The following is a 72,089-nucleotide window of genomic DNA, read 5'->3' on the forward strand; positions in this document are numbered from 1 at the left end:
AAACACATGAACAACCTAGAATTATTCAAGTGGGATGAACTCCTTTTAGCAAGGGATGTTCAAATCTTCTCAAGACTTGATGTCTAATTGATTTGTTTTGACACTAAAGTTTGGCAATAAGGATTCAAACTTTGTCCTAGGATTTTATGCAAGAAGACTCAACAAACAAAACAAGCAAATTTGTTTAATTGACAAGGTCTAAGTAAAATTATAGGTTTTCCACAAGACACATCAAACACATGAACCTAGAATTATTCAAGTGGGATGAACTCCTAGTGTGGGTCCATAAATGGTATCTACCTATGAATGGATAGTAGGCGTTGTCATGTACATGTTCTATCCCATACCAAGGGTGGTCAAAGCTTCACTTTGTTTAACTCTATATCAACACATGGAAGTATATTGTCAGTAATTTCAAAGGGTTATATACATCCATTCACCACACTAGAAGACAGTCAAAAGATCTTAGACTACTATGTACAAGTTCATTAGGGGAATCCATGAATAAAGGACCTTCTACATGCATGAGATTAGAAGGGTCTCTCCTCAACTCTTCACCTCATGTCTTGGTGGACTGAGGGTCTCAAGGCTTTGCCAAACACCACAATGGCTCTTTTTTGAGGTATAGCTTTTGCTTCCTCCCTTAAAATACTTTGTTAGAAAACACAGTTAAAGTCATCCTTCGGGATGATGAAAACCCTAGATGAGCCTCCTAAAGGGAAAGGAGACAGTTTTTAATCTCCAGGATCGCTTTGCAACATAAGGAGGGAGCATACATACTTAGACCCTTAGGATATACAACAAACCGGAACTAGAACGAAAATCAATTTGCAATGTGAAGAAAGAGCATACACACTCTAAAAATTCTCAAACACAACAAACAAGTTAATTCCTTTAGGTAAATAAAATGTACATGCAATGCTACAAAAAAAAATGATTGGAAGTTTTGAAGATAGATTCATCTTTGACATGCAATGCTACAAAAAAAATGATTGGTAGTTTTGAAGATAGTCTTGGACAAACGATTTGTTGCAAGATGATGCATTAGAAGTGATAATCAAACCAATGTTGGACAAATGATTTGCTGCAAGAAGAAACATTAGAAATAGTAATAAAACCCCTGCAAAAATTAACAAATAATGTTATGACATAGCCCAATAATGATATGTAAAAGATATGCTCATCACAAGGTTAAATAGTGCATTGAAACTGTAGTTTATAAATTTCTATCACATAGTCAAATTAAATTTAATTATTTGGTAATTATCAGGATTCAAAAATGAAAATACAAACAATAAACCGCTAATAAATTTTCAATTTCATTCTAAAAATGTAAATATATCAAAAAAAAATGCATTGATTTATAACCTAGAAAGCAAATTTATAAAAATATATATATATAATTGGCACAACTCACTCAATTTTGATGATCTTAATCTAGTTTTTGGATTGTAACTTTCTTAGATGGTCATACAACATTAAAAAATTGGAGAAAAATCCCTAGCCAAATTTAAGAGAAAAAAAATCATAAAGTTAAATAACTCGAGCAATATCAATGATATGGACTTGAAAAGTTAAATAACTCAAGCAATATCAATGATATGGACTTGAGTTTTTTTATAGTATAGCTTCGTTTGATGATCCTAAAACTAAAATAAAAGAATTGTGGAAAGATTCAACATTGTCAAAAAGATATTACCGAATCTTTAAAAGTAGGGTTTCGTGTTCAGCTTTCTCCAAATCGTAGATCCCTCTAAAAGTTTGAATTTCTCCATAAAAGCATTAAAATCTGCAAGATTGGGTTAGCAAAACCTGCAAAAATAAAAAATAAAGAGGAACAAGGGTCCCACCAAGCATGTGAAAACTGTGAGTAAAAAAAATTCAAACAATAAACATTAAAATTCGATACAACAATTAATGCAACGTCCATGTAAGCAAAGAAATTGACAAATAATGAATCAAAAGAATACATTTTAACCAATCAAAATGTATTGCACCACGAAGATGGATTTGCTCAAAATGATGAATGCGGTTGCCCGAACCAGCAACATGAATTGCAATGAGGGTGATTGATTGTTAAAAAGAAATCATAATATATGAAATCAAGATCTCAGAATGATTCATGGATGGTGAATTTATAGGCTTCCAAGGCACGAGATCAATGGTGGAGATCTAATGAAAGATGGGTGGCTAAAATAAAGTCGGCTGGGTAATTGAGAGATGGAGGGAGAAGATCAATTGAGAATTATTTAATTTGATATTGATTTTTGGAAGATGGTTAGAAGTTGGTTATGACATGGGTGGAGGTGGAAAAAAGGGTTTTAATTTTTTTTTTTTATTAAATTTACGTGAAGTCGATATTGGCATGGTGTGATGGTTAAGTTGTGGTGTTATTGGTCTTGCCATCAAGGTTCAAATCCCGTTGGGGTGCTACCATTGTATGTTTAAATGAGGTGAGGTCCCAAGTTTGTGACCTCACCAATGCACAAGATATAAGTTCTTAGGCTTGTGGAATCAAAATTTTCATATGGCTCCCATTCTAATCCTTCAAACATCCAAGTCTATATCGGAATTGAGGATTCAATGCAATTTACCTCATCTTATGTGCATTGTATTACAAAAAAAGCACATGTTGGCACCTTCTACCAAATTATTCCATCCAAAGATTATATCTTGCACTAGGTTTGGTTGAATTTGTTGCAATGGCATTGCTACAAGCACCAACTAATTTGAAGGTTGCATGGATTGTTGGTCTAAACCCTGATAATATTGGCTCTAATATCTATTTGGCTTAGACTTGGGTTGTGCAATTTAATTATCTTGTTGTAGAAGCTTTGGTTATGCCACTTGTTGCCTCTTTTAGTTTTATGGTTTCATTTGAGAAGTGCAATTCATTCTTCATGTCATCCACTCGAAAGATTTGGATGTCAAAGGTGCATGATTTGGTGGGTAACATAGATGGAGGGAGAAACTTGAGATGTCCCAAGTATTTGATTGGCTATGACTTCTTGAGGTAGAACCAAGAACTCAAGCAACATAAGCATTGGTAGTCTAGGAGGAAGTCTCCCAACGTCTATCAAGTATTTTGCCCTAACTTGTCCTCTAGGGGATTAGATCATCATAGATATATCAAAATTGAATGTCTAGAGATAAAAGACAAAGGTTGTGTCTATTAAAGGGTGCAACAAAATGTGTATTCTTTGTTAGGTTTTCTGGAACCCAGTATTGAAGTCAATAAGAGGAGCTCTCTTAATAGTTTATTAGTTGTTATAACAATGAGGATGTGTCCCCCTTTTCTTTGAAACACTCAAAGAAGCCATCTCCAAGTTGTTCACAAGTAGTTATGGAATTATGAGCTAGAGATCTATACCAATTTAATGCTCTTCCCTTGAAGGGAATGGTACGCAACCTTAGTATGATATCATGTTGGATAATGTAATGTAGATATCATATGTCCACAAAATCTTGCAAGTGTTCTACAAGAGCTTTAAAACCGTCTCTTATGAACTTTTGGTAGCAATTTGAGGCATTCACAAGAATGGGGTCCTATGTAGCTAGAGGAGTTGGTGGAATCAAAGGACTATCGCTGCTCTAATTTAGAAAAATCCTTTCAACTCTTGAATTTGTCATTCAAGTCGATGGAGATGATGAAGGATTTAAATTGACAACTCTTCTTCTTGAAGGAATAACTAAAGGTGGAACTAAGAGATAAGGATAGTTAACTATAAAAGATCTCATTATAGGTTTCTTGCTCATAAAAATAGGAAATCCTATAAATAAAAAATTTGTCAATCTATCCTAATTGCGCTTACGTTTTCTTTAGTCCCACCGAGCATACCAAAAAAACAATTGGTATAATTTTTCCCATCCTAGTGTAAATTTACCAATCAATAATACCAAAGAGGAGTGCCTAAATTGGCAAATTCAAAAATGGACTCTTAAATTTAGGAGCTACATTCTATTGCAACAATGTTGACTACTCATGAAATGTATGCAAAATAGGTCATGATTTTGTTAAAACCACAAACTGTTTACAAAATAGAAAAATTCTATACATACCAGCATTAACATTGTTGTTTGTGATAAGTTTATATTATATTGTAGCGCTTTGTAAGTTTTCAGCAAAAGGCTAAAGTATTGACATGTTGAAATGGTGAATCAAGGGATACACCATTAGTTCCCAATCTATTGTAAGCCTTTTTCGAAGCAACATATTCAAGTATGATATTGGTGGTGGGTTTTTCTTAATTGAAAAGGTTTTTTCCACATATATTGCCATGTTTCTCTTCTATTTAATCTTATATCTCCACTACTTAGAGGTTTCATTAAAACATACTTGTGTTTTAGATCAGCAAATCTCATTACTTTACAGCTCCTAATTGAGTAATAAACATTGTAAAACCAAAGAAAAGAAGCTCATCCTTAGCAAGTGTGAAAAGACATCCCCTTTCTTTTCCCTTTTTTGTATGAGCCCTTTTCTAGAGACTCCCAAGCTCCTTGTGTGTTACTCATATCTAGAAGATTCCCAATACCACAGACCTATAGGACCCCACTTACATCCCGTAAGAAGGACATTTCTAGCCATACTTCCTCAAAAATGGGAAAGGTGTAATCCCAAAAAAAAATCAACATGGATCGCCGGAAATGGCTATCCAGCCCCTAGAATGCACCAATACATAAGTTACTCTCATACACTATCACTTATGCATTGGTGCATCCTGGGGGCTGCATAAATGCTTCCTGGGTAGCCTAAGACATGGTTAATAAGATGTACATCTAAATAGACCCCTAAGTTCTTAACCATTGATTCACTAAGCTAACTAGTCACCATCAAGGATTTTCAAAAATAAGGATATGACTTGGAAAACTATGAATAATGTGGCTATGTGGTTTTAGGGACCCCCTTGTCACTCTACATTCTTCCATTCCATTCGTCATATGCACGTGTTGCCCCATCATTAGTGAGATAATATACACACATGAATCCTTTGATATTAAATAAGTTAGTGAATATATCTAAGTACTATATCACCACATATGTAGAGCGTAACAGGAAGCTAAGGTACAGAAAGACTTTCTACACTAATCTAAGAGGAGACATCAATAGAAAATATGATCTAAAAGGATTTGTAGGAAAGAAACAACACAATAGAATCATTCACCATAACATAATGATGTATCATCGAAAAACCCTTTTAGAAAAAAGAAAAACCCAGCCTAGGAACTATGAACAATTGTATTGATTAGCAACAATATTGCTTACAATACAATCCATGCAAGGACCCTTCACACGAGACAATACCAGCACTCAGATCTGGAGTAATACTAGCAGCATGATAGTTCTTTCAAAATACACTATACAAACTCCATTCCAACCACTCAATAAATGGAGAAAACCCTCATCCATCCCTATCAGTTCCCTGTTAACTTCTCTGCATATAGTTCCAATCGTTGCTACTAAGGCCAGCTATCTACCAGCATTTAGAGCAGTGTGTCACTGCCCACACGTATTTTTTATTTCCTTCCCTAAGCACCATCTACCAGACTTTGTTCTACAGCATTCACATGATTTTCATTCGGCATACCAGATTGGTATTCATTCATGTTAAGCAAAAGGTTCAGTCAGTCAGTCACCAAGAATGTGTAAAAGCAAAAATTAGGAGTGCAACTTGAAACATATATGCAATTCCCCTAATGTGTACTCAGCCTGCATGTACTTTACGAATAAGGGCATTTTTTCTATCTATAACCTATATTAATATGCTTTACTACCATAAAATTTGGTGAGATTTGGATGACAAGATAATGAAGTATCTGTGCAAAAGCAAATTTAAAATGCCAGAATAATTTATTTTTTTATTTTTTTATTTTTTTATTTTTTTAATGTCTTTCATTTATTATTACAAAACAATGCGACAAAATGCAACTGCTAGAACCTTAATATAAGATAAATTTCAGGCTTTGCAATAGAAATTAAATTTCTTATAAGTGATAGCCAAGTAGCATACAAAAGTTTATTGAACCTGATTTGTTATAGCTACAGTAATTTCACATTCAGAACAAATATTAATTACAACGTGCACCAGCAAATAACCCATAACAAAGAATAAAAACAAAGTCCTTGCAAGATCACTTTACCTTCTTTTTGTGTGAATGTTCTTTCTTATCCCTTGGATGATACATATGGTACACATCTTCTGTTTCTTTCTCACTATCAAAACCAGTATCCATTTGCCATCTACTACCCTCTATAGGGTCCAATACAGACCCTGTTGGGTGAGAATGACTCTTGGATTCATGTTTAGCATACCTAGAGTGATGTATGTCAGAACTATCTATAACATGGCTCTCGGTATCTCTAGTTCTGTCTAGGCTGTTTCTTTGGTTATTCTTGTGTTTCTTCCTTCTTTTGGATGTGTCACCAGAAAAGCAATGATCATATTCACTTGTCAGATGACTTCGTTTCTTAGGATGACTATTTTTTGACCTTCCATCTTCGAGGCTTCTCTCTAGGTTTTCTTCCTTCAGATAATGATACTCATACAGTGAGGCCCGCTCATCCTCTTCAGCATATTCTGGACTTGCATATTTCTTGGCATCCTTTTTATGATAGGTTGCATGTTTTAGGTCATCAAATGAATGTTTCCTGCTCCCGTGACGATAAAGATGACTGCTGCTGGGGCTTCCAGATTCCCTAAGCATTACATTTCTTTCACTTTTCTTTGTAGAACTGTGCTTAGCAGGCTTTAAATATCCTGATTCTCTATAATTGTTACAAGCTTTGGCAGGCTCTAGGCCATATTCCTCTAGCTCAGAGGTAGATCCATCCATGCTATTTTCAACATATGGCCTATGATTTTTAGAATAGTACTTCTGTGACTTCAAACATCCATGCCACCTTTCAGAGTGCAAATTCTTGCCCTTTCTGTCATTCAATGATAAATCATCCTCATCCTCAAACATAGAATCTTGCCTCCGGCATCCATTGTATTTTTCTTGAGAGTGCTTTCTTGTAAGCCTCCCACTTCTGCTCTTCTGACAATCACTTCCATCTGAAACTGAATTTGTTCCTTCATAAGCATTGCTTTCAATATATTTTTCCCAAGATAATTTTTGCGCATGCCTCCTTCTTCCACTCTTCTCATAATCACTTCTATCTGAAACAGAATCCAGCTTATGAAAAGCACTGCTGTCAAGATATTTTGTCTGAGAATACTGTGCGGGCCTCCCACTTCTGCTTTTCTGAAAATTACTTTCACTTGAATAGTTCCCAACAGAATCTCGATCAATATCATGCTTGTTGTATGGAAGGTGATGGTCATCCTCAGAATCCTGCTGCTGATCATACCAACTTCTCCGAGTTTCTAAGCAATGCTCTCTGGAGTCACCTTCCACTGAATTGGCCTTTTCCTGAATTTGTTCCCTATAAATTGATGAACAGACTAGAACCTTTTTAGATAAAACTACAGATATAAAATTCTACAAAGAGAGTCAATGGAAAAGAAAAGTAATACAAAAACAAACAAAATCTCATTAATCACTTTTAAATTTGTTCTGATATGCTGTTTAGATCTATCAGCCTATGTCAACATACACAATGATCTGAAAACTAGTGTACCTATCCTGCTGTTCTTGTGTAAGCCTACGCCATCTCTCATGTTCCTGAAGCTCCATAAATTCCTCTCGGCTTAAAGGCCTTTCAGATGGAGTGACAAGAGCAGGTCCAATGCTTTCCATTCTCATGAACCCACTACATTAAGTCAAAAGTTGTAAATAAGCAGTAGAAATAGAACAGAAATTTATAAATACATGGGTTCTAGCTCAACATATTAAAAGAATGTCATATGTAATATATATCTTAAAGTGTCAAAAAAGGTAAATGGAAAAGAATTTAGAATAAACAATAAACCTACCAATGAATAGGGACACCTGCATACATTGATGGCATGTATGGGGGAATGGCATATGGCGCAACTGGCATCATTGGAGCCTCAAATGGCATGGATGGAGGAGTTGGACCATACATATTAGCAAAATGTCTCATATGTGGCACTGATGCCCCATGCCAATACGCATCTGTAGCATATGCAGGTATGCTTCCAGGATACATAGGCCCACCTGTAGAAATTAACAGAAGAACCCAAATCAGTACACAGTGACTACAAAAACTCCAGTGCCCCGAAGTTGAAGAGTCCATTAAAAAACCATCATTTTAACACGAGTAAATTCATCTAATTTTTAATGTTACTACCATGCAGAAGAGAGTGGCAATTTTAATTTTGAGTTTATAATACAGTCTATCATAAATGTGTCTTACCTCCATGAAACATAGCAGGCTGAGAAAATGGTGCAGCATTATCTGGACAATCTCTTGCCAAATGATCAAGAGAACCACAGACAAAACAACGACGACCCCCCTGTGTTGCGACTGACACCAGTCATCTTCTTCAAAAGAAGATGTAAATAAAACTTCACACAGAATAAATCCCTTGCTGAACTAATAAGTTCAACACTAAGAACTCACCTTTTTTGCTCTCCCAGAAGCCATGAAATTTGTAGTTCCATCTGATACAAAACAGACATCTAAACTCAATAGAGGTTTATAACTCTTCATGAATCAAACACCAATTCTTCAGAATCTATATGCTCTACAAAATAATCATATAAAATAAGTATTGAAATAAACATCACACCTGTAGCAGATGAGTGTAAAGGTTTCTTCCTCTTCTTGCCTGAGATGAATGCATCAGAGATTATCAGCGAAAGAATCTAGTGATTAAATTATCCAGACAATCAAATCCAGATTGTTACAACCGATTCAATAATATTAAACAAAAATAAACATATACGAAACATTTTTCCAGGGGTTAGAAAAGATCTCTCGTAGGGCTTCAAAACAATGCAGAAGCCATTGTGGTAAGAAAACAACTTGTGCCAGATGGGTGGATTCTATTGTGGGAAGCACCTATTTGAAGCACAGATCAATTTTTGATGGCCTGGAGTACAACGTTGCCTGTGCAGAAAAAGGCAAAGGCCAAAGGGCAAAGAGCAAAGATCTTTGGACTGAATTGAGACAAAAAGGACTAGTGGATAAGAACCATTCCAATCCCCTCCTGTTGGAAGTCACAAAAGAGAAATATCCTCTATTGTACAGAAGATAAACCTTGTTCATTTGCTATTTCATCCCAAGAAATAGTTGCTTCACTCCAATTGAGGGCTGACTAATTCACAAAAAATTCTCTAAGTGAAATCACCATCAGAGCAGCTTTCCAAGATCATACTCAAAATATTTTTTCCTATTTTCCACTAAATCAGAGTAGAATTCTAGCAAAATTAAGTATCCTCCCACTGTTTTTTAGCTACGCATTTTTGCTTAAAATAGAAAAGTCTGAAATTCAACTTTTTCTGGAACAGATTCAAGCCACAATATGTCAAAGCATGGCGATCTGTTGTTGAGTTTAACAAGGCCATGTGAAACACAATTTGTATAGATCTTTCTTGTATGTGTGAGGAAGCCTTGACCAAAAAATTGTTAGGGATGCAAAGTCATGATGCAATTATTAACAGGTTATCAGGGACTCCAACTGAGGCACAACAGACAAATGAAATGTTGCTTATAGGTTACAAGGCCAGAAGTGGTCGCTATCAGGATTGTAAAGTTTGTTGAAACAATATAGCTTGGAGAGTCTTATTTCTGCAGGGACTCGGTGCAAAGAGCTCTCCTAGTATGGCCCAAAAATACTCATGCATATCTTGAGAATGCCTGTCAAACAGTACTCATTATTCTCAGAGTCATTTGATGAATGATACATGGGATAATGGCCCATTTTGTGCGCGCGCGTGTGTGCGTGCGTGAGTGTGCGTCTGCCTGTCTGTCTGTCTGTCTGTCTGTGACCATCATTGTATTTTCACTCTTGGGCTAGTACTATTGATGTGAACTAAATGAGCACTGCAAATTGTTCTATGATTTAATCAATTGATAATTAAGGTTCAGTTTGTGGTTTTTTTATATTATGTAATCTTCCAGTACAGCCATTCCATGCCATTTCCATTTTCCTAGGATTTTCAAGGTTCCAACCAGCTACATTTTATGTCCCACCATTTGGCATTCCACACAAAAGGCGACTCCTTTGAACATAGGTTTTTGTGCATACGCTATATTCCCAAATACACTGAACATATACCAAATGGCCAGACCAGCAATCATGAGATGAGTACAAATATCAAAACTTTGAAAGTTATTGTTGTTAAAAGGTTAGTGTATTTTAGATTAGCACATTTAGGTTTGACAGAAAATTAGCTTAGCAGATGGCCCTTTTGATGCTCAACTGCTTCCCCACCAAACACAACTATCACCATCAGCCACTTTAAATTCCTTGGAGGTGTTTTATGCAGCATCTTAGGCAAGAGTTAGAGACCAAAAATTTATATTTTAGTTCTAAATACTGGTCATAACATTGTTACCAGTTAATCAATTCAAAAAGGAGGTAAAAGTCATCAAATGTAAATTTTCTTTGATATTGACAAATATTTAGGAGTGAAAAGATCAAAATAAAAATCCAAAAGCGACAAGTTATTAAATTATATTTGAAAGTTAACTGATGTGCAAAATTTTAGTGACTCACATGTTTACTATTGATCATACAGGTTTTGTGACACAGATTAGGTAAGGCTAGAAGGAATCCTTAAAAAGCCAAGCTTAAAGAAAGCTAATGATAGTAGAGATTGGCCCATAGTTTAAAGGGAAATTGAAGTGCTGGCCACTGAGCAAGCAAACACAGGGCTTGAGAATGTGAGGATCTTGTTTACAGCAGCCACATGGATAGTTAGATGTAGCTTTTAAGTAGTGTTTTAGGCGTTATCAGACATTGGAAACCATAGACAGAGAAAATCTTTTTCTCTCTCCTTGATGTGATTGGTAATGCTTCTGAATTCAAAATCTTAAAGATATGTAGCCCTGAAAAAAATCTGGAAATCCTTCAAACAATTTAATCTCACCTTAAAATCATCAAGGCTTCAGGCAAGGTAGTGCTTTGTGTAGCAATAGCATATCTCCCTTTCTAACTCATACCAGTTCATTTTTTCCATTTCTACATGAGTGTGAATTTAAGTTGACACATAATTCTGAGTGATGATGATTGTGCTGGGGAAACGTTTCTACAAAGATCATTATTAAAAAGTTCAAGCTATGTGATGATGCTACCAAAAAAAATTAATTACTAAGATAAATATTAAGGCAGTGTTTCAGATACTAAATCCAAACAGAGATCATGTTTAGCTCAACAATATAAATTGCTCCTTTAGTGTCAGGCCATGTCTCCATCAGCCATTAGTTATTGCCGGTGACAGATATTGGTTCATAATTTCCAGGAAACTTCATTTTAGGAACCTGGACTGCCTCCCCATCCACATACCTACAATTTATGGTAACTATATAATATATAGCCATTTCCTTAATCAATTACTTGCATACCCTAATTTGATTGGTGTCCCCATTCCTGTACCCACATGACTCCTGGTAACCATGTTAATTTGTCATATCTAATATTCAGCATACATGATTATGTCATGATCTGTTTAGCGTTTGCTCATGCTTTATTGGATTATCCTTGTAGCTCATACTCTTTTCTCTTTTTTATGGTTACAGTTCATTTTTGGAACTTGATTATTTTTTAATTTCATTATTGGCCAATATATCAAGTTCTATTGACCTACTTTGGTCATTTGTGGGTTTTAATTTAATTTTTCTTTCCCTTCAATGTTGTTATGCCAACACCAAATACATTTTCATTAAGGGTTAACTGCAAATCTAAGGTCGATGTGACATGGTAGATGACAAAGATCCATGTCGTGTGGTCTATAACTTATATTCCTTTGCCATAAATGTTCTTGGATGGCTCACAAAACAGGTCTTTCAGATGAATATGTTCAACGTGGCAAACAAGACAACAGCAGGCATATTTTTTGGGCTTGTAATTTGTATTACTTCTGAAATTGTTTTTAACCAATGCTTCCTAAGTATCTTTTGTCTGCCTATATTTAAAAGGCCATGTTGATGATACTTGTTTTTATAGGTGTCTTCATGAGACCCTTTGAATGTAGTTTGACTTTCTGCTCTCTTATTTTTAGTGTTTCAAGAAGTTTCACCAGGGCCTGGAGAATTGGCCCAAATATAATGGAATGATACACAGGTATAAAAAACATATCACTATGTGGTGACAATAGATGCTATCAGCTATGTGATGGGTGGTTTCAATCCCACCACTTCACCCCCATGAGCATCACCTGATGCAATTAGCATAAATGGAACATTCAAGCTCGTGAGAAAATGACCACCACCACATAAGGAGTGACTACTCATGAAAGATGGGCAGATGGAATAGCTCGGGTATTAAATATGGCAGGTACTTGATCCCAAAAAATGATATCTAATAATATTGCCTTGTGGAAAGTAGATTGCTTTGAAATATTATTTTTATGCAGGAAAAATGTTGTTGAACTTATCATATCTCAAAAATTCATATAAGTTAGGCAATCACAAGGCACAATTAATTCAATGATCAATCTCACATACATCTACAATTTCTCTATCTTAAAAAAGGCTTCCAAAAGCCATGAATAGCTCTCAATGGTAGCAGAAATATATCCCTTACAAGCTAAAATGCAAAATGTGGAATGTACGGCAACTTTTTGTGTAGAGATCTTCATCTGGAGCCTAGAAGTCAGCTTTGAAAAGTAAGGTCCATTCCCTTGTTATTGAACATTGAACACTTTCTTAAGTGTTCCTTTAATTTGAAATGGATGTGGAGGAATGCCTAGACATCTGCCAAGAGTTCAAACAATGTCTAGGTATCAAACTGCTCCTTGAAAGTTGAGGAAATGTCCACTAGGCATCTACACTCCCAGCCTAATGTGCACTGGAAGTCTCTATCAAGCTTCTAGTATCTTGGAGATGCCCAAGGGCATTTGATATTTGCAACAATTTCCTGGAAATGTAAGAAAACAGGGGACATGTCAATCTGAAACACTGCTTTTGTCTCTAGTAGATGGGAAGTAAAGCTATCTCAAATTGTTTCTTTATGGATTTGAAAGTTTCCATATTTGGACAGATTGCACGTTTGTATTTAAAAACTTCAAATGAAAATGTTGTCAAAACATATTAAAGAAAACAAATCAGTCCCACAGACCATTATTCTTGATGAGTTAGGGACTCATCCACTACTTGCTTTGATTGTATCCCACAATTTATTTTTATGAGCTAATGTTCTTCCATTTAACTAAGTTTTCATACAAATTACAAAAGAAAAATGATGACAACTAGCAATTGTAAACTATTTGATATTTTTTCTCATAAAGCAAACATATAGTTGTTAGATTTACCAAAATAAACATGTATATTACTTCTAGTATTTTCCTTAGAATTTTCAATTTCCTACAATACATATATTTCATATTTTTGAACTACAGAGATTCAACTGCCATTCCGTAACAAAGTTTCCCCTGGTCTTCCACTTTCTTAGTATGCTTGATACTTCATAGGAATCATTTATACAGACCCATATCCCCAAGTTCATAACTCTTGGCATAACATAGCTGCCTCTTGCAACTAAGATAGGAAAAGGAACAAGTACAAAGAATGACAAATCCACAGGAAAAGCCAGATAAATACAACCATCATGAGACCACAATCAGTACAATAGAATGTATTTCAACAGATAGTATAACATGTAAGCAAATAATCAAGACAACATAATATACATTCACATCCACACTCTCAGAAGAGTAAATGGCAAAGATAAAGATGTATGCAGAAACAAACAAACAATTATGCAACGATACAAAGAGAAAAGCCTACTCTGTAGCGGAATGGCAGTCTTACAGTGCTTCAAGTTTCAACAACTAACTATCCAAAATAACCAATAAAATTAATATAAATATTTAGAGGCGGCCAAGCATAGCAACACAAGTGCAACATTCAAGAAATCCTACCACTTGATCTTTTACGATCATTTGAAGAAAAAGCTTTTCAAGCCATGATGGAATGTTGTGTTCCTAACCAAGGCTGCTGCCTTAGCCTCTAGGACAGAACTTAGGACTTAACCGGTCTCTCCAGTTTTTTATGGTTTTACTCTTCCATGCAAACCACATGCATATGCATGCCAAGAGTCATGTTGTTTAGAACTTCCTAAAAACAACTAACAAGGGTTATATTCATCAATGCATTGGTTAATGCTAACACATGGCCTTCAACACATTTCATTAATTTATAGTATACTAGTTATGTACAAAACCATTTACCAAAAAGCTAAAGGTCATCCACCTCAGACTGAGCTGTACACTGAAACACTTACACCTCAAAAACCCCACTAACTAAATGACAAATGTTTCACCAAAAAGACACACCTGTATCTGTTTGAGGATATATTCAGCCTTTTGTGATGCCAAACTTCAATGAACAACTCCCCACAGGAAGTTTAGTTACAGCATAACTGGGAGAAAGTGTGCAAAACTAGAAAGAGCGATAGAGGACTTGTAAAATGAGAGTGTGTGGACAGGACCTAGATATAATAAATTCAATCTAACTAGTCCAATATATGTGCCTCAAGTGTGTTTACTGTGTCTAAGTTACAACAGCATACAGAAATCAAAAGTGGTAGATATTGATTACTATGATATCATAAATTAAATACACACCACGTTACTAAAACTAAGACATTTTTACAGAAAACAGTTACTTTGCTGTAAAATAAAAATGGGAATCACATATTTTGTCCCACTCCTCCACTCTGAATTACCTATCAAAAAGCTTCCAAGAAATCAATTATTGAAACGCACCTTTGCTAGTCTGGGACTCCATAGTTATACCCTCTTCCTTTAGAGACATAGACAGAAGAACCTTGGAGACCTTGCCACTCTCTCCATTATCAACAATTGACTTCTTTCCTTCAGACATACCTTCAAAGGATACAAGACATCAAACACCGGTTTCTTAACAGCTTATTAATGCATGTATAAAGAGCTAAAATACTGGAGCAAATTAATGCTCCTATTAGATGAGGACAAAAATCATCTTCCTTTACCTGCAGATTCAGGAATAATTTGATATGATTCTTTTTCCGCAGGTCCAACAGTCGCAGATGGTGATTCTGATCTTTGCAACTTACCTCTGGTATTTGATAGGGCTTGTGAGACTGCTTTTGCTTGAATAGCAGATTCACCATCTGCAATCAAAATCAACATCAGACTTTATGATATCTCAATGTACAGAAAGAACTGTATGCAAAAACTTGAAGCAAATATTTAGCTGATCACCTGGTGCATGTTTGGCTGCAAAATCCTCTCCACTACTCATTGTTAATTGGGATTCAAGAAAATGTTCAATTGCTTGACGAAGAGCAATATTAGGAAGTAGTTCATCAATCTTGAATTTTGAGGAATTACATTGAGGGCATCTACCATTCTCAATTAATACCCGCATTATACCTTTAAGAAAGTAAGCAATTTGGGTTACACTATGAACCACCTAATCTCAGACACTACAGTAACCAATACCATAAATATGATATGAATTGTATTATAAATTAAAGAGCTTACAGTCATGGCAGAAGCTGAACTGACAACATGGTATCATTACAGCCTCCTTAAATATTGCTTGGCATAATGAACATTTCAGTTCAGATGGAAGCTCAGAATTTGGCAAGGTAGGGAGGATGGCATCTGCTTTTTTTGCAAAGATCATCCTGAAATAAAATTGCATGAATGCAAGTTACCAACGTTTGAACATAATGTGTGAGCATGTACTGCGAATTAACAACAATAGACCAGAAAGAAATATATCAGGATTGTCAAATACTGGTTAGATTTTAATGGTGTAACTAGTTGATCTGATGTATTGTATGATATGTCCCGATCTTCTGAATTTATATGGACTGATAATTCTGACTTCTTGATGCCATTGGCTGAATCACCATTTCTTACACAACGGCTGATACAATGTCCTGTGAAAATAGAGATTAGAATACATAAGCCATTAGAAACAAAAGCGCAGGGTATTTCAAAAACATTTTAAATATTGGAGCAACTTCTGCTAATTTTATTATAACAGCAGCAAGCATAACCCATAAAAAGATTCTGCAACCTCTATAGGAAGAAATAAATTATTATTGTCATCCGATGCTAACAATATCTATGGATATATTTAACATTTACAATTCCCTTTTACCTACCACTCAAAATGGATTTCCCAAAATTGTCTTTTACAAGCATTTGACTCCCAGAATATGGTCCTTGATCCTGCCTGCAAGAAAGAGAATTGAATTTAGTTAGGAAGATGAAACATTGTCTGCCACATATTCATTTTGTCCCAAAAACAACAATAAATATTGTGAAAAGCTTTCTAATTATAGTTATACTCTCTTTTCTACTTCAGTGCCAAGGCATATGTTCGGAGATTAGGTGAAATAAAATGGTAAAACTAATAGCTCAGAAAAATGCTTTAAAGCAAACATGATTACAGGAAATTTTCTATCCAAAAGGAAACCAAGGTCAACTGAAACCAAATCAATATGCAATCGAGTGTATGTTACGCACAAAGAGATCAATGTTTTATTCAATGGAGATATATATTGTTCCCATACCCATACCCAAGGGAAAAAAAAATCATACCATCGTACCAAGTTTGAGAACTGAGTTCCAGTACCTGAACCGGTATTAGATAAATAAGGAAAGTCAACCCACACAAGTACAATAGAAAAGGCATATTGAAGAGGATCAAAAGGATACTAAGGTTTTAAGTCTTTCTCTCATCACATGACATACAAACCACCATAAAGAAACCCTGTGCACATGGAGAGATACTAAGTTTCTCCTTCAACAGTTTCAATAGGTCTGAAATCCACTCATACAAACCACTTAGATTTGACCAAAATCCATTGAATCTTCCTATTAAGGTGTGCTACGTCAAGGTTTTCTCCCACATAGTGACTTTTTTACTCTGATCAAAAACTAATTCACGCACCTGATCTTTTTATTTGCAATCAAAACAGCTTTACAAATCTGAGATTTACAGCCTTTCTGCCACGAATTCCGCACTGAATGATTGAGATTTAAAGTTTAAACAAGATGATTATCCAGAATCCAGATTATTAACAGAGCCTTTACCATCACTGCTCTCCAACTGAAATCTTGATTTGCTCCCACATAAAGCATCAAGAAATCAATTTGGTGCAAAGCATACTCTTGGTTTAGGACAGAGACATTAGCATCCACAGAAGATGGCGCAGCACAGCAAAATAAACCCTATTGAATTGTCATCAGCTAAAGAGCCACCAAAAATTGAAGAGCTAATGTTGCAGGGACATGCATCTGTATAGATTCCAGACACCACTGTTTTAGAAGACACAAAATTAGGCTCCAAAACCCCTACATTTGAATCCTGTATGCGTCCTGGGGACACAGAAGAAGCATAATGACCTCACAGATAGGTGATACACAAACCCAAGTAGACCTATCCACCCCAAGAAAACCTAGAGGCGTATCAGAAGGAAGCAAATCTAGCACAAAGGGAACCAAAAATGAGATGGGATTTGGTGCAGAGGGCTGCCAAAGGGGAGCAGAAGCCCTCACAGAAAGTTATTTATTGCCTAAAGAATCTTTCTTAAGAATGGCATAGATATAAAAAAATATCATGCACATTATATGTCTGCATTAAACAATAACAATAAGGTGCATGGATGTAATCAGGAAGCATCTAATAACTGCAACATCTGAAGCTAAAGAAACTTTCCAACATGGCTTTCAAAATTTATTCAATCCAAAAAGAGAACAAAGTTGAAGTGCATCTAAAATCAATGTAATAGATAGATGCAGTTGTACCATAAAAAGACTTTCAAGCTTTTAAAGATAGTAGCTTAGTTAACTAAAATTTTGAGATCTGTATTGTTTGACTTTGAACATTCAACATGTAATGTCCCCTTCCAATTTTTGTCCTAGAATTATAATTATATCAATTTAACGTTAGGGTTACTCATAACTAGTAAGGTTTATGATACTTCTTACCGGGAAGACCAACATATTTCAACATAACTATTATGCTTAGATTCAATTAATGCAACCAATGAACATTCAGCTTTCATAATACATTTGATAACTATTATATTTAAGCTCCAATCCCTACCTCTAACCTAATCCTCAACCCTACGAAGGATGGGGAATCACCATGTTAGTGTGCTAGAAACTATCCTTCACAAATAGTGCCCTTGTATGACATGCCCATTCCACCGCAGGTCTTATCTATTGCGTAGCATGGTCCATTCCACTGCAGGACTTACCTATCTTGCGAGGTATTAATACCGCCTCTCCCTAACATTCCCACATTCAAACCTTCTTAGGGGCAATAAGAAAGATTAAAGATTAGTCTACCATATAACAATTCTTTACGTATTAAGAATATAAATGTTATGAACATATTCTAATCATTTAATTATATGAATTTACTATCTTAGTCCATTTGCATATATCTATTATATATATATATATTCTTCTATTTAGAATGAATTCATTAAAAAATGTAGTTTGCTATATTATTCTTATTATTAATGCTTATAACATATGAATATACAAGATAAACATAATTCTGCTCATATTATGTGTCACAGATTGTCCTTTCATCTTTAATTATTAACTTTATGAAATTGTTATAATTAATTGTTCCAATTATAAAGTAGATTCAGCGTGCCAGGCTGTCTGACGGCAGATTGCAATATAAACTTGATCGATGCTTGAGAGCCAGTTCTTATTAACTGGACTTCTATCTTATCTGATCGATGGTGATGTCACTGGATGCTTTGATTCCTTTCCTTTATATCTCTTAATGTGAGGGAGAGGTCACACCTCTTCATCATGTATGCCCTTTAACAAGAGACACACCCTTTCATCATAGCACCCTTTGAAAGAGTGCAACTCTTCATTATTTCTGCCCATTGAAAGGGACTTCTTATTTAAATCAGATCTGCACTTCTGATTTCCAAATTATCCCCCCCTCAAATTAGTTCTCTTCTCCCTTTTATACTTCATACTTGGGGGAGTCGCAACTTATCATTTCATGCCTTTTGACCATTCATTAACTTTAATCAAATTTTAATCATATTTAATTATATTCTTTTATATCTTAATTTATTTTTTATTTTTTATTCTTTTGTATTTTAAATTATATCATTATTTATTATTAAATTATATTTCCAAGTGGGGACATTACACAACATTACAATTGTTTTGGGATAAAACACTTCAAGCAGGAGCCAGTGTTACAATACTCGATGCTCGTGTCCTATTACCTGATAGGAGTAACGTCAAGAATGATTAAAGGGATATGATATTAAAAAGGTATCCGATCATAAAGTAACTTTGTAAAGCTTTTCATCTCCTTGCATATATTTCTCAATCTGTTTCCCTTGCTATTTATAGTCTAGAATCTAGATATTTCCAACAAATTTGTTATAATTAAATTTATTTTAAATTTCCAGTCCAAGCAGTTCAATTTGTTTCACATAGTTAGCCTCTAACCACTAAGCTCCCAGCACCTGCTAGCTTTTTTTTGCTGTTTCATATTTTCATTTTCAGCTATAACCTCATTTCTTTTATAACCTCAGTTGCAATTTTTTTTCTGTTTTAACAGCATATCTTGGATACTCCAGTTAAGGTCTAGGTATCTGTTGGATTTCACTGAATAGCTGAAGCCTAATTCCACTTTCCATTTACATTGAGGATGTTTTCCAGTGCTTCTCCAAGTTTTTGGAGATGAGCAATAGGGATAATAGGGATGGAAGGCACATAGCAATTTAAATAATTTATGAAAACTGATATTTGAATTTTTATATACAAATAACTTGAATATACCTTAAAATAAATTAAACAAAGTAAAGAAACCGAAATTTTAAAAGAATGAACATACAAATATATCTGCAAAAAATATAAACATGAGCCATACAAAGTAAATAACTCTTGAAAACTTCTTTACGATAAAAGGGAGCAACCACATTGGTGTCTTAGTCAATGTCGGTCTAAAATGGATGCAATTATAATGTTGGTGAATTCAATTCACTTGGTGTAAGTTTGAATAGTTCAACATATTTCCTCCGGAAAGCATATGATAAGGACCTCTTCTTGAGGACAACCATAAATGTTAGTGAGTTCAACTCAGCTGGCATAAGTTTAAATGGTTCAATATATTTCCTCCAGAAAGCATAGGACAAGGATCTCTTTTTGTGGGTGGCCATAGGTGTCAAGTCAATGTCAGTCTGAAACAGATTCAATTATGATGTCTGGGAATTCAACTTGCTTTGTGTAAGTTTGAATGGTTCAATAGATTCCCTCCAGAAAGCATAAGATAAAGATCTCTTATGGTAGGCAACCTCCCATTCTGTAGTAGTTTACTGTCGACTTAACCTCCATCTACTACACGGCTCTTAGCTTGCATTTGAACAAACCTTTGACCACCAGCAACAAGATAAGATCATGAGTTTGCTTTCCATTCAATAGGTCCCCATGAAAGACTCTTGTTTTATTCCTTGCTTCTAATCAATGATGCCCTCCTGTCTGTGCTCTTTATTATGTATAGCAAATTGAATGCCAGGGAATTGATGTTTATCATTTTGTTTATGAATGCATTTTGGTTCAACTAGAATTTGCTTGCTTCACGGAACAAGTCCTCCCAGTTCCTGTGCAGATGGACTGGAATCACATGAGACAAATTTTAGCTAGTGAAGGACAGACAATTTAGCTTCACTAAATTTAGAAGGCTACATAGATGACTCACTCACCTTTATAGTCCCCACTTGAGAGGGCTTGATCCCATTCATTCACAACAAGATCACAGGAAGCCTTCATGTTTCTTTCATTGGAGTATTTTTTGGACTGTTTAAAAGGAGCAGTGTCTTGGCCCTGCGAATGCAGGTGTTTTCTTAGTTGAAAAAGTTTTATCTTTCTCGTTCTCTCTTGAAACTCTATGTTGTTCTCTCTTTTTTTTTTCTCATAAAGAGATTTTCTAATCCTTGTATATTGGAATTTTTTAATAGAATTCTGAATATACAGCTTGAAAAAATAGAAAAATAAATTTGAAAGACAATTTCACATTTTAGTAGAGCTTATAAGTTATAATCAAGAAGTTTAAACAAATAGCCATGAAAATTTAAGCAATAAAATAGTTTCATTTCATCCTTCACTTCAAACTAGAACAAATCCAAACATTTGAGTAATAATAACCAAACCTCTTTGTATCCATATCTGCATTGTTGATCAGTCCAGCAATGTTGTCACTACCATCCATGTATTTTTCATGATTCTCAGAATCAGCATATAAATCTATTCCAAAATCCCCAAAGCCATTGTCGTCTGCAATCTGTTATATAACATTCAGAAAAATGCTACATGAAAACAATCCAATATTGCCTAGAATAACTACAGCATGGCCATCTTTTTAATAAAGATGCCAGGCTTGTACCTAGTACAAATACCAAGATCACACTCAAGAATGTCAGTTACAGATATAGCATGCCTGAGCCAATTTTTTTAATAAAAAAAAAGGCAAAAACCAATACAATTTCAATTTTAGTATAATATAGTCAAAATGCTCATTCATTATCAAACCATATTTTGGAACTCAGATCTGAAAATAATTGAATGGTGTGCATCCAACCATAAATATAGAAGCTAACACCCTTAAGAAATATTTTTAACATTAACTATGCTTCAACTAGCATTCTGAACTTGAAGTATCTTGTACTAGATTGCAAATTAAGTATCTTGTACTTGACTGCAAATACTTCAGAAAGAACTAACTAAACAAAGGCATTACAACAGTGACCACAAGTAACGAAGTAGATGATCGGATGCAAAAGAACAATCAATCACATAAAGAAGTACATGGGAAAAAGACACTAGATTATAAAAATTAACTCAAACTCCAAGCTTTAAAGAAATATGAACAGAATAAAAGGTGGTAAACCTAATAAAGTTAATTCCCAAACCATATAAACCAAGTACGAATAGTGCGATGGAGAGACACCTCAATGAAGCTTGAAGTTGATGAAGAACAAAGAGGGACGCCATGATTGGGGATCAGCACCATAACATATGGCAAAGGTACCAGTGACACTATCATCTATTGCCACAACAAAGCTAATGCGGGATCTGAGAATACTCATAGAAGAATTTCCATGGACGAGGCCAACCTGGGCAATACTAGGAGTATGTTTGGTATTTACTCTAAAGCCTCTCCTAACACTCAATTAATGCAGAGAAAAAACAATTAATGCATATGTGCATATGAGCCTCTGCGATACAATTTGCAAGCAAAAGGAGATAATTAAAAGTGATTCTTCAAGGAATATTGTATGGTGCATAGTAGCATTGTATTTAAGAATGCCCACAATTAATCTTGAGTAATCACGACTCCCTGCATTTGCCATGTCATTTCCCAACATTTCAAAAAGTAATTTTGAGTTTTACTTTTTATATACATCTTTTAAGTTTTTTTGGCTCATTTTACAAATAGAGACTAAAAAAATACAGAGCAAAGGCAGACTGAACATTTTTTATTTGGCGTTAGGGTTATATTATTTTAAATTTTCTTTTGAGTTACTTACTTGAATAGATTTCTTTTACAAATTAAATTTTCAACCACAATGAATGTCTATACGCACTATACTTGACATGAAATAGAAATATCAGTTTTTTCTCTGTTTGTACAACTAGTACATTGTTATTTACCTCTTGGTTATTTGCTGATTTTTTCTCATTTTAAACAAGGGTTTTCCATTCATGCTTTAACAGCATTGTGTCAATGGTGTGTAAATGGAATACTACAATGGAATTGTGTAACCCTGCCTCAATTTTATCCCACGCTACACTTTTGAGTATCATTTATCTCATGTTGTCTGATATCAATTATATTTTTGAATATGTATGTCAGTGGTGTCCATTCAATAAAAAGCTTTGCTAAGACCACCTCTTTTCTAAGTTAACTACACAAAATGTCAATACCGTAGCAGAAGTAGAGGCCAGTCTGTTATAATGTGAGGAGCTCCAATCCTAAGACACTGGAGTAGAATGCTAATCAGTAGTACAGAAATCAGAGTTGGAGAATATATTTGTATGCATATCCTTGCACATGATCGTGAGTTCTCTGACTTAACATCATTCTTAGTCTCTATGACAAAAATCATTCATCCTAGACGTGGAGGTTTGATTCCTACCAGCACTAGCATCTTGCAATATAGGGTCAGGACTTTGAATCTGAAGAAAATAAATAGAGCAATAGTAATGATTTATCAGTTTGCATAAATGGTTGTTCAAACTATAGTGGTCATTAAGACTCATAATCTTCTGATGGATTTACACACACATCATCTAGAGTTGTGAAACACAACTTATAATATGGAGTCAAATCCACCGCATAGACTTCCATCTATTTTATCTTGCCTCTACATGCAACACTATGTTTACCATGAACACATATCCGTGGTTATCTTTAAATCTTGGCATACAAACAAACTACATAAAGGCCTCTCTGAACAATAACAATACACAAACAAGATTTCAACAATTGTTCTATTACACATAATGCATGAAAGACAACAACAAATGTGAATCCAAACTAGGCATTTTGTGGATAACAATTTACACTTGCAATGGTGGAGGAGTTAAAATTTTAAATCTATTCGGAGTGTACTGCATTTAAAAGCAAATACCTGCCAGAAGGTGGCCAATTATAACCTTGCCCTGAAGGATGTTTAAAATATCCATGCTAGTTGGTAATTTGAAGTTCACAAGCGTCATCCAAATCCTTGATAGTAAAGGTGGACATAAGCCTGCTTTCATTGATGTTCATGCAAACTCCCAATCAAGCTTTTGTGTTGATAACACCTAGCCCATTCATAAAGAATGAGAGATTTGATTCATCAAACAAACTGCTTTCATAAAGAATTAAAACCTCCAAGGACATTATGAATTAGTCAACGAAGAAATTCCCTGGTTAACATCCAAGATGTGTCACATATGCCAAAAGATCGCAAATCCCTGTCCTAATGTGCTGCTGAAAGAAAAGGGCCAATTTACCATTATTATAATAACAAGAGCAGAATGAAAGGAAACCTCCTAAATCTTTTTGCAAATAGTGTGATACCACCCCTGAAATTCATAAAAGCTATTAAACTTGGAGATATATTGCTCCTCATTCTCCACTTCCTTGAGAGAACAAGACAGGAAATCAGCTCATGGCAACAATTATTAAGCACATTCTAAACTCTTAATCGGAACAAACCCTCATTTGACCAATCAAAATCCTGAGGCCATGTGAGCAATACTGTTTTAGATAGTCAAGTCAGATGACAGTGGCAATCAGTAACAAATGCTCAACATAAATTCTTGGGGCCAAGGGGTTGTTGAGGAGAGGTTACACTGTCATAGTTGTCCCACATACATACAATTTCCAATAGCTATATTGATCAATTCTATCAGAAGAAGGTAACAACGAGCATACCAGGAGTGTCTAAATGGAAGAGGATGATCGATACAGATACAAATAGACCAAAGAAACTAACGAGTCTCAAAATAACAGCAGTGACAATGTCCCATTCAAGCCATAAATGCCAACCCACCATGAAAACAATGAGCTAAACAACTCTCACGACCCAAGGCTGAACCACGCAATGAAAAATAAATCCAACCCCAAATATTTGTCAAGCATCCCTGTGTAGTCTTAAATTGGCCAAAACTAAATCATACAGCCTCATGATTGTGATAATGAAAGCATCTGAGATACCAGAAGAATGTAGCCTCTAAGAAGCAGATGACTTGGAACAGAGATCTCCCTCTATTCTGCAAAGGCTTTAGAACTGACAATACTCATCAATAATATCCTAAAGATTAAAATGTAGCCATAGGCCTCAAGGTCTCTCTTTAATCATGCATATTCTCTCAATGTAAGAGTACAAGTCTTCAAGTAAATTATCATGTCCTACATTGTGACAAAAAGTTTGGCAAATGTAAACCCAGTCATAACTGGAGACTTGTCATATGTAACTGTAGACAGAGCACTTATCTGTGTTGCAAGTTTAAAAGGGGGCATGACAATTCTGCCCTTCCCTAGATTGCTTACCCACAAGCAACACAGTGTTGGATGTTTAAAAACCTCTAGCAAATAGGTTCTTCCAACAAAAGAAGTATTATGTGACAATCTTGCCCCAGTCTCTTCTCTCATATGTCAATGATGGACACTGGAACCAAATGAGTTTCCCCAAATCATTCAAGGGTGGCAACTCTACTGATGGTGCAATATGTTGGCCAAGTGCCCTTTTGAGGGAGGATACACAGAAAGCATTTTGAATCTATGTTACCACGAGTTTCCGAGACAGGGATGTCAGAGGGGATGGCTATATAAAATATAGGGAAAATTTAAAATATTTAAATATAGAAGGAAGTTTTAAATATTCATATAAAAACATGAATAAAACATGCATATATACATTATATTCATATGAAAACATGGATAAAGCATGAATATATAGTATATACATTATAGAACCTTAACATATAAGTTATAATATTTGTGTTCAATTGATGCCCATCTTAGACCACCAATATTGATCGTATCTATTAGTCCACACTAGCTGTTCCGATTGATGTTAATTTCCAGCCCAAGCATGTGAGTCTGAAGGAGTAAGAAGAATGGTTTCCAGCCTGAAAAGTATGGTCCAGTACAGGTCGTACCTCTTGCAGACCTGATGTGATCTATTGGTTATGATTCCCTGCATTTCTTGGCCCCTTTGTTGCTGTTTGGTAGTGTCGGTGGTGTATGTTGCTGCTGGGTGATATTGGGAGGTGTTCTATGATGTTTTGGGAAGGTGTTTGATGAATTTTTTAGCTATTTTGACCAGCAAACAGTTGAATATCAGACCTGCAATTAAGTTTGAGCTTTGCACAGCAGTCTCTGGACTTGGCATTGATCATTCCAGCATTTGTTTGCAAGTAGTTCATTGTTTCTTTCTGGTTAGAAGATATTTTGATAGTATTCTATTACTAGTATGACCTAGAACCGCTTCTTTATGCACTACCAAGTTCTGGGTGTTTGTGAAATTGATTACCAAGCTTTACTCATATTTCTGTGTGCTGTTGGCTATTATTCAGACCTGTTTACCCTTCATATCAGTGAAAAGTCCAATGTTTCAGACCTGCAACCACTTTTTTTTACACACTACAAGTTGAGTGTTTGTGAAATTTATTACCAGGCTGTTGTTCATTATTTCTAAGTGCTTTTGGCAGTGATTCAGACATGTTTACCCCTTATATCAGTGAAAAATCCAATGTTGCGGCCTATAATCGCTTTCATATGCATTAGCAAGTTCCGGGTGTTTGTGAAATTGAGTTGTGCTTTCCGCCCAGATCTGTTGCAGCACCTATCCCAGTGTTTTCCAAACTTCTTGTTGTAGTTAGAACTGGCATATGTAGTTCAATGTGCATAAAATTTATCAAACACTAATGCACTATTGCTGAGGTGTGTGGGCCCACAAAAAGAAATAAAAAAATGTTTTTTAAAAGCATTTGAGTTTTTTTAAAATGTGTTGGGAAAAGGGGGGCGGCTGGCTGTCCCCAGAACAGTTAGGGGACGTCACAAACGTCCCCAATCGTCCCAGGGATAAGGGGATGTCTCCTCTAAGAATCGCTGCCGTCCCTCCATTTCCAAGACGTTTCCTACTATTTTCCAGATTTTGGCGACGGCTAGGGGACGTCCCTGATACGTCCCGAAACGGGGACACCTCCAAAATGGCCGGGGATGCACCCCCAGGTTTCCTTGTTTTGAATCCAGCTATCTTCTAGCAACTCCAACTCATAAGCCATTTCACCAACACTTCTCAACACTCTGTAAGACCCATTAAAGTGTGGTTTGTACTTTTCAACCTCTCCATTTGATGGAAGTTTGCACATAAAGCTAAAAGTACAAGAAGACCACATCACCAACCTCAAATATTCTCTAAATGCAATGTCCATCTACATAATTTTTTCATTGATTTTGAGCGCACTGCAAGTGATCTTGAGTTTTCTTAGAATGTCTTGGCTATGTTGAACCAAGTCACTTGTTGTTGATACCCTGCTATCAATAAACACCAAATCTGTAAAAATTAGTGCGCCATATCCATATAAAGCCACAAAAGGTTGTTAGACACAATGCACCACTGAGAGGGGGGTGAATCAGTGGTTCTCAATCTTTTCCCTTTAACTATCCTATGTGTGTATACCGATAATCAAATCTAACTCAATGCAGACTTACCGGTTAGTGGCGAGACTAATCACAAATGCATTCACACATAAAGGGACATCACATAACACTACAATATACGAGAAAAACCCAAGATGGGAAAAAACCTCGATGAGAAATGTTGTTGGAGACTATTGCTCCAATCCAACCTCACAATGAATCTCCGATTACAATGTTTAGGGCACCAACCCAAGGAGCTATAACCCCTGCACCGAGCTACAACTCAGTGAATACAAAACATAATCATTTACAAATTAATAACCTTGTTACAAATGGATTTTGTAACACTTCTGCAAATCTCTCCACTGGATCTCTTGTCCAGTTCACTGTCGGTTCTCTCTCTGCCGGTTTTCCCTGTTGGTTGCCTCTTCTCTCAACTGCTTTGCTGCTCTCCACCACCGGTCTTGATAACTTAGTCAAATATCTACCATCTGATTCATGTCGGTCCTCTGCTTCCCTTCTCGGCAATCTGCTATGGCTCTTCTCTATCGATTTAGTCACCACTGGTATACTTCTCTCACAGACTCAATTGCAGACTACCGATTCCTCACTGTTGTCGGTTGATCCTTTCAACCTAATTCTCTCTTGCATTCAGTCTCTCTTCTGATACTCGTTGAGTACTTGACTGATCTTTCCTCAAATGCAGCAACTCTCTCATTCAGCAGCTTGTTGATTGCTTTAACCTCACCAGTTAAACCTTCGCCAAAACCTATTACCGGTTGTCTACCTGCTGCTCGATCTCTATGATCCTCTATAGATAATCACACTTCATCTACTTCTCTATTCGGCCTTGTGCATCACTTGGCAACATCTCTTTCTGAGGCATCATCAAATCTGTCTTTTGCCCACATATTTGTATTCAGACATTCCCGCCAAAAGCAACATTCAAACTTAGCACCTTAGGGTTTCTTCCACTGATCACGAGGCACATCGAATCCAATCGGATCTCATTCGATCTGAGCTCCAAGACAACTATCTGCACATCACCGCCATTAGCGTGCCTTCCAATACACGCCTTCCATCTTTAGCAATCTGTCGGCTCATCTTTTGGTCAATTGCCATAAATGGTTCAATGGTTTGCTTCACCTACTTCGATCTGTATCTAGACATCCTGCATCGATCAGTGCACTCCATGGATCTGATCTGATACGTCCTGCCTTGAGCCGCAACCCCTCTGCGACAATCACAGTCAACATTAAATGTCAACCAACTCTGCAACATCCTCACCGTCATGGCACTTCACCAACTTCTGCAAGCTTGCCATTTCAACTCCACGTGGCATCCCTGTCGATATCCATCTCAACTTAGACCTCTGTGTCGGTTCAGACAGGATCACTGACCAAACACACAACCGGTGTATGCTTCATACTACCAATCCCTCTTTGCCTACCGGTTAACCTTCTTGCCTTCTCCTTCCTTGTGCCGGTGGATCTTGTCAGCCCGGTCACCAACCATGTCGGTCTTCAGCAGCTCTCTTGAAGGACACATCATGTGCATCTTCAACAGACTAAGAGCACTTGACCTTTGTCTCTCTATCCACTTGGCAGTATGCCGGTATTCTCCTTATTTACCAATTTGCATGTTTTTGCCTTCATACCGATAGTGAGCATGATATCTTCATGCCAACTTTCTCCATCCGTTTTGCATCTGTGGGAACACCACTTTCCATCTGCATATCGGTAACTCCATGTGTGCAACTGCAGAGCCTCATTTTCATTTGACTGGTTCTCTTCTCAACCGGTTTGCCAAGGAGGCAAACTCACCATCTTAACTCTTCCTTTTCTGCCTTGGTAGCATAACATGTCTTCTCATGCTGAACCGGTGCACATCTCTGAACATATCCTATGGAGGCTTCCTCATCTTCTAAATTAGTCATCCGGTCTATGCATCCAATCTCCTGCCTCTGCTTACTCAAACTGTCTGATCCCGGAGAGTCATGATGTATGCCAAGTAAACTGGGATAAGCAAGGCATTACCACTAACTGGTGGGAAGGGATCTATGTCACCTGTTGGTATTAATGTGACATCCCTGAGGAGTAGATGCATCTTCAACTTGACATATGACCAGGTAGCTTTCCCATATGCCATCCTTGCTTACTGAAGCAACACATTCTCTGTCACTCTTCTCTTCATCCAATGGGAGTCCTGTTGTATAACATCCAACTCTTACTAGTGGACTGCACATGCTTCACCTCTGGTGTTGATGTGATTCTTGTAACATTCCAGTTGGCAGCCACTCAAAGCCAACACATACTTACCGGTCATCATACCATACCAACACATACTTACCGGTCATCATACCATAACAACACATGCCAACATTGACTTGTGTATCGGTAACCTGCCATACTTGGCTGACATCAATGTCACAAATACACTTCAGTCTCCCACACCGGTTATGCTATACCGGTTGACATCAATGACAACACAATGCCAACAAAGGTATCATGTCGATGGACATGTGGTGGGTGTTGTTCTAGCAATACCCCCCAAGGTGCAGCCATTTGACCCATGTTGTTTGTTGATCTACGACATGGTTCCTTATGTACCCTTCAACCCATTTATTTACCATATTTGTCTGCCCATCTCTTTGTGGGTGGTAACTAGTATTGGGCTAAGTTACCGGTACTCCAAGTTTTCCCCCGAATCCGGGTACGATACGTGTCTGATTCGGATTTGACTTGGAATCCCTGTGGAATCGGATAGGGTTCCTCTTTTTTGCTCTTGAAACGCATCCCCGTTTTGACCCACGAATCCCGACGCATATGAGGCCGACGTGGCAATTCCATGGAGTTTTTTTGACGAATCTGCGACACGCATGAGGGGTTTTTCATTGACTTTGCGGAATGAAATCGGGTCGTTTAAAGTTTAAACCCTAAAACACATTTTTCTTGTCTTTGGCAAAGAAAAGGGCACGACGCATAGAGGAAACGGCAGAGAAAACCAGCGACGACATAGAGACAGACCAACACAGAGGTAGACGACACAGAGGTAGACCAGCGAGGGCACGACGACACACGGCACACGACACATGGCACAGAGGTAGACCAGCGACGACCAGCAGCAACGGTATGTAAAACTAAAATAAAAAAAATTTAATTTGTTTCTATAGTTTTGTTGATGTCTTGTTTGTATTTTAATCTTCATCAATTTACTTTGTTTATTTTGTTTATGTTTATTTTCTATAGTTTTGTTTATGTATTCTTTGTAATTTTATTTGTATTTTGTATTTCAAACAAAATAAATTGAGTCTTGATATAAATTTATTAATTAATGATTTATATATTAATTTATACAAATAATAAATATTAAATATTTAAATTTTATTTAATGTGAAAATAAAACATTAATTACAAAATAGTTTAAAATATTCATATTTAAAATAATAATTATTAATAATACAAATCAAAATTAAATATGATTTGTAGTATTATTATTTGAAATATGAATATTTTTTTATTGTGTAATTAATATTTTATTTTCACATTAAATAAAATTTAAATATTTAATTATAAGTTACTTTCATAATTATATTTAATTATAAGTTACTTTCATTATAAGAAGTTTGTAAATATTTAAATATTGTTATAGGTTACTTTCATAATTATAATAATTTCACTTTCACTTTAAATTAAATTTAAATATTTAACATCTATAGTTTATTGTTTAATATTAAATGTTAATAATTATTTTTTAATTTGTTGTAGATAGCATAATGGCAACGACTACTAGCTCTACTCCTCAACAGACTTTCAAAACCGATCCAAATTCACCCATATGTGTATATATTTATGATTTTTAGATCTTTTTGTACGAACGTACCCAAACCCCTATCAAAAAAAATTGTCATACCGGCATACCGTACCCACATACTCGTGCCCGTGCCCATACCTGTATCGGCAACTTAGGTATTCGGGGCAAGCTCAATACTTGTCAAATAAAATAACTCCTGGCCAAATGAGCTGAGAAATTAGTTGTCCCTATCACTAACAATACTCTTAGGCAGCCCATGCAACTAAAATACCTTCCTAAAAATAGATCAGTTAATTGATGTTCTTTAAACTATGTAGGAATGGGAAAGAAGTGTGCATACTTGGTTTATCTATCTACGAACACATAACTATAATTCCAACCATTTACCTTTGGAAGGTATCCGATGAAGTCCATGGTATGCTCTCCCACTTCTAATTAAGAATAGGTGAGGGCTATAGTAACCCTATGGGAAAAATATGTTCTCCCTTATGCTTTTGATAGGTTATGCACTCCTTGATGTATCTAAGTACATTTGTAAGGCTAATCCAAAAGAACCTTTCCCTAATTTTACTATATGTCTTCTTGAGTCCAAGGTGTCCTACCATGGGTGCATCATACAAAGCCTCCGAAATTCTCTTTCATCTCAGATGTAAGCAATAAAAAGAAGGAAAACTAGAATGAGTAGTAGCGGCAACTGCCTTACTACCTAGTTTATTACTCATAAAAAGTATAAGTGATTGCAACATGGAAGTCGCCCCCACTCTCGTCTCTCTCAAAAATAAGAGCTGAAATCTTGCTTCTAATTCTTCATACTACAATACTCAAACAAGCCTCACATACTTAGGGAATCCTCAGAACCCCCTTAAGTATTTCTAAAGGTGTGGAAGTGTTTTCTTGGGCCCAAACAGAAACCTCTTCAAATTCTAGAAGTTGAAAAATTGTTCTTTCATTAAAAATTATGACTCTGCATCTATGGTAATGAAATCAGCCACATCCTGCAAAGGCAAATTTGTGTTTGGCAATGTAAGAACACATTGAATGCAGTGTTTCACAAATTAGCTGCAACCATCCCTTTTTCACCACCTGTGCAAACCAGCAAATTTGCCAAAATAGAAAAAAATACCTCTGATCTTTCTGTTTCATGGGTATCATTTTACTATTTGTTCACTGAATTTCTGTTGCACCAACCAAGTGGATGGTTGTTTCAGTGGTTTCCTGTGCCAACCAAGACTTTTTGCTGCATAGAATTGTTTGATTGCTTTACTGATTTTTGTGACTAGTTTAACTTCTGTTCCTCTTGCATAATTAGAACTTTGAAAGCTTTTACGTTTGTCTGGTCAGATAATGAAGAAAATCACATATTATACACTCTCTAATCAATTTGACTTTGACTTGCATTAAATTATGTGCAATAATCATAGTTTGCACATCTCTCATACCTGGACAAAGTTTGATCTGGACTGCCCATTTCATTCAAGACCAATTTGTTATTTTTTATAGTTTCATTAACTAGGTTTTACATCAAATTAGAAAAGAAGAAAACATAATTGTTCATGAATATATTTTGTGTAGATAACTTGATAATGATTTTGCATTCTGAACTATCAAGATTCCTTTGTTTCTATTGAATGACTAAAAAACGACACACTTCAGATTTCCAGATAAACTTGTTTTTATGCTGGCTTGTTTGTATTCTTCATGGGTGTGGCTCTTAGTCCCTCTTCGATCCCATGGAGCCTTCTCATTGCTTCTTTGGTCTTCACGAAAGCTCTTGCAGTACATTAGTTAGGTCACAAAGTTCAGATTGTATATATAAAATTCATGTGTAGATGGTTTAGAGCTAACATAATATCACTAATATTTATCATGTATAATCTAACAAAATGTGAATTCTATAATATGGTTTTATAATAAATGCCTTCTATATGAATAACTGAAATTTCCTATATTTTTAAATTTTCCCCTTTTCTATATGGCATCCTGCTGTCCCCTAAAAAAAAGGCCTCTTAATCCCTACCATTCCAGAAATGCGTCCTGCTGTCTTCTGTCATCCCTGTTCCAGAAATGCCACAGAGCATAGCTTGTAATGCAATAGTAGATGAAATATAATGCTTGGAAACCAAAGGAAAGGAAAAGTAAATAGAATACATTCTAGTCAGATGTGCTTGTGTCAGCAGTTTCAATGCCTCCACTCTGAAACGAGAAATGATAGAAAACAACCAAACAATAAACCTTTACGAAACCCCCTGTTACACAACCAGTTAATTACATGGAAAATTTATACACAGTTTTTATACAAAAGTGATTTAAAATTCATGAATACACAATATGAAAAAATATGACTCATAATTAGTTGTTTTGCCAGAGGAAATATGCTATGACTCACAGAAAGGAGGAATCATGCCCCCATATATCTCTAACTTCCAAAACCATACTAGTTAGGCTTCCACCTATTCAAAACTATATTGATGTACACACAACTAAAACAAATAATTCATCCAAAACAATATCTACATTACCTCCACGAATATTAAACCAACTTTCGGTCAAAGAATGTTGCACTATGAACACAGGATTATTTAAAGAATTAACTAGCAATTATGTTCATACTTTAAGAACATGTCTGCTACCTATGAGGAATAAGAAGGGATAAATCTAAAAAAATACATTTTCAATGACCACAGTGACTAGTATTATCCATGCACATAAATTACTTTACTCATCAAAACTAGCCCATATTGCCTCAACAAATATCAGATAAAGCTCAATATCAGAGAGCAAAATTTGACAAAGAAATAGTGTATTCTAAGCCATACTTACAGACAATGACAGAGACTGCTGCGTATCATCTTTCTCTGTAATTTTTATTGAAGAGACTTTAACCAGTGATTCAATATCAGGCCTGCTAGCAAACAATGAAATAAAGTTAAACAATCAATCATTTACACAAATTGTTTTAGAAAATATCATTCAAATTCATTCCAAAATTACATTTACTGTTCCATGATGGTTTTGGATGAGAAAAAAGTCCTAGAAATCTTCAAACCCGTTTGCTCTTGTTCATTATTTGAGAATGCTAAAAAATAAATGCTCTATACTTCATATTTCAATTTACAAAATTGAAAATACAGCTTTCTTGTGCTTTTAGATTATACAAAGATCTAGTATCTACTCCACACTTCAATTTACAAGAAAAGCCATACTGACAACTAAAATGCAGACTTGTTAATGGCTTTTCTTGGTAACATAAGTTTTAATTTTCTCAGAAGTTTCCCTCAGGATGCAACACATTTGATTAGAAGGCATGTCTTAGTACCCACATTCTATGCGTCTTGCTTTCAGGAAGTGTTCTTGATGGGACCATTAAAGGAAGACAAACACTGATAACATACCCATTAAAAACAAACAGTTCAACTCAAAAAAATCATCAAGTAACCCAAGCATTCAAGTTTAATACATTACAACCCTTAGAAGATTAAATCAGAAGTTCAAACCAAGAATCAGCCACATGTTAATATGAATAAACAACCCATCTTTGGAGGAGTCAATTTAGAGACACTTCCACAATGTATTGATCCAGACAAGCAAACATAACTAGGGCCTATACCTCAACCTGTTCACTTACACTATGTAATGCTTATCACACTGATGTTGAACAATTTCAGCTTGGATAGAGCAACCCTTGGTAAATTGCTACCAAACAAATCATAAAAATGAAAAGAATTTGCAGGAAGACATATTGTGTTAATTATTCTCGATAAATTGTGTAAAAACTATTAATCTTTTGTCTAGTATTTCAATGAGCTGCCTCACTCATCATAAGAGAAAAAAAGATTAGTGAGCTACCCCACTCATCTGCTTATTTTAGCTCTCCAGTGACTTGCATATGGAATAATAAGTTTTTAAAAAATCTCAGTTAAAAGCAATTGCAACCTACTTAAGGCATAAAAGAAGCTTTAAATGCTACCAAAACTTCTAATGTCCCACACAAGAGTATCCATAAGTGATAACTAATCTTGAGGTAGATTACCAGAGTGCCACAGCCTACTCAGTCTCAAAGCAGGTGAAGTGGATCTGCTTTGTTTCAGAACTGAAAGCCTTCCACCTGTCTAGAGACCTGGTCACAAAAAAGCATGCATGTAACTCTGTTTTTTCTTGGCTATTAGAGGCTCGTCAATCCTGAAAATTGGGAGAGACTCTTGAGGATACATCCTACTTCATCTAAGGTACTTCTAACCTGGCACCCTTAACCCTGGACATCCACTATGAACATCTTCAAATCCTGCTTGGGCGCTTTGGCAATGATGGATGATGATGGCATTAGACTTTAGTTCTTCTAATTGAAGCTCTACTGCATAGTCACAGACCTATGACAATATTGGTCTCCTGCTTGATCTTCATCAGCTCTGTGTCTTTGAGGAGTATTTCTTTTACAGTGCTGACAATACTTTGACTATGACTTTGTCTTGCTTTTAGTGATTTTCCATAACCTGGGATCCTTTTACCCTAGTTCTTTGCTTTAATAATTGATTTTACATTCAGAATCGCAGTAGCCTACTTTAGTTATCCTTGGATGCTAAATAATATTTTTTTACTTCTAAAACTAAATCCTGCTTCAGCAGTATTCCCCAAATGTTCTTGTATGAATTTAGCTGTATTGTCTTCTTGTCCCAAATAGCCAAATTTGAGTCACAACCTCTGCCTTCATCTCATTAAGGATAACAGGAGAGCCTGCAGTAAGGAGGAAGGCAGTGACCAAGCTGAAAGATGGTACAGGTTTGGAGACAGAAGCCTCTCTAGCAACACCTAGGCTTTGCCCATCACCAATAGTATTGTTTTGAATGTGGTGAGAAACCCTTAATCACATATGTATCGAGAAAAAGTGCCACTCCGTTTGACTTTTGAATCTTCTGAGTCAGCTTAGTTTCATACAGCAGCTCATTTATAGCCCAATTGAAATAAGTGAAGTTCCTACTCCAAATAGGTAAATTTACCCAAATAGTCGAAGAACCAAAGCAACTGAGTATCAATATCAATTTGAATTGCCAGTTGGTGATTGATTATTGCATTTTTGACACTGCATATTTAATATTTATCAATTGATCATTGGCATCTTGCGTAACAGATCAGTGGATCATTCCACGTCATATTGGTGATGCAAAGCCTTTGCCCTGCCTTCAATCATGTGTTAGCAAACCCATGCAGACAATAAATTGAACTCCCCATTCAGTTGTTCTCTTCAGATTTACTAACACTACACATAGGCATGCATAGTATTTAATAAGAACTACCAAGAAAATCAAAATAAGGATAAAAGGCATCAAATGAAAAATAAATGAGCATAGCAAAGGATAACTAATAAACCCCAAAATTCTCTGATTTGAATCCTTCCTATAACCCAGCAACTTCATAATTCACCTCATGAAGAAGACTGTTCCTATCAAAAAAATATAATTCCTAACCAAAACTCCTCTCTTTATTTCCCTATAACTGCAGTCTGTTATCCCATCCAAGAACTTCACTTATGGCTGCTTAACTACCAACAAGAAAACAAATGATCCTAAATTTGGATTTGGAAGGCAACATGCTAGAACGGTGTAAATCATGTACCCCTAAAAGCCTGCAGCTCATGGACCTGACTCAAGTCCAACAAATAGCACCACACATCACTCTTCCATGGATTGAAAATTTCTAGACCAAGTCACTCTCTGAGTCGATTTCATTGATTTCCTCCACGGATTGAACCGTTTTTCATTGAATATCTTCATTAACATTTGTGAGAGTATTTTTTTTACATCTCTGCAGCCTTGTTGCTCTGCCATATGGACAAATCCTATATTCTAATTTCACTATGATCTGATATGGTACAAATGGCAATCTCTTTGGCACTCATATTCAAAACACCTTTAGAGGCTTCAATAATTGATGCCAATGCACCTTGGATGTGAACCAAACAACATACAAGTGGTGTTCTTGCTGCCATCACTGAGGGAGAAATTTCTTTTCCAAATTCAGCAATAGTCTCAACAATGATAACTCAATAGGAATAATCCAGATTTACGAAAAATATACAATAATATATCAAATCAGAAAGAGTGCTAAACTTAGTCACCTTTGTGAGAATTGTCTTAAAAAGCTTTCTTCTTCTACTTCCATATTAAAATTAGCCATTCCAAAAATAGTTATCCTTCGCTTTTACTACAATCAGCATCCTTTGTCAGGTTGAAGGCTGGTACCAAATATTCATAGGCAAGTTGTCAACAATGCCACTCACTGGTGATAGATTTACTTTCATCTCCATGGAAAAATATTCTTTTCCCTCTTCCTTTTCATGCGTCATGGGAGAAATATCTGCTACAACTTGGACATCAACCTCAATTTCAACCTTACAGTCTGCCTTGTCATGAATCATCATGTGAGTGTGACTCAGTATTCTCTTCTCACATTTCAAATTTCTTCACCTAGGCTCCAAATTCTTTATGTATGCTCCTATTTTATCACCATGCAATCTTCATCAGGTGCACCACCCTCTTCTAGGTAACAACATTTCCACAATTTCCATTTGAATGAACGACCTCATCATCATCACCAAAGGAACTATTAGGAATAAAGCCAATTGGCAGATTTGTTTGAACTCCAATAGTTTGAACAATGGACCTTCAAGAGGCAATTGAATGGCTTTCTTCATCATCACAATCACCATCACTGGCTCATCACTTTTCTGTTTCTTCCAATCCATCCGGTTTTCCATTGCGTCTTGATCTATGTCACTGCTACACAATTTTCTAAATGCAAATCCACTTCAATTGCCCTCTTTCAAACATTAACCATGTGCCTATTTTCTGCTTTTATTTTCATCTTTTCCACCTCTGTAAGCCCCTATTTGACTTCAGATATTTTGACTGTTCCATTGTCTGCCCTGTCCACTTCTAAACTTTACTTTCTCCTCCAACTTCTCCAGCCTGGTGTTAAAATTGAACTATTTGACCAATGCAGCTCTGTTGGCCACGTCTTGAGCTATGTGCAACAAGGCACCAGGCTTCCTTAGCAATGAATCTCTTTAAGCCATTCTGTATGGTTTTGTTTATCTCTTACTAAACTTCACACAGGATCCCAAAAACAGGCCTCTTCTCATATTTATTTATATTGTTCCTCTGCTTTTTCCAGCTTAAGCCCTTATTTGGTTGCTCGATACCAACTTCTGCAGAACACCCTTTCTCTAAAGCTGTATTCCCCTATATGCTCTGGCTCTTCTCTGTTTGCTCTGACACACCACTTTAAATCTGCACGATTGTGATATTTGCTATCAACACTCAACAATATTTTGCAGCAGTGCCACTATCTCCCTATCAACCTACAGCTGTCATTCCATTCCAAAATCCAAATAAAAGCCTGCAGTTACTGTGTTTGCAGTTCACTCAGAGAAAAGAGACAGGACTCAAATAACAGAAAGTTGTTTCCTTCAATTCATACCAACCAAAAAGCAATCACTTTTCAAACCATCAACTTGTAAATCACTTATTGCAAGGAGTGAAAAAAAGTCTTCGATCCACAAATTCCACTGAATGCAAGCCCTCAGATTAAAAATGCAATTACTGTCCCAAGGGCCCCATTTCTTACTCTCTCTAATACCAACAACTGCTAAATTAACTATCCCACAACCAGGAGCATAAGATATTGCAGTAGACGTGTATGCCTTGAAATTACAGAACTACAGCTCATTCTCTCAAACTGAAAACAACAACTGCAGTCTGCATATGACAAGCATCCTTACAGCTTGTGGACCCACCTTCTGTCCGACAAATAGTGCAATTGCAATGTATTTCCCTTTCTTCAATTTGGCAACATAAGGAGAAGCACCCACATAATTCAAATTTATAACTCTCGCTCTTTATGTTGTTTTTTAGCTTAGTTGATGCAGAGAACAGAGAAAAAATTACATAAATGAAATGATTTTGATTTTTCAAAAGCTTAAAGATATTTATTCATCGATTATTCTCTTTAAAGCAGAAACAAAGTGAAATGAATAGATTAATGTTAATGAATGCTTCATGGTAGACGCGGGACTCTTGTTGAATGTTCTACAGTGTACAAATCTTAGATAGCAGATGGAAAAGAGAAACATTAATATTAAAAGATAAATCATATTATGAAAAAGTAAAACAATCTATAATAGTATACTTGAATTAGCTGCATGAATATTCTCGATGGTCAATGTACGTCCACTATGTCCTTGATTTGTCATGGACACCAATAGCCATATAGTTCTTGTCAGATGCACAAATGGGAATTGCTAATGAAACCTGTAAAATCCCTTGGAACAATATGTAGAGTTTAAACTACAGAACTGACATCAAAAAGATCCCTAGTGAAATAGCTTGTGATTGCACTGATTTCCTTGCAACTGTTATATAATATGGTTCCCCTTTATCAATTTGACTATTGTTGGATTGGTTGTCTACCAATGAGATAGTAACTCCTTGAACGTAATATAGATCAGCATAAGTTAAATATAATTCAACTGTGTAAGTTATGTGGTTAGTGAACTTGTTTGGACTGTGAATTCCCAGTCATTTCTAAATACACATGGCAGTTACCACTTTATAGTCATTCAATGTCTATGCTTAACTCTGTATTTGGACCATTGCTGATTTAACAGCAAATTAATTTATTTATTTTTAAATTCACGTTGGTACTGGTAGGGAGCTATATGTGAAAACCAATTTTGCAAGTTCTGGTTTGAATTCAGGTTTGTTTTCACAGGTTCAGTTTGTAAAATCAGCCAAAAAATTGGGGTTGGGTTCATTTTGAATTTGTACTTACAAAAAGCCATATAAAATCATTAATATATACATATTTTAACTTAAAAAACAAAAATAAGCTTAGTTAACCACATAACATGCATGTAATAAACAAAACAACCATAAAAATATTACTTTGATATTAATTGGTCAAACTTAACCTTATAATTTATTTTAGTTTCTACCAGTTTTCATTACTTAAATATTAATGAATGTCACCAATTGTATTAAGTGATTAACTCATTATCTCAACTTGAAATATATTAAAATGTAAATAATTTCAAATATTCAACTATGTTAATCCAAGTATTATATAAGACACTAATGTATATAACATAAAAAGGGACTAAGCTGAAATTAACCAAAATAAACAAAACTAGCATACCCACAACTATTCTTTCGGCTGGAGCTTATTTATTTATGCTAGTAATGCATATATGGGAGCGTCTTTGAAATAAAGCAAAAAAAACTATACATACATATAAATATTTGATTATGTTAAAGAAAAAACTTTAATTATGTAATGAATATAACATACCATACTTGTTATATCTTTAACTGCAATATAAAGATATTATCTTAACTATATATCTAATCATGTAGTTAATTTACGAGTACTAAATACTATTTTATTTACAAATGCTTCTTAAATATGTAATATATAAAAATTTAAAATAAATATCAGTCAATATTTATATTAAGATATATCTTTAATTATGTAATGAATATAACATAATTATTTACTATAAGTGAATAGCTATTTACTATTTTATTTACTAAAGTACATAACTAATTCATTAAAATTATTTATTTACTATATCTTACATAAAAAAACCATGCACACAAACAATAATTTTGGAGAGTTATTAAACTTTTCTATGTGGGCTATACACTTTATTTGTTTTGTATTTTTATTTTTGTATGTTGGTACTTTTCTATTACACTCTACCTCTTGCAACTACTGTAATTATGCATCTCGGCTTAATAAAGTTAAATTATACTATTAACAAGACAGTGTATTTACAATTAAATAATTAAGTGTGAAAATACAAAACAAAAATTAGTGAGAGGAAAAAGGAAAAAAGGGTGGTAACATTAATAGCAGGGATTTAACTTAAAATTTAAAGTGTAGCTAAATCCTTTGATCATTCTTCCACCCATTCAATCCAAAGAGCTCTTTCCCTCAAATGTTTGTTCCAAGCATGCCTCACCATTCCTGATCATGTCTGTTCAAGCTGAGATCTTTGATAACACCTGCACATTCTTAGCAGTGCTGCCAGGCATGGTATAGATGAGATTGTCTTATTCTTTAACACAGGAAACCAAGATTAATGCTGGGTCATCAGCAGAAGTCCAAGCATCTCACACTCTTGACCTGCAACTGCTCTAGGTCATCATCAGAAACAACAGGCATTGGATGAAAAAGGATTTTAAAAATATATAAGAAAATTAAAAATATGTTTTTGGGGGGGAGTTCGATGTGGGTTCTGCCATATTTTTTCTGGGTTTGCCTAGATTCAATCAAGATGAACCCACAGTGCTGGCAGCACCATGGCCAAATCCCCTTGTGCACTACTTCTAGATCCAGATTGGGTACAAACCGAACCGAGATCCAACCATATACCCTGATGAATTGACAAATTGTATACACACTTAGGTAACAAACATTTTACATGAACTAAATAAGATGTGCCTTATGTAGATTAACTTAATAGCTAGACTATATAAATGTACTAATGTGTACAAGTTCGATTAAATGAACAATTTGATAGTCTAGATGAGGTGTTTTATAATGTTTTTGAGCTGGATTTCAAACATAAATGACCTTGAAACATAAGACACGTGTTTTGCAAAGAGGACAATGCCCTATGTAATGCTACAAAAAGGAATACTTGTCACATCTCATCATCACATGTTTTGCAAAGAGGACAATGCCCTATGTAATGCTACAAAAAGGAATACTTGTCACATCTCATCATCTTTAGGTTTGATCATCATTCCCTTACAAACTTCAGACCACTGTACTACATCCCCATAATCTCTCTATGAAATAGGCATCGCAAGAGGCGCTGGAAACTTATTTAAATTAGATTGGCTCAATATTTAAGTTTAACCAAATATTTCTTTTGGCTAGCACCAATGTTCCACGGGGACACATCCCCCTCACCCAAAATTACACATTTCCAAGATGGGGACGTCGTTGAGACGCAGGGATGGGTAGGGGACATCCCCCCGCCTTCCCTTTGCTGCCAAGACGTCGGAGACTTGCAGGGGGAATCCAAACGTCTCTAGGATGTCCCGAGTACAAACAGGTATCCCTCGAACATCCTAGGGCGTCTCAAAAAAGCATTGTTTGTAGTAAAAAAAAAAAATCTCGGTTTTTGTGCCTAGGGTCAAACCCTAATGGCGCATGGGCCCCATCCAATCCCTCTAACCTTTACAAATCCCTCCCAGATCCTCTTCTTTTCTCACATTTGGTTTTCTGATTTTTCCAACAGCTAGGTGAAGAGGAAAGAAAAGAGTGAGTGAAGGAAAGAGATTAGGCTTTTGCAGGCTCAAGAGAGGTGACAAGGAGCAAGAAGAAGAAGAGGAGGAGGATTCTACACCAACTTGGAGAGATTTTCCATGCACAAGGTAGGTTTCTATGACTGTTTCTCCAGAAAAAATTGATTTTTTTTTGTTCTTTTTTGTAAATTCCATTTTCAAAATCTGATTTGATGTTGAATCTTGATGTCAAAATGAAAAATGAACAATGTTACATTGAAAACAATGTATGTAACATTGTTATATTTTCATTTTGACATCAAGATTCAGCATCAAATTTAATATTTTATTTTCAAATTTGTTAAACTAGGCTGAAACTAGGCTGAAACTAGGCACTTAGAGAATTTATATTGTGAATTGCAGTATCGCAATGAGCTCTCATGACATGAGTGAGAATGAGGTAGAGGTTCATTCTTATTGTAAAACTAAATCAGAATATGAACCTAAGACTGAGGGGGGTTACCATGGGGCTGATCTTGAAGCCCAAACTAGTTCCATGGCAAGTGTAGCAGCTAGTATAGAATGCCCATCTGCAATCTTGGCAAAGTATGCTAAGGGTCCTTATGATCGTAAGTCTACTCTCAAACAATTTGCTACAAAATTACCAGGCATGGTGGCACAAGAGAGTGAAAATGCAACTTTTGTGGTCTAGAATGGTATGGCAGCATTACTAGAGTTAATGTACACCTGCTTTTTATTCAAGAAAAGGTGTGGAGATATGTTCCAAGGGGCAAACATCAAATATAGAGCTGAGGTCAACAAGCTTTGGGGTGTTCCTAGTGACACTGCAGCTACAGCGCCTACTACTTTGTCTCATAGGACACATGTTTAGCAGAGCTAGCCACATGTTCAGTGCCAATGGCATCCCATTTCATGTAGCTCGATATCTTTATTATAGGGAGATGATATCGATGGTGACAAGGGGAGGACCATCATATGTGCCACTAGGTGAAACCAAATTGAGAACCACGATCTTGGATAAGAACTATTCCAAGATCAATGTTTTGATGGAGAAGATAAAGGAATGTTGGGTGCAAACTGGATGCAACATCGTCATGGATGAGTGGACGGACATTAGCCATCGTCCACTCATCAATATCATGGTTACAAGTTCAAAGGACCCATACTTTCTTAAGGTAGTTGATTGTACAGGACATCACAAAGATGCTGATTTTCAGTTTGAAGTCCTCAAGAAGGCTATTGAGGAGGTTGGGCCACAAAATGTGGTCCATGTAATGATAGATGCAACACATGTGCAAAGCTGCGAGGAAACTTGTTAAGGCAGCCTACAAACATATTTGGAGGACTCCGTGTTGTGTGCACTCAAGGACATGGGGAAGATTGAGTGGATTAAAGGAGTGGTCAGTGATGCTAGAGATGTGCAGATGTTTGTTTGCAACCACCACACTTCACATGCACTCTTCAGGAGCTTCTCTAAGGAGTTCTTGAAACCTATGGACACCAAACATGCATCCTATTTCATTCTCTTGGAGAGAACACTTGAGTTGCAAGAGTCACTGCAACTCATTGTTGTGACAACAAATTGGAATCGGCAGACCAAGTCCAAGACAGAGCAAGAAAGGAGGGTGACAAAAAGCGAAGAGTGATGTGTTTTGGAGTGATGTAAAATACATAGTTTCCACCATTGCTTCAATTTTCCAGGTCATCAAATTTGGGGATGGGGATGCACCTAACCTTGGAAAAGTGTATGAGTGCATCGATTATATGCTTGACCAGGTGAAGGCTATTGTGCAAGTGAAGCACCCCACTTTAGCATTCCACAATGAACACATTCAGCTAATCATTCATCGGAGATGGGAGAGGCTAAACACTCCCTTGCATATGGCTGCCTATGTATTAAATCCTAAGTGGGACAAGACTGGGCCTGGTAGAGTTACACCGATATAGGATGTTGAGGTGAAGGTAGGGTTCTTTAGGTGCATTGCGAAGAGGTATGATGCTTTTGATGCCAACACGATTCGCACTGAGTGGACCAAATTTGCCACTCTTAGGGGTTATTGTGAAGTGGCCAAGGTGGATATGGCAACTATGGCAAAGGAGGAACCAGTTTTGTGGTGGAAATGCCATGGACCAAAATCTTTGACTACCACTCTAACCATTCATTTGCCATCTCAGGTTTCTAGTTCTTCAGCTGCTGAAAGAAATTGATCTACCTATAGCTTCATCCACTCTCTTAAGAGGAACAGACTTACCTCTAAGAGAGCAGAGAAGCTTGAGGTTGTACATAGTGCTTTGTGTCTCATTGACCACAAGACACTTGTGTAAAAAGAGTCTAGTAGCACAATGGGATGTAGAGCCAAAAGAGCCAGCACAGGTTGATAAGGATGCTACGACTTCAAATGTGGTTGGTGTTAGTTTGGCAGAGCTTGACCATGAGGAGTCCAGTAGTTCTATTGATGAGGAGTTTGGGGATGATTAGAAGCCTCCCTTCACAACATTTTGACATTTTGTACTTAGTTTGATATCATGCTACTCATTGTAATCATTTTTATGATATTTTCAATATAATAAAAAAATCTCCAATTTGACATTTTGATTTGCCAAATTTTATTTAGTATTCAAGTATTTAAAATGAAAATCTTGAATCTTAATATTTAGTATTTGCAATCTTGCTATTTTACCAATTTGCCAAAGTTTCATTTGAAATGTTATTCTTATACATCTTTTCATAACTAATTTTTCAAATACTAAATGTATATCAGTACTGCCCCCCGCCGATGTCCCCAAACTTACGGCCTTGGTCCCCACGTCCCTGCGTCAAGAAACTCGGTGGAACATTGCCTGGCACAGAAATAATCTTTACAATCAAGATTCTAGATTGCTTAGTGTTCACAACCATTCGCAATGCAAGGATGTTCCCCTAAATAAGAGAACATAAATTTGTGCTGTCTGTGTTTGGTGGTCCTGCCATCCATTGATTTAAGATAAGAAGGTGACACCAACAATCAAGAATTTATCTACAAATTTGTGCAAGGCCCAGAATAAAATTGCTAAGTAAGAAGTTACTGATCATCAACTCTGCAATTTACCCATCAAGAAGAGTTATTACCATTACCAAAGTTAGTATTTTATGAATAAAAACTACACAAATCATCCATAGACAAGAGTCATCACCATTGGTAAAAAAACCTCTCTAATGCTTGAAATTGCATTCAACAAGCTCGCACATAGTGATAACCAAACAAAGTTAATTTTCAAAAATACAGAACATGACAGCATATTTTGTTCAAGCAATGGACTGGCTTAAGAAATAAGTGGATGCAGCAACAGAAATAGACAAACAACTTATCAGTGATGAATTTTCATATTGTGTTAGTAGTGCATTAATCAAGCCAATATAACTAAATCATATGGAGCAATAAATTTTCTGTTGTAGTGCCTCTTTTTCAGTTATCAGACAACCTTTCTTAATTTCTGTTCAATATACATGGTAAAATTTACAAAAATAATTTGATCACAAACTCTAGAGCATTTAATACAATTGTTGTCCCATACAGAAACTTTAGCAACTCATAAAATTCATTAAAATATAGCTTAAACTCTTGGCATCCGGAGTTTTAAAGAACTTATAATCACTGTAACATCATAGCACATTTATCCTTGAGCAAATTCTCTGTTCTCAAACATTTAATTTAAAATATGATATCATAAAACACAGCAGCACCAAAAGTTCATTGAATCTCCAACACAAACGTGAACTGTAATCACAGAAATCAAAATTACAGGTTAAAACAAACCAGCATCTCATTGCAGCATCAAAGACACAAGTAAAAGAGAATTCAAGATAAAGAAACATACACAACAACAGCTGACTTTGGTCGTGCTGCCGGAACTCGCTTTATAATTACACTTGTATTCTGTGGTACCAAGATGCTATCATCAATATACTCTGCAGTTTAATCACAGCATTTATATTAATGCCCACAAATGACCAGAATAAATCAATGTCATACAAATTATAACCAATAACCTTAGTAGCCATCATCGTAAAAAGACAATATACAAGATATTCAAATGGGAGTAAAAAGGAGAAAATACTACACAGAAAAGACAATATTCAGAATATTCAAATGGGATTTAAAAGGGAGAAAATATTACAGTAGAAAGGCAATATTCAGGATATTCAAAATGGATTGAAAAGGAGACAAATTACACGTGAACTTTTCAAGCAATTATCCCAAACACGCAGAGCATTCGAGCATTCATAAAGAGTGTGAACCACATCGCAATAAGATGACCAACAACTCAGTTTACATTAGATGTAATAACATGTTCAAGACTAGGGCCTGTTCACCCTTGGAGCCAACCTGAGCCCAGTAATGTTCTCAATTATCCTTAATCAAAGAAAGATTGAAGAGAAAATTGATTAATGTTGACCCACTCTCAGAATAAACAGAGCCTATATGACATCTGACAAAAAAAGTATTTTCTTGAATGAGATAATCTCAAGTTGTTAAAACAAACAGGGTTCCAAAGCAATGCCCTGTGTTAGGAGACATAATAAAGTGTTGAAATAGATTAAAACACCACAATCAGCATGCTTGGTGCAGCATACCTCATAAAACAAAATTGAATGCAAGTACTAAGCGAATTATTATTTGACAATCAAATAACCTTTGGTTGTGGCAACTAAGCAAAAGGTCACCCAAAAAATGAGAAAATTACCAAATCAGGAGAAATAATTATTTTTTGTCTAAATTGCCACTATCATGGGAATGGGTTCTCAAGTTCAAGGTACGGCAATTTTTTCTCATATATATATGTTGTAGCCATGGCAGCATTTTTGTCTAAATTGCCACTATCATGGGAATGGTTTCTCAAGTTCAAGGTATGGCAATTTTTTCTCCCATATATATATATATATATACATATTGATGGTTAAATCATGGCAGCATTGTTGTAACCACCATGGTTTAAACTCCCACTGGACCATTGTGATCACAAGCATTGTGCCCTCATAGATCCATTGCGCTCACAAGTTTGAACTTTCACATTGAAGCTGTTGCTGTTCATGCCAATGGCTTCATGCTCCAAACCTTCATTGGGCTTGTGTGCTTCCGGGCTTTGTGCCCTTGCTTGGCTATTGTTCTCACAAGTTTGGACAATCCACATTAATGCGATGCATTCATGCCCAAGATGAGGTACCCAATTTGTGACCTCACTTGGCTTGAGCCAAGCTAAAAATTCACATGGTATCAATCAAATAAAATAATAATTTACAATTTTTATAAGTAATAAATATATATAATAAAATTAATTAATAATATATATATTCGCAATAGCTATATAAATATATTACAAAATTAATGATTATAAGTGAAATATATATAATTTAAGTTTCAAGATATGATAATACATATTAATTATATATAATATATAATAAATAATTTATACCTTTATAAATAATAAATATATATAACTTATTAATGATATATGATCATAATAGCTATATAAATATATTAAAAGTTATAAATATAAGCATTTATATTACTTTGTATTATATAAATAATGAAATATATATAATTAGAATTTTATTATATATTTAAATATATAATAATATATATTGATTACATGTAATATATAATTATATTATAAATTTGTAATTTATTATTAATATATATTATTATGATATATTATAAATAATATATGTTATCATTATTAATAAAAAATTAAATCCCCTTTAAAAGGAGAAGTCTACTTCAACCCTCTAATCAATTATTTCCATTCCAATCCATTCCATAAGTGATATGGGAGGGATCCTTCCTGTTACAAGTTGGAGCGCATGCCCTATCACTATCATTTCCCAGTATTTTAAAACATTTGTCCCTCCACCAACCGAATGATGGCCCAGTATTTTAAAACCATCTAGAAATTTACTCCTATACACAGGACCTTTTTGTTGTAATGTTTGAACCCCCTCATGATAGAAACTTTACTCTTAATGATTGGTTTTGGTTATGGGGAAAGCATTCACTCCTCATGAAGCCTTGATTTTCAGATTAAAATCCTTTGAAATCTTTTAAAGTTCTCTCGATTTGGGTCAGACTTCCATACCTCCCTCTCCAGTTGTAAGTTGATTCTTGTTTTGCAGCAATTGGCAACTCCCCGCGAAAACTTTCATAAAGCAACATTTGCTTCCTATCATACTATTTTTACCTGTATTTTGGTTGAGCAAGAAATTTCAAAAGCCCTTCCATCAGATATTGTGCTAAAACTGGCAGATCACTCATAGAAGCAGCTTTTGGACTGTAGGTCTTGCTTTCTGTTGCCGCAGATGCTTTAAAATAAGACATGTTGCTGCTGATAGTTCTAGAACCAATTGTAAACCTGCAAGCCAAACATCTTGGTAGATTTAAGCTCTTCCCCACCATTTAACTTATCTGGGTTCTCTAAAGGAGTCCAAGATTTCTTAAAAGCCCTCTCAGATAAACACCGATATTTCAGGGGGCCCCAAGTAGTTCCCTTTTTGTCTTCTGAAAAGTTGAACAAGAAGGCTTCTTTGGTGAATGAAATTATTCCCCCTTCAGCTTATGTTGCAAAGGCTTCCTTGCTTCAATCATTATCTTCTGAGAGGCTTGTTTGGAGGATGCTGTTTCCTCTTCATTCCCTTTAGCTCAAACTATGGAGATTGTAAAACAGCCTTCAAATGATCCTTTAGTCAGCAGAATTTAAAGCTGTTGGTGCGACAAGATTTGGAATTTCCAAATGGAGTGGATTCGACAGTTGTTTCCAACCTGAGATCTGATAAAACTAAAAAATTTACTTTTCATGTGCTTCGATCTAGGGGTAATAAGGCAAAAGGTTAAGCTGCGATAATTGTTATCCAGCTTATTGTATCTATTTATGATTTATCATCTTTTCGCGCAGGAGCCCCAATAGAATCCTCCAACTAATTAATCAGAAATAAAAAGAACTAAACTAAAAGGTAACAATACAGAGGACCAATTGAAACAAAATTTCAGCAAAAGCAAACTGCACAATTCTGTCAAAGACTGAGTTTCTGACTTCAATGACTGGCAAGCAAGTCTGTCATGTGGAGATGGATGTTCCTGTGGCTACAGAATATGGTTCTCATAGTCGCAACCATCATGGGGAACATTTGGCAATCTCTGGAAATCTCACTGATGTTTGCTGTGGGGACACAGCGATTGGAAGCAGTGCTGATGTCCGTATAGACTCAGATGAAGCCTAGATCTCCCATGTTGCGGATGGGGTAGTCGGGCCCTCCATTATTGGTAAGAAACTGTAGATTGAAACTGTCATTGATATACTGTGTCCAATTTTTGATATTTTTGAAAGACACTATTGTAACTCTTTTGAGAATATCAGAGCAAGGGTTCCAATCAAATCCCTCAATTTCAAGAAGTGCATAAACTTACAACTCCAACTACATCTCAGCACAAACTAACGGTCTAGATTGTCACTTAGTCTGATTATTTTATGCAGGGGACACTTCAAGCGTTAAGTCAAACTCATATTATATAGTACACAGCAAGCCCATTTTCCATAATAAGGTTTCACTGAAGATTATCCACAGCGGTTGTAAATTAAAGTGTCCCTTGCATGAAATTACCTAAAATTTATCGTAAATTAAGGTTAAACCAACGGTCCTTATGACGGTATTTCGTCGTAATATTCACCATTTAAAATGCAAAAGAATCCTTCTGAGAATCAATTCAAAACCCTAATAATCTCTACTTCATTAGTTACGCAATTATGGGAGAAAATTACAATTTTGGTTTGTTGATTGAATAGAAAGGGCTCACCTTGGCCGGTTTCCGCATTGGTTATGAGAAGATCAAAATCTTTGCAAGTATTTAACTTCTTGTGATACGCGATCTTTTGCTTAAGATCGCGTATAGATATGGAGGGCCCTTCCAATTCAACGCTGTCAAATTCCACCGCACTTCTGAACTTAAAATGAACTACCATTTCCCCTCCAAAACAAGTTTACAGTCCGAACAAAGAAAAAGAAAAAGAAAAATCTTTAGTCAAGAATTTCAGATCCAATAAATCTGAGCGCGCTAATGGCGGCCTACGTAGTTCAATCTTGCCGCCAGATCTATTTTCGAAGCCCGCGGTTTTCTCTCTGCAAGAAGTCTTTGCATTTATCTGGTTCTCTGTTTTCTGCTTTTCTTTAGTTTGGCGTTCACTAAAGAGGCTCACAGAACCAGAAATTGTAAGGTGCAGATTCGTTCCAGTGTGCTTGGAATGCATACACACCGTTCCGTACAACAATTCTATTTTTATTGTTAATTTATCTTGCTGTCTTTTTATCCACGACGTGGAGGGAGGGCCAAGCATACCGACCGGAGAGAAGTGGAGTTGGAATGGAAGTAGGAAGAGAGAATCCCATAAATAAAATAAAAGTCAAAAGATTGTCCATACCTAAGAAAAATCCTTTATTGCAAAGGCCTTAGCTTTAAGTTTATTGTTATGTTGGGGATTCAAACGGGTAGTAATTAGAAAATTTGGATGATGGAGAAGACAATTTTAATGTTCACGAGGTTAAGGATAGTCTATGAACAGCCTATCTAATAAGAGTTGATTTTTACAATCAATTCTTTGTGCGTGCAAGTTGATGATGAGTGTTCCCAACTTTTCAATATTCCTCGCTAAATAAATTATACCACTAGCTAGTGGTTAAGATATTAATAAACTTATCTCTATTGTCTTTGAAGGTGTTACACTTTAAGATTAAAAAAAATTCAGTTTCCACTTTTCCAGAGGTACAAAAAGTGCAACCCTTTTTTTCCCAAACCCCGTTTGACATTTTTCCAATGCTCAATCTCACAACGAAGTTGATGAGAGTTAGTTCTAAGCTGAGCAATAAGAATTTTAGCCCTTTATGAGATATTGGTCCTTATGTAAATTTTTTGAAGATGATCACACGTGGGATTGAACTCATTGATATAATATCGTTTCTTTCTTCCTAGCCTGATACCCCAAATTCTCTTGTAGAATTTATCCATAATGAAGGCCTTTATCTCTTTGTCATTTGTGGGGCACATGTTCAAATAAATGTTCCATTTACTCATCCATTTAATGTTTTGTTGCATCCAAGTCTTCTTTCTTTTGCACAACATGTCATCAAAGACAACCTTAGGCCATCTACCTTCTTCTATTTGCTCGATTCTTTTTAAATAGCTAATGAGGCGCACCATAGCAATTGCCTCAATAGGGGCAGCTCCTATTTCACTTAACATGATATCATAGGGAATTGTGCTTTTAAATTTGAACTTGCTTGTGATTAAAAGTTTTTGAATTCTCTCGATTTGCTTCAATTGTGAGGTTGTGGTACTGTTGGCCCATAGTTCACACCCATAAAGGACAAACGGTAGCAATAAAAGCCCGAAATGAGTTTGGATGGTTTTCCAATCTCATAGCTCTAACTCTCTACATCTATTTTGAAGAGCATAAAATATTTTCTAACCTCTTAAATCTATTTTCTTCCTACAGCCTTCCCAACTTAGATTTTTGTCGAAGTCAAGTACAAGATATTTGTAATATATATCTTCTTTAAGAATGTTATCTTCAAAGCAAAGACTTGAGTTGATTTTGTTTTCTTTTATCAAAGAAAACCATGACTTTTGTCTTGTTGTTTTTAACTTGCATTCCCACAGTGATGCAAAAATGCTCACGATTAAATAAATGATCTTCCAATCCAAGGGTAGATGTAGCAATCAAAATGAGATCATTTGCATAAAGAAGCAACCTTATTACAAATTCACCTAGCTGAATACCCTCACCAATTTTTGTGTTTAACCACTCTTCAAGCTTGTCAATATATAAGCCAAACAAGATAGGAGATACAGGGCACCCTTGTTTGACCTCAATATTGCTCTTAAAACTATTTGAAATGCCAATTGAGGTTTTGATTTTGACTTTAACCTCCTTATATAGCCTATGAACTATTGCTTTGAGATGCATAGGAATCCCAAGTTCTTCCATTCTATGTTAAAGCTTATATATAGGGACCATGTCAAAAGCCTTCTTGAAATTAGCAAAGTAACAAAAGACTTCATCCTTTTTCTCCCAAACTTTTTCAATGTTGTGCCTCAAAGTAATAACATGGTCCATTGTGCAATGTTTAGCTCTTAAACCAGCTTGACCTTTTGCACGTTTATGATTTTCTTATGCCCATTTGTTGATTCCATTTTTTATTATCATGCTACAAGATAATTTTGCAAACAAAGGATTAATCATTATCATCCTATAATTGAAGGGGTTATTGGCATCACCACTTTTAAAAAGAGGTATAGCTAGACTAGTTGTTCAATCTTTAGGGAGCTCGTTTTGGATGATGTTGGTGAAGATTTTCATAATGTAAGGTGCAAGGGTTTTCATGTCCCACTTGAGACACTTTGCTTGAAGCTCAACCAAGTCTTTAGCTTTACCAACACCCATCTCAATCTCTTGCATGATGAAAAGATTTGTAGTAGTGTTGACCAAGGGTGAGGGGTCTACCTCAAAATCTCACTCATAAATCTACCTTGCATAGTCAAACCATTTAGTAGTTGTGATATTATTTTTCAGTTTGTTTCTTTCTTAGTTGAAGTTCTTTCTAGAATAACTTGGGGTTATTTTTGCCAAGAAAAATTAGCTCTTTCTACCTTGTGATCATAAAACCAATTTTTTTTCTTTAAAATCTATCGATAAGCTTTGATGTCTATCTCTTCTTCATTTGACTCTCGTAAAATTCCCCTAGCCATTTTGTATTCCTCATCAAACCATGCATTAATTAGAAAACAATTTGTCTTGATTTTTATTTTTTTTGTTCTTTTGTACTTTGAAAGAGCCTTGTGGATCAAATTTGTTAACTCATGATTATTGACTATGAAATGGAATTTTCTCTTCCTTAAAAAGCCTCTCAAGCATAACCTTGAATGTGCTAACATTTTCTCAAGTCAAAATAATTCTTCCCTTTGAATGTGGTTGTTGAGAGCAGTAAGTTTTCGCCTCGTGTTGCTTGTGCCCACATAAAAACTTAAATAAATTGGTATGTGATCTTATTTTAAATCTCATAGATGTTCGCCAATCACAACTTCCTCAATTTTCTTGCATAAGTTATACAAGCAAATTGCATAGTCATTAAATTGGAACGAGAGCTGAAGACTGAATTTATAGAGAATCACAAAAGAGAAAAGCTCAATTTAGAATTAATTGAAAATAATTGAGAAATCAGGTTCAGTTAACCTTGAGATAGATTCCAATTATAGTTTAATTGAAATGCATTCAAATTAGAAGTCCAAGTTGCATTGGAAATAATAATAAATTAATTCCATGCATTTGTGATAAAATGGATAATTATTTTATTTATTCAAGAAAAGAGTCTTTTCAATGCAACTGAACTTCTTTTTCTGAAAAGCTTTGAGTTCCAATTTTAGAGAATAATTCAATAATTCAATTAAATTGCTTTTCTGATTTCAAGTTCTAAATTTAGAAAAAGAAATAATATCTCAAGTTTGATTTCTCTCTCAATCCTATTCTTTTATTTTAATTTCAATTCAACTCTTGTTTTGTGATTAATTCTTCTTTTGTAATAAATTAATTCCTTTTTGCATGATTATTATCACGCTAATTTCGCTCTGGAATCATTGAAGATTATTGTGCTTTTTAGATTATTTACATCCATTATTGCTTGAATTGATTATTTGCTTGAATTATTCATCCATCTTGCATCCATGTAGTTAATATCATATAGATTAAATCCTTCATCTTGGTATAGTCTAGTCACAGCTATTGCTTATAAAAATCTGAGAGCAATCTTATACTCGCATCTTTTAGAAGGCAATTAGTCGCTTTGTTATTGTTTTTTAAATTGATTATTGATTACTAACCATGCATATAATGACTTAATTGAAGTGTTGTGCTTGCAGCTACAGACCACTTTTTCACACACACATCTTTGGCACACACACATCTTTGGCGCCCACCGTGGGGCCAAAGACTACATTTTTCGGCCTCCAAGACTGACTGCTTTGTTTTTTGTTATTTTCCAGATTTCAGATTTTTTGATTTTTCGTTCGTACATTTCGTACAACAATTACCACAGGCTGAAACAACAAACTGCAGGTGTTGTACGAACTGGAATCCTGTCTCGTACGAGCTAGGATCCTATATCGTATGAGTTTTTATATTGTCGTACGACTTTGTATTTTCTGGTAAAAAAAAAATTTTTAAAAAGAGGCAAATTTTCATTATTTTTTTATTATTCTGACGACTGACCCTAACTGTTTATCTGTCTATCTCAAAAAATTTCACAGCCTAATCAGTTTTTGCAGAATGCTTGTCAAAGAATATGTTTGTTGCACAAAGACAATATGACTATTGATTCGTTGTCGTTGCAGGTTGCCTAAGGAGAATCGACTAAACATCGTGTATTCTGTAAATTCATTTTTAGGAACCTAACTTGTTATCTGGTTAAAGAACAAATCTGTCTTTTGTGTTTTTAGAAGATTCTAAGAGGTAGGAGAGTATGCTCTTGTCTTTTTCTAGACAATCAGAAATCCAGACCCTTGAGGCTTTTTCTTCGTTTGAGATTTGTACATCTTTAGCAGGCCTGCCCTCTCGAGGGGTTGAAAAACTCTTAAAGCTGTTACGATCAGTGTGAGGGGAACGACCTAAGTGGGAACGGCTAGATGCTAAGTACTCCAACCCACTATAAAATAAACATGATTTGATGAAAATCAAGTCAACGACAGTGCTCGGGAATAGCTCTCCTCCATACCTTTGGGTATATTAAACCTTGGTTTTCAAAGCTGGGAGACCTCTTAATTGAGTTTATACCTCGACGCGCCGAACGGATCCCTGACTAAATCCAATTCAAAATTAGAAGCTACCCAGTTCACCTTCGAAAGGGAGATAATCTTTGTGCAAGAGAGATAGTAACTCTCCCAAGATACTTGTCATTTCGTGCCCCCATTAGTGTTTGGAGTTGGATAATACGGCGTTGAGAATCCATTGCATGAGACTCAGCGGTCATATTCTGATTAGCTATTGGGTGTGTACCTAAGTCTACAAGCAAAGGTTTTCTTTCCTCACCAAATTCCTTAGGGTTTGCATGTTGTGATTGGAGTCACTATACATACTACTTGTTTTCTGTGTTTTCATCCCTAAAACAAAAATTGAAATACCAAAATTGGAGAAGACAAGAAACAACTCAATGATTTGAAACTCTGTCTGTGTTAGAAACTAGTCCATCCTAAGTCGAAACTATGTCTATGTCAGAAACTAGTCTGTCCTAAGTCAAAATTTTGTCCGTGTCAAAAACTAGTCCGTCCTAAGTCGAAACTCTGTCTGTGTCAGAAACTAGTCCATCTTAAGTCGAAACTCTGTCTGTATCAGAAACTAGTCCATCTTAAGTCGAAACTCTATCTGTATCAGAAACTAATCCATCTTATGTTGAAACTCTGTCCGTGTCAGAAATTTGTTCATCTTAAGTCAAAATTTTGTATCCTGGTCCAAAATCAGTCCATCTCAGAATTGGTCATACTCAGTTATCATACTCAGCAATCGAAAAAACTCAAAATTTTAAGTCTTTGTCTTGTGAACAGTCATACGAGTCTGATAATTTATCGTGCTACATCTGATCCTGTGTCGTACGAGTCTTCTTATTTGTCGTCCTAGATCCGATCTTGTGTCGTACGAGTCATTTTAATCTGTCGTCTGGTTCTGTATCCTGTGTCGTACGAAAAATAACTGCTCTGAGTCTTTTGTCGTCCTGAACATACCCATCTATCGTACGGTAAGAGATAGCAACTCATATGAAATAGAACTTTTGTCATCCTGTAACTACTAAATTGTCATCCGGTTCAGAAAATCTTGTCGTACGAGTCTCTGGTTTTGTCAGAACAAAACAATCAAACTTGCCTAAAAATAGCTTACAGCGAACATAATACTAGTTATCAATTTTCCTAAGCATAAACAGATCAAGACAGTGTACCTCTGCCATTTGCGTTGCACGATTTGGTCGATCATCTTTCAGCTAGTTCAATCAACTACCTATCAAATTTTAGTCACTTAGATAACGTCTTATACAGGATAGATAGTTCCTAAAACCAGACTGAATCTTACACTACGCTTAGAATCAACTTAGATAAATGTCTTATACAGGATAGATCATTCCTGAAACCAGACTGAATCTCAGTTGTTTCTCCCAAACAATACATTAACCGAACAACTAGCTGTGAAATTGATCTTGACCTTTGTATCACAAACAACTTTAGGTCGCACTAATCTATAAAAATTCCTACACAAACCAGGAGTTCTCGTAAGAAAGAAGCCAAAGGCAAAGGAATACCCTTTTCATACACCGTCAATCCATTTTACGAAAAGGATCCATACCGTCGTCATCAGGCGAACCAATTTTTGATGAGCCTAAATCTCCCACTATATATGAGACGAAACGCAATGACGGAAACAAGGCCGATAATAACATTCCAGAAAATGATAATGATTCCTCATCATCAAGTGAGGCTGACGAAGACACTGAACCTCCAAAAAAAGAAATCCTTGACTGTCAAAAGGACAAAGACTTTAGAAAAATGATGAAAGCTATCATGACCCGAGAGAAGGAAGACTATTTCTTACAACTAGCAAAACAAGGTGCCAAACTTCCTACTGGATATGATGTTCAGACACTCGTTACTAAAAAGGAAGACTCACCTATACTCATGGTACACAATCAATTACTAGCCTTATGGATGGAAGTCACAGAACTGAAGAATAAGGACAAGTCCCCAAAACAATATTCTCTGGAAACAATATGTCCCTTTCCATTTGACAAGAATCTATACATGCCTCCATTTCCCTCACGAGTGGAGATCCCAAAATTTGATAAGTATGATGGTACCTAAGATCCCCAAGATCATGTCAGAGAGTTTTGTGCTGCCTGTATGGAGTTCATGCACGATCAAACGTACCTCATGCACCTTTTCCCGAGGAGTTTAGGGGGTCAAGAAATGGAATAGTTCTCAAGTCTACCCAAAGGAATAAAAATGTTTGAAGAACTAATCCAACTATTTTTACAACAGTACTCATACAACATTCGACATCCTCTGACTATGATCGAGCTTTGCAATACTAAACAAAAAACAGGAGAGCCTCTTCTTACTTTTCTCGAACGTTGGAGAAAGATGTTTTCTAGGTATTCTCGACCTATCCCAGACTCTAAGAAAATGGATATATTTGTCAATAACTTGGTCCTCGAGCTGAAATATAGTATACAAATGCAAGCACACCCATCATTTAACAAAATGGTAGATAATGCCATTCAAATGGAAGATGTGCTCATAAACAAGGGGGATATCACACCTTGGAAAGAAACACAACCAGGATCTAGCTCTAAAGAGAAGAACAAGTATTGGAAATTTGGCAAAGATAATAACAAGAATGTTGTTAATGATGGAGTAGTAGACACTATCAAAACCAACCCAAAATCCACAATATTCAACTTGGCTAGCGGTACACAAGCACTTAAAGCTGTTGAGGCTACAACAGAAATACCACCAAAGAAAACAAAGGAATGGTTCAAAGAAAAGCCTTGGCTTTCCAAACCTAAGCGTGATTTTACTCCTCTCGAAGAATCATATGAATCCGCTTTCAAAACTCTGTTGGCAAACAACTTGATAACGCTACCAGATAACTCCAGACCATATGATCCAGAAGTTAAACCAAGATGGTGGAGAGAAAATGAATACTGTGACTTCCATTGGAATAAAGGTCATAACATAAACAATTGCATGAAGCTAAAACATGAGATTCAAGATCTCATAGACGTTGGTAAAGTTGTTGTTGGGAATCACCCGACCAATGCTGATCATAAAGCATTTAAAGACCCTTTGCCTGTTTACGAACAAGGTGATTCTTCAAAGACCAAAGGAGGTGCCAAGGTAAATTATACTTATGTCAGTCAGGACAACGTTATCAACATGATTGAGCCTTCCCACTCGGAATATTGCAATGTGATTATAGTCCAAGATAAACCAAATGAATCACGCTATGCAAGATCTCTCACCCATTCTCAGAAGAAAGTCACTCTCCAAGTAGCTAATTCTTCCAATGTAGCTTAGGCAACATCAAACCCACCAGCATTGTCAAACAAATAAAAAGAATCAACCTTGAACAAATTTAAAAGGCTAACTTCATCATCATCTTCTAGATATAGTGTCGTTGAACAGTTGAAAAGGACAAATGCTCAAATCTCAATCTTTGAATTGCTAAAACTTTCATCCGCTCACAAAGAGATCCTAGACAAAGCATTGCTCACCACCAACATTCCAAAAGATTTAGACATTGATCAGTTTCAATCTATGATTGGTCATCTGACTTCACCTCACAATCTGACCTTCTCAAAGGAAGATGACAACTCACTCAATCATCCACATAACCAGCCATTGCATATTGAAGCCATGATCCACAAACACAGAGTCAAACGTGTTTTGATAGATGGAGGTGCGGGGTTGAATATCTGTACTTACAGTCTACTTACACAACTAGGATTCTCTAAAAATGTCATTGATCCTAGCAAGAAAATAATAATAAAAGCCTATGATGAAGAAGAAAGGACTTATAAAGGTCTAGTGTCATTACCAATCAAAGTGGGACCGATAGAGAGAGATGTTCTTTTCCAAGTTCTTGATATTCCATTATCATATAATATATTACTGGGCAGGCCGTGGATTCATGAAATGAAGGCAGTACCGTCAACATACCATCAATGCTTAAAGTTTCCTTATAACGGAGCTGAAGTCAGTATTCTTGCTGATACAAATGTCGTCTGTAATGCATTGACAAAAGGTGCAGATACTTTTGTGTCTCATAATAGGGCAGCCTCTCCAAATGCAGATCTAGAAGCACTAATGAAAGACTTAGAAAAGAGATTGAAGATTACAAATACTGGCATGGATGGCTACAAGATAGAACTGATACTTTCATTAGTTTCTCTCCCTCCATCACCAAAACAATTGGGCAAGCCATCAGAGGCTATGAGAACACAAACTTCAACTCTGAATACCATATAAGATGGTCTCTTTGTACAGTCTTCTACCTCCTTGGCAGATGAAATAGAAGAAGATGTTGTTCTTAACTGGCTCTTTAAGGAAGATAGTCAAAATGAGGAGGTACGACATTGTGAGATTTCCTCAAACCAATATGGTCTTGGCTACAAAATGATTCAATGCATGGGGTACTCAGGTACTGGTCCTCTGGGTAAACAAAAAGAAGGTATTATTGAACCAATTCAACTACAAACCAAATCCACAAATGATAAGGTTGGACTAGGTTACGATCCGAAAAAGACATCAGACCAAAAGCATGTTTATAAGTCTAAGTGGCAGAAAAGAATATCGCCTTTAACATTACAGGAAGTAAACACTCAACAAACAAAAGTAGAGAGTAGAAAAGAGAAAGAGGAATCAACAGTCAAGAAAGAAGAAACAGTCAGTGCTCAAGCTTCGATGGTATCAGCTACAATAATACAAGAAGTTGAGGTCCCTGAGGATATAAGAGATGAAGTAGTAAGAATAAGAGAATTGTTTGCACCACTAAAAGTTCCAGTCACATATACTGGCAGGCAACAAGTAGACGATTTGGAGACTGATTCAAATGAGTATGAATGGGGTCCTGACCACCTCTCGAACATATCCACTACAGAAACTCCAGAAGAGTCTAGCGATGTCATAAATGATACTCAAGAGCTGATGTGCATAAAACTAGAGAAAGAAATACAGGAAATTAGACAAAAGAGACAAGCAAATTATGAACAAGGATTGAAAGAAGGGAGATTACCAAAAAGCTTCTCATCCATGTGCCCTTATCCTAAAACAAAACAAATCAGGTATAGAACTACACAAGAAGAGTTGGAAGCTACAAAACAAGAGCTAGTTATCAGTCCAAAAGAAGCTGAATGGAGTAGACGACAACAAATCATAGAAACATCAAAATCATGTCAACAGGTGTGTCAGATACAAGTGACAAATGAACCACAACATGAAGGAACTTGCAACATTAAAGATGTTGGTATTGATACCATACATATGCTTACTAAATCATCTGAAGAAGACTCGGTAACTTCATCCGATGACTCTAATGACCCTGATGACAGTCTTATTCATGACAATATCTACTCAGCCTCAAATTCTGAATCATCCGATACAAACAATGAAAAATTGTCTACTGATCTTATTGATGTTAAACCATGATATGAAGTCTAGTCTGGCGTAGTGAATGACATTACAAGTATGTCTATTGGATTAGATCAATTAAATATTAACGTGAACTTTAATAATCATGATCTGACTCTTCCTGGTCTCGAGACACTTACGTAAGGTATCATTCTGGAACTTGACTTTTCAATCCGCAGCTATGATAACAATACTGTGAACGCTCTTGAACCTATCCAAAATTTATCCTTAGTACATCCCGAATTGATTGACTATACTTTACAAAACCAGCCCATGAGTATACCTACTTTTGCCAATGACTATACATTAGCCTATTATCTCAATGCAGTTAAACCTATAGACTCTTCCACCAGTGAACAGAGTGAAAACATGACTGAAGCGGATATCGAGTATCTTAGTCGCAAAAACAAGAAAAATAAAAATAAAAGATCTGATGGCGAAAACTACATTGTGGCAATGTCAGAATCTAAAAAAGAGAAAACAAAGGACGTACCTAAAGGTGAAAACCTCTTTGAGGCGCCTGAAGGTGAGATACTTGATATACTGCCAAGTCATTTCCAGGAAAGGTCCTCCATAGTGATTGAGCCAACTCAGCCAATGAACATTGGGAGTCAAGAGACACCACACATCATTCATGTAGCTCGATCACTATCAATAGAAGAATTGAAGGAGTTCACTCAGCTATTCTTAGAAAAGAAAATAAACTTTGCATGGACGTACTCTGATATGCCAGGCTTGGATCCTTATCTCATTATGCACCATCTTTCAATTACACTAGGAGTAAAACTAGTTAAGCAAAAACTCTGTAAGATGCACCTGCATGTAGCACTATCAGTCAAGGCTGAACTAGAAAAACTGCTCAAAGTTGGATTCATCAGAGCTATAGATTATGCCGAATGGATTTCAAACATAGTACCTATGTCAAAGGCAGACAAGTCTATCAGAGTTTGTATTGACTTCAGAGATCTTAACAAAGCATGTCCGAAGGACGACTTTCCATTACCAAATATTGATATGATAGTCGACATGACCATTGGGTATGAAATGTACTCACTAATGGACGGATTCTCCGGATACAATCAAATCAAAATAGCTCCGGGAGATCAAGAAAAGATAGCTTTCACCTGTGCATGGGGGACCTTTTGCTGGAACGTCATGCCATTTGGACTAAAGAACGCAGGAGCAACCTATCAAAGAGCAGTTACAAACATCTTTCATGACATGATGCATAATAATATGGAAGATTATGTTGACGACACCTTAGTGAAGACTATGAAAAGATCAACGCATATTCAAGAGTTAGGTCCTATACTCGACAGAATGGAAAAGTTCAAACTTTGGTTAAATCCAAAGAAGTATGCATTCAGAGTGACATCTAGTAAACTACTTGGCTACATCATTTCAAAGAAGTGAATCAAGGTTGATCCTGAGAAGGTCCAAGATATAATGGAAATATCGCCTCCAAAGAACATCAGTCAAATGAGAAGTCTACAGGGACTCCAATCCATCAGATGATTCATTTCTCAACTAGCAGACAAAGCTCAACCTTTCACAAAGGTATTGAGAAAAGGAATAATATACAACTGGGATCAGCAGTGTGAACAACATCTTTAGCAAATAAAAGAGTACCTGTCAAATCCACCGATATTGATGCCACCGATTTAGGGTAAACCACTAATCTTATATATATCAGCAACTGGTTCATCACTGGGGGCACTTCTGGCGCAACAGGATGACAACAAAAAGGAATGAGCTATTTATTACATCATCATGACATTGGTGTCTTATGAAATGAACTACACTATAATTAAAAAAACATGCTTGGCATTAGTCTTTGCATCACAAAAATTGAGGCACTACATGCTAGCACATTCAGTCAAGCTAGTGGCCAAAATCGATCCACTCAAGTATCTTCTCAACAAGGCAACACTTACAGGAAGATTAGCGAAATGGGTCATGATCCTTACAGAGTTTGACATTGAATATGTGGAACGCAAAGCCATAAAAGGACAGGTAATTGCTGATCAACTTGTTGAAGCTCCGCTTGAGGACACTCAACCACTACACATAGAGTTTCCAGATGAATCTATAATGCACCTTACTCAACAACCTTGGAAAATATTCTTTGATGGGTCCTTTACTCAAAATGGTTCAGATGCTGGCATATTATTCATTACTCCTCATAAGTATTCAATCCTAAAGTCTTATAAGATTCTATTCCCTTGCACGAACAACATTGCAAAATATGAAGCTTTGGTGAATGGGATAAAACTGGCTATTGAATGGAAGGTTGCAAAATTGTATATCTGTGGAGATTCTCAACTGGTGGTTAATCAAATCAATGATACATATCAGAATCGAGATGAGAAACTGATGCCTTACAAGAGAATGGTTGATGATCTTAAGAAGTATTTTGCTTTTGTATCATTCCAACAGATTCCTAGATCTGCAAACAGAGCAGCAAATGTTATGGCTACCTTGACATCTATACTTGAGCTACAGGAGTCCAATTTTTGCTTTGATTTCCTGGTGGAAGAGTTATATTACCCAGCTTATGATTCTCCTAAGACCCAAATAGTCTGTTCTATTATTGGACATGACTCATCTCGATACAACCACATCTATTCCTATCTATGCGACCAAATTATCTCTAGAAATCTTACCCGAAATGAGAAAAGAAACCTAACTCAAAATGCTTCGCGGTATGTTATCATAGCTAACGATTTATTTAGACGAGGTTTGGACGGTACATTGTTTAGGTGTCTAGAAACTGAAGAATCTAAACGTGCATTATCGGAAGTCCATGAAGGTATTTGTGGATCTCATTCAAATGGCCTTACTTTAGCTCGGAAACTATTACGGGTTGGCTACTACTGGCCAGACATGGAAAAAGATGCCATCCAATTTGCTAAGACTTGTGAGAAATGTCAGCTTCATGGAAATCTCATACATGCCCCGGCAAGGGACCTCATACCATTTATAACACACTGGCCTTTTCAGCAATGGGCCTTTGATCTCATTGGTCAGATATATCCTACTTCATCTAACGGACATAAATTCATCATAACTGCCACTAAGTATTTCACCAAGTGGGTAGAGGTGGTTCCGCTCATTAAAGCAACCGGTAAACAAGTCACCTTGTTCATCCTAAATTATATCATCTGCAGGTATGGGATACCTTCATCAATTGTGACCGATAATGGAGGACAGTTTAAGAATAAAGATCTGGACGAGCTTTGTGAGAAATTCAAAATAAAGCAACACTAGTACTACCCTCAAGGTAATGGACAAGCTAAGGCATCTAGCAAAAACCTATTGACTATCTTGCACAGAACAGTGAACAAATCCGAGAAGGATTGGCATCTGCAACTCAATCCTGCACTATGGGCTTACAGAACAAGTATTAGAACACCTAATGGGGCTACACCTTTCTCTTTGGTGTATGGGTCCGAAGTAGTATTACCTATTGAAGTAGAAATACCATCTCTAAGTGTTTATTTACAAGGTCTTGTTACTGATGAAGATCATAGAATATCTAGATTGCAAGAGCTAGAATTGCTGGATGAGCTTCAGCAAGTGGCGTTTGATCATCTCAGAGTGTATCAGAAGAGGATGTCCAGAGGATATAACAAGAAAGTTCGACAAAGAGAATTTCAGGTTAGTGACCTAGTTCTGAGAGAAAATCCAAAAAATCAACAGTTTCGCGACAATAAAGGGAAGTTTGAACCCAACTGGCTGGGTCCTTACATTGTTACTGCAGTATTCGGCTCTGGTGCCTATCAACTCTCAAATTTGGAAGGAGAACAGCTCTGTGAACCGATTAACACCATCCACTTGAAGAAATTCTTTGCTTAGCATTCTCTATGCCACCAACTTGTACAACTAGAAAAAGTCCTGAAAAAAAAAAAATCAAAAAAAAAAAAAAAAAAAAACGAAAAAAAAAAAAAAATCATCAAAAGAAAAAAATAAAAAAAAGAGATAGAAAATGCCCTGGTGAAAACCTGGTAAACAGGCACCTTGGTAAAAAAAAAATGAATCTTTGCCAAGTAGGTGAAAACATGGCAAACAGGCACCTCTTGTACTCAAGCGCTCCATCTATCAACGCAACGTTGGCATCTCCCGCTTTCATGCATCTTTGCTTTCGCTTGTACATATTTTTCAGTCACTTTCGTGACATCCTGGTTCATTGGAACCCTCATAACTTGAAACTAATCAACGTCCTAGTCTTAGGTTACTCGACAAAGCAATTTACATATCCTAAGCAATGTCAACCAAGTCATCTTTCCATCAGTGAAACCTGGTCGTCCACTCTGAGTCAATCACCTGTCTCCTAACTACCAAAGAGTTTTTATCACTGAGTAAACAAGCAAAACAACATAATGGAAAACAATCACTAAACAGTTTGAGCTATGAATGAAAATTTTCTTTGTGTGTTGTCTTTTATATTGGTTTTCGATTATTATCCCTCTGAGTAACTCGAGGAAGTCTATTGTGACTAAGAGGAGCAAGGATTGGGGGCATAATATTTTCTTTGTTTTCTGCTTGTAGGAATGATCCCAATGATCTGGAAACATATAAATTAGTTGGGTGTCTGTGATAAGAGCCTTCACAACAAGGTGAAACCGCCTCACATACCTCGACTCCGCTTATTTGTATGCTACAGGGAGGTCCATATCATTTCTTTATTTGTTTTGAGGGAATTTATTTATGATGCAATTCGGGTCCCTGCGAAATCTATCCAAGGATATGAACGAAAAAAGGGTAATTGCGGACAAGATAATTAATATTGCACATTGAAAAAGAAAGGAACTATAACCTGCCTGTTGTGTTCGTTATGCTCAGTGATGAATCTTAAGTATTTTAAATCCAGTGACTAGGTTTAGGTTGCATTTCGCATATCATTCTGTATTTTTGTGAATTTAGAGTGATTTCGGTATGATAATAATCTCTTTATCTTCTGAATGAGAGCTGAAAGCATCATCAATTCTTACGCTAAGTGGTCTATTTATCATCATTTCTTCGATCGAGTACTTGTGTTTTGAGATGTTGGCTACATACATAACATTTAATATAGCTTCATACATTTCATTATTTATTCATCTGCATTCATCTAATTGCATAGAAAATGAAATATTGCATTTCACATTACTCATACTCATTCATTTATTTGCATATGAAAAGAACCAAAAATAGACATCTATAATCATTTGCATTACATACATTCATATTGAAAAGATATGAATACATATAGAACAACATCTCATAATCAATCAACACAAGTACAATGAAATCAAATCAAGAGCTCATAAATTGGTTGTCCTGAGTCCATTTTCGGGATTGAAATCGAAATATGACATCAATTCTCTAATCAAAATTTCACGACGTTGACCACTTAGCACTTTTCATCAAAAGCTCATTCTTTCTTCAAATTGTGCTCAATTTCACCAATCAACGCCTAATTTTTTCTAATATTCCTCAAAATCAATTTGTGCTCAAATAACTTATTATTGCCAACAATTGCATATCATGTACCCTCGCTATTTTTTGATTTCATTCCCGAGGGGGCATACTCACGACCTTATGACTTCACATCTTCAATGTTGAGAACATTTTTTTTCAAATCTTCATCAAAAGTCGAGCAAAATCTTTTTAACTAAAGAAAATCAATTCTTATTGCTAAGGGGCATCTCAGCTTCATCGCTTCACATCAAGTTGAGATCTCTTGATTATCTGAATCGAATCAATCGCTAGGGGCATATCAGTTTCATCACTTCAAATCAAGCTGATAGTCTTTCATCTGAATCAATCTCTTAACGTTAATCAATTTCATCGCTTTACATCAAGCTGATTATTCATTTAAACTCAATCAAAAGTTTAAAGAGTATCTTTGATCATACTCAATCTAAGCAGGTGTTCAGTATTCATTTCTTGATCAAGCTGAACAATTTATCTTCATCGTATCTTGATCATTCAAGTTCAAGATCGATTTTTATTATCACTCGCTACATCTAAGTTCAATCAAGTTCTAGATCAGTAAGATCCACTTCTTGATCAATCAAGTTCAAGTTCGGTATCTTTTGTTTCTATCATTCCTAAGTTCAATCAAGTTTGGGAACGGTATTGCTTTAATCAGACTCCATTCAACTTTGTCGCTTCAAATCAAGCTAAACACCTTGCTCTTCATCTAGTTCGTGATCTTTCAAGTTCAGAACTGGCATCTCCTAGACATCACACATTCTTTGAACCAACGCATTGCTCGCACATTAATTCAAAGAGGGGCAAATGTAATACCCTAGAAATGGTCATCTAAACCATGGGTCTCTAATCTCGACAACATCACCAAGGTCCTAACCAAAGGCAATTAAATCAATCTTGAGCACATTATTAATTCTTTAATTATCAAATATCACATGGCAAATCAATTACTCAATATTAATTAAATATTCATTTAATTAATTGAATCATTTCCCAGAATATCATTTTTGATCAATTATCCTCTTTTAATTTATTAAATATCCTTGCATATTTAATTAATTAATAAATTTGCCATTTAACCATGCAAAAATGAATTAATTTATTACAAAAGAAGAATTAATCTCAAAACAAGAGTTGAATTGAAATTAAAATAAAAGAATTGAATTGAGAGAGAAATCAAACTTGAGATATTATTTCTTTTTCTAAATTTAGAACTTGAAATCAAAAAAGCAATTTAATTGAATTATTGAATTATTCTCTAAAATTAGAACTCAAAACTTTTCAGAAAAAGAAGTTCAGTTGCATTGAAAAGACTCTTTTCTTGAATAAATAAAAGAATTATCTATTTTATCACAAATGCATGAAATTAATTTATTATTATTTCCAATACAACTTGGACTTCTAATTTGAATGCATTTCAATTAAACTATAATTGGAATCTATCTCAAGGTTAACTGGACCTGATTTCTCAATTATTTTCAATTAATTCTAAATTGAGCTTTTCTCTTTTGTGAGACTCTATAAATTCAGTCTTCAGCTCTCAATCCAATTTACCCCAGAGATTTTTGAGAACACGCTTGGAGATTATTATCATGTTAATTTCGCTCTGGAGTCATTGAAGATTATTGTGCTTTTTAGATTATTTACATCCATTATTGCTTGAATTGATTATTTGCTTGAATTATTCATCCATCTTGCATCCATATAGTTAATATCATATAGATTAAATCCTTCGTCTTGGTGTAGTCTAGTCACTGGTATTGCTTATAAAAATCTGAGAGCAATCTTATACTTGCATCTTTTAGAAGGCAATTAGTCGCTTTGTTATGATTTTTTTTATTGATTATTGATTACTAACCATGCATATAATGACTTAATTGAAGTGTTGTGCTTGCAGCTACAGACCACTTTTTCACACACACAATACACACACACACACACACACACACACACACACACACACATACATATACATACATACATACATACATATACATAGATATATATACATATATATGCATATACATATATACATGCACATATATACATACACATATACATATATGTAAGACAAACAAGAAAAGCAATAATAAACAAAGAAAAAAGCAAAAGAGAAACCCATATCAAACACTCGATGACAAAATGATCATGAGTGTGAACAAAATAAAGACACAAGAGAAAAGAACATAAAGAAACAACAAAGCCCAATATATATATATATATATATCTATATATATATATATATATATATATATATGGGAATGAAACCCAAAACTCAAAACAAAAGGAAGAGAGAAGAAAATCAAACAAAGCAAACATAGGAAAGAAGAAAAATCAGCAAACCATACATACCCAAGAAAAACCCAAAGACTTCAACCTACAAAAGACCTATACATGAGGCTTTGCCCACCCACAACCAAACTAGGAGGCAAACTATCCAATTCCTACCCGCTCTACCCAGATGCCATCAACTCCTTGGTTAGCAAGGGAATCTTATATGCCATTGCCCTCTCTATAAATATGGTTAATTGTGGTATATTTAAATAAATTAAGCAACTTCGAGGCTCTAACTACCATGTTGTTAAGTTTCCAATTCGGGGTATTACCCGTCCTTAAAGCATTGATTACTAGAGTTGAATCCCCTTCTATTTCTAGCTTCTTAATCCCCAAATCCTTACAAAATAAGAGACCTTCAGTAAGAGCCTAAAGTTCAGCCTCATTTTTAGTAGTAACCCCTATCGATTTAGAAAATCTAGCAACTATAGCCCCATCCGAGAAATGGATGACTCCCCCAATACCTGCCAACCCAGGGTTGCCTCTAGAAGCCCCATCAAAGTTGAGCTTAAACCACCCTTTGGACGGTGGGGACCACTTACACTCTCTTCTATTCTCAGCAGAGTGGTTGCCACCTAAACCAAAAAAGGGAGGAATAATAAGGCCCTCCCAATTCTTCCTGAGTTTTTCATCCTTCAAAGTGAAAGGCACATTATTAAAATTACAAGTTCTTAATTTACAGTTGGCTACTTCAATAATGCAGGCTTCTACCACTAGTACATTTGGCCTCAAATTCCAACGGTAGTTCATCGGGATTCCGACTACAATTCATCGGATTGCCGACGAGCAACGCCGTAAAAAAATTGTAGTTGGACATTCTGACGGTGCTTAAGACCGTTGGAATTTCGATGACATCGAAGACTCTTCCAACGACGACCATGACTGCGCTTAGCCATCGGTAAAACTCGATAAGTCGTTGAAATTCCAATGCCTTCTAGGTAATGTTTCGACGGTTCAGGCGTAGAAATAAATTGGAATTTCGACAGCCCCCTCACTGCTTAGCCGTCAGTAAAACTCGATAAGTCATCGGAGTTCCAACGACAACTAGGGCATCCGCACCGACGAGGATGTTGTATGTGTGATGGTTCGGGAGTCTGAATTCAGATAGTCCCATCACTATTTAGCCATTAGAATTCCAATGACAATGAGGGCATCCACACCGACGAGGATGTTGTATGTGCAACGGTCCAGGTGTCAGAATAAATTGGGTTGGTGTCAGAATTCTGACGCCCCTAACTGCTTAGTTGTTGGCAAAACTCAATAAGTCATTGGCATAAATTGGGTGGGCGTCAGAATTTCAACGCCCCCTCACTGCTTAGCCCTTGATAAAACTCGATAAGTCGTCTGAATAAATTGGGTGGGCATCAGAATTCTGACGCCCCCTCACTGCTTATCCGACGAGGATGTTGTCAGACATACAACATCCTCATCGAATGCTTGGTGGATGGAAATGTTTGCACTTATTGACCAATATGATAATACTAAAGATTCATTAATCTGTATCAACCAACCAAACGACAATAAAAATAATTTGACAATCTAATCATGCGATGGTTCGGGCGTCGAATGCTTAGTGGATGGAAAGATTTGAACTGATTGACCAATACGATAATACTAAAGATTCATTATTTTGTATCAACCAACCAAACGATAATAAAAACAATTTGATAATCTAATCTTTCCACTCGAAGACCACCCTCAAAAAACCATGTATGATTGAAGAATTGTGTCCCATGTTAAGTTCTTCAATCCCATCAATAGCCACCCATAGGTGGCATACCATAAGCTGGCATGGGAGGCATTCTCATTCCACTCATACATGGCTAAAAGAAACCTCCCATTCCCACTCCCATGCTAGGTATTGGAGGTGTTGCCAAAGCAAAGGGGAAGAAGCTGAGAATACATATTTTGTAAACAAAATAGGCACATATTTATTTATGCAAAAGATTTAAAATGTTTATTAAAGAGAAACTTAAAATATTCACAAAATCATCAGAGTATATCAAGAACCTGAAGTAGGTATGGAAATACAAAGTCAATCATATTATTCATCCAAGCAAGTTCCAAAGCCACATCTGGTCTGATCAAATCATAGCATATGAACAAGCATGAATCAAAGCATTCTTTCTTGCCCTATAGTTCCAAATGCAAAAGTAAGCCCCATTTCAATGCCCCATTTCAAAATGAAAATTTAAAATATACTTTAGCCCGTAGAGAGAACAACCAACTATATGTTCTACCAATTGTATACCTGTTCCAAAAAATACACCAGCAATTCCTCTGCAAGTTCACAATCACTCGATTGAGAACTAGTTTCCATTGCATCCTTGTAAAAATTATCCTTTTTAGATAGTGCAATATGTTAGCACATAATTTTTCTATAATTTCCTTAAAAATGCTTTTCTTCTATAATTTCCTTAATTATGCTCTTAAAAATGCTATTTTCTATAATTTCCTTAATTATGCTCTTAAAATGCTATTGGAGGTGCTGGCAAAACAAGGGGAAGAAGCTGAGCATATATATACATATTTATTTGAATTTTTAAAAACCGTCAGTAGAGTAGAACAAGTGCTCCTTGAGGCTCAATTAAGCAAAATGCATACATGTTGAGCAACAAGATCTTTCTCTTCTTTCTCCTTGGATTTCTCTTCCTGGACAACCTCTAATTTGTTCCACAAAATACCTGTTCCACAAAATACACCAGCAATTCCTCTGCAAGTTCACAATCACCCGATTGAGAACTAGTTTCCATTGCATCCTTGTAAAGATTATCCTTTTTAAACAATGCAATATGTTAGCACATAATTTTTCTATAATTTCCTTAAATTTTTTTTTTTTTAATAATTTCCTTAATTATGCTCTTAAAAATGTATTTTCTATAATTTCCTTAATTATGCTCTTAAAATGCTATTGGAGGCATTGGCAAAGCAAGGGGAAGAAGCTAAGCATACATATTCTATAAACAAAATAGGAACATATTTATTTGAATTTTTAAAAACCGTCAGTAGAGTAGAACAAGTGCTCCTTGAGGCTCAATTAAGCAAAATGCATACCTGTTGAGCAACAAGATCTTTCTCTTCTTTCTCCTTGGATTTCTCTTCTTGGACAACCTCTAACTTTTCCTTAACAAGCTCATCATCTTTTGTCGTGTATTCTCAAATGAACTTTGAATTTTATTTTTTTTGAATATTAGCTATTTAATTGTGCAGAAGATTTAAAATGTTTATTAAAGAGAAACTTAAAATATTCACAGAATCATCAGAGTATATCAAGAACCTGAAGTAGGTATGGAAACACAAAGTCAATCATATTATTCATCCAGGCAAGTTCCAAAGCCACATCTGGTCTCATCAAGTCATAGCATATGAACAAGCATGAAGCAATGCATTCTTTCTTGCCTTGTAGTTCCAAATTGCAAATGTAAGCCCCATTTCAATGCCCCAATCCAAAATGAAAATTCAAAATATACTTTACCCTGTGAGAGAGAAAAACCAACTATATGTTTTACCAATTGTATACCTATTCCACAAAATACACCAGTAATTCCTCTGCAAGTTCACGATCACCCGATTGAGGTGAGGAGGCATCGGGATACCATATACCGATGAGAGAGCATAGCAAGTCGGAGTTGTACTCATCGGCAGAAGTTATACCGATCAAGG

General features: G+C 35.8%; 1 protein-coding gene across 2 annotated transcripts; it reads right to left on the reverse strand.

Annotated features, from left to right (window-relative positions):
- Positions 1-5,960: 5,960 nt before the first annotated feature.
- On the reverse strand, positions 5,961-50,764 carry LOC131060933 (E3 ubiquitin ligase PARAQUAT TOLERANCE 3). 2 transcript variants are annotated; one of them, XM_057994380.2, is made up of 16 exons: positions 50,199-50,764; positions 46,231-46,321; positions 33,887-33,968; positions 21,267-21,397; positions 16,227-16,297; positions 15,854-15,998; positions 15,595-15,740; positions 15,313-15,483; positions 15,081-15,221; positions 14,836-14,955; positions 8,694-8,732; positions 8,525-8,565; positions 8,318-8,417; positions 7,914-8,118; positions 7,619-7,750; positions 5,961-7,423 (listed from the first exon to the last, which is right to left on the reverse strand). In XM_057994380.2, the coding sequence occupies exons 1-16, from the start codon at positions 50,362-50,364 to the stop codon at positions 6,130-6,132; spliced, it is 3,075 nt and encodes a 1,024-aa protein (XP_057850363.2). In that variant the 5' UTR covers positions 50,365-50,764; the 3' UTR covers positions 5,961-6,129. The 2 variants fall into 2 exon arrangements, with proteins under 2 accessions (XP_057850363.2, XP_057850364.2); XM_057994381.2 differs by lacking the exons at positions 33,887-33,968; positions 46,231-46,321; positions 50,199-50,764 and adding an exon at positions 23,748-23,766.
- Between the last annotated feature and the right edge of the window lie 21,325 nt (positions 50,765-72,089).

The sequence above is a fragment of the Cryptomeria japonica genome, chromosome 5 (genome assembly GCF_030272615.1).
Source record: "Cryptomeria japonica chromosome 5, Sugi_1.0, whole genome shotgun sequence".
NCBI lineage: Eukaryota > Viridiplantae > Streptophyta > Pinopsida > Cupressales > Cupressaceae > Cryptomeria > Cryptomeria japonica.

Bases quoted from the DNA above. Each gene is read 5' to 3' on its own strand.
- LOC131060933 (XM_057994380.2), bottom strand. From the start codon at position 50,364: ATGGTAGTTCATTTTAAGTTCAGAAGTGCGGTGGAATTTGACAGCGTT. The intron at 15,999-16,226 runs GTAGGTAAAAGG...CTATTTTCACAG, and splicing joins TGGGAAATCCATTTTGAGTG to GACATTGTATCAGCCGTTGT. The intron at 15,741-15,853 runs GTATTTGACAAT...ATTTTATTTCAG, and splicing joins ACACCATTAAAATCTAACCA to GATGATCTTTGCAAAAAAAG.